The sequence below is a fragment of the Triticum urartu genome, chromosome 7 (assembly GCF_003073215.2).
Source record: "Triticum urartu cultivar G1812 chromosome 7, Tu2.1, whole genome shotgun sequence".
Classification (NCBI taxonomy): Eukaryota; Viridiplantae; Streptophyta; class Magnoliopsida; order Poales; family Poaceae; genus Triticum; species Triticum urartu.
The window spans coordinates 670735345-670802886 of NC_053028.1; the positions used below are offsets into that span (position 1 = coordinate 670735345).

Sequence of the window (67542 nt, forward strand, 5' to 3'; positions counted from 1 at the left end):
GTGTTGTCCATAATTTTTCTCCATTTTATTTATCAACGAACATGGAAACTTAACTAAGTGCAGAGAAGATTTAAGCCTAATTATGGCACGTGGTCGACTATATGTTAAATAACCTATATTTTTGGCAAAGGTTCCCAGCATATTCACCTTAATTTTTTAGTTTTTCATCCATAGATTCATATTTTTTACCATTTCATTTAGCTCGAAACTAGCTCGAGATCGACTCGAGATCGTTACAATCTGAGCACGAGTCATGTTCCACAGCTCGATCATGAGCTTCACTCGAGCTCGCTCGAGTTTTTATATGAGTTGAGCTGAGCCAACTCCAACTCGCTCGAGCTCGACTCGTTTTCAGCCCTACATAGCAACAGGAATAGAATTGACAAAGGTTATTGGGGCAAAGATCAGTGCCCAGCACCGCTCCAACTGTGTGCCAAGTAATTCTGGCCACCGGGCATAAGAAGAACAAATGTAAGTAAGTTTCCCTACAAACACAAAAGGAACGACGGGGATCACCCGCCCAGTTTCTACATTTCATAACATCTCTGGTTAGCACAGCGTCTTGAAACAACTACCAGAGAAAGATCTGAATTTTAACGGGAAGTTTAGCCTTCCAAATCCATCTGTAATCGCACCCAGCGATGTTTCTCTCAAGATAGGAATTCATAGATTTTGTTGTATATCTATCTTTAGGGCCAAATACCCATTTGATCTTGTTAGGTTCAGTGGAAGGAGCGAGGTCTTTAATAATATCCTCGACCTCCGATAGTTGCCGAGTCAAATCATGGGCCAGTCTTCGCCTGAAGAGATCCCTGCCCCCCTACTATTGAATTGGACAATCGTGTTGCCAGGATGGTTGGCAATACCGAAAAGCTCGGGATACGTCTCACATAGCGCCGGGGGGGGGGGGGGGGGGGGGGCGTGTGCCAAAGGAATCTTACCAGATCCTGGCAACATCTCCAGAGTTGACAATTACCTTCCTCCCAGCCATATAAACTTCTTTGACTGAGGAAAGCTTCCACATGGGAGAGTCATTGAATTTTGTCTTAACATCAGCAACAGAACAATTTCTAAGATATTTCGCTCTAATTATCTCTTGCCATAGGCCATCCCCTGTATCTAGCTTCCACCACCATTTAGCCAGAAGAGCGATATTTTGTTTGTCAAGGTCTTTGACTCCAAGTCCCCCTTTTTTCTTGGACCGGCACACCCGAGGCCTCTTAACAAGATGATATCGCTTTTTTCCCGCACCACCACACCAGAAGAATTTACGATGATACTTACCTAACCTTTCATTGAAAGTCTTAGAAAGAAGGAACATCGACATGTAGTAGTAAGCTATGCTGGACAGAGAAGAATTAAGCAAAGTCAGTCTCCCACCAGAGGAGGTAGAGCTGCCAATCCAGGCATCACAACTATTAAGATATCTGATAGCTACAAATTCCCAGTATGCATTCCTTAAAGAGGAATTGCTCATAGGCACCCCCAGATATTTCATAGGAAAGTGGCCGATCTGACAACCAAAGAGGTCAGCATATTTCTGGAGAGTAGACTCATCACCTCCCACACTTAGAACCTCACTTTTAGGGTGGTTAATATCACTAGTGCAGAATCACCCTTTAGTCTCGGTTTGTATGGCACTAAAGGGTGGGGACTAAAGCCCCCCCCCCCCTTTATTCCCGGTTCCTCACGGCTCGGGACCAACGGCTCACCACGTGGCACGAGCCCGCGCCGGGGGCTGGGGGACCTTTAGTCCCGGTTGGTGACACCAACCGGAACTAGAGGTTTAGGGTTTTAGAATTTATGATTTATGGTCGTCTGTCCTCCTTTTGTCTTGCGATAGGTTGGAAAAAGCAGCAGTGTGTTTTGGATGTCTACGTATTACAGGATGATGCCTGGGCCATCTACGCTTCAGCCGTAACCGAAATCACAGTCGTTCATCTGCCGCTGCCTAGTTTGATCGCCGATGAAAAGATCTGCAATCTGACCCTTATGACCGGCACCGGCAGCACAGTTACAAGCCATTCTGGCTAGATCTTACTTCGTCATGTTTCTCGCTGGTTAACCTCCCGGAAGAGGTGCAGTACTATGAGGGAACCGGGCTGTCGCTTGCAAATGATTCTGGGGTTCATTTCATCTGTGCCAAAGGATCCCAGCTTCGCATCTGGCTCTACAAGGTGGATACGAACACGAATGGCCTCGCCGACTGGTTACACATTGATACCGTTTGCTTGCCTGAGATGATACCAACTAGCATGTCCGGGGATGTTTTGGTGCGTGCAGTTGGGGCCAATTCTGCGTTTGTTTTCTTGGAGAAGAATGATGTCATCTACCTGCTTGATATTAAACACAAGGCGGCAAAGAAGGTTTACGAGTTTATTACACAAGAGGAGGATAGATTCTTAGATGGAGTCAGACCCTTCATGATGGTTTGGCCTTCTAAATTCCCTGCGTTGAAGGAAGGGTGCGATCCAAAACAGTCACGTCCCTCTGCAAGATTTTGCCTCTTGTTGATCCGCCTAGTACTGTGGTCTTTTGGTCTCCATTATGCTAATATTTTGTCTCAGTTAAGATGTTTACAATGTCCATGCACTTATTTCTTATAAATCTGCACACCATGATAATTTATCCGTGGTTGGTGGCATGCCCTTGCCGTAGTGGTTGCAAGCTTAACTTAGATACTAGGATAATTAACTTTCATTCTTTCTGTTAGCCTCTGTATGTTGCAGATTTACAATTTTAGATAAGTCTATCGTCTCTACACGTTCCATATGACCTCTATGTAGAAACTTGGCTGCTACCCCTATAATTTTGGTGGGTCCACGATCCACACACTCGCTTTCATTTGCTGCCCAGTGTGCTTTTCGGGCTTCTTTGGCATTGGACTTTTTGGTCGATATGTGAGTGGAATGGTGCTAGGAAGATGTTGGCTTGAACAAATCTTATGATGAACCCCTTTGATCCCCTTTTAATAGTTCGGGATCTTTATAACTCAAAAATTAACTGAATATGCTTCTTATCTTTATTTTAGCATACTTGAGTCATATCCATTTTGGTGGGTCCACGAAGAAGACTAAGAACATGTGTATTCACTTAGCAAACATAATTAGTCTCCTATATGTATATTGGTTCTTAATATCAAATTATAATTAACGGCATGATTGCACCATAAGTCAAATTTTGCTCCCGGGTGCACGTGTTCCTACCCGTGGAAATTATTTTTAAATATCAAAAAATTCCCCAAAAAAATTCTTTGAGTTCATAGTCACATCCAAATGCTATCTACAAAATTTAGGCAAAAAGGTTAAGCATTTGGTCTATGAAAAAAAGGCAAATTGAACACTAAATGTCACCCCAATTTTTTTTCACCGACAAAACATTGCTGCTCCGTTTCGCATGAAAATTGTCAAGCATGCTTGCGACACTAACACGAACATCTACAAAAATATTGATAATTTTTTTAGAACAATTACTATTCTTTTTTATTACTGTTCACGCGGGAGCATGTGCTCCCGGGAGCCAAAACGCCTCCCCCATGATTGCACTTTCAATCTAAACAGTGGCTATCGTTCGATTGGAAGCACGAGCGATTATCCGGTCTAGTTTTAACTGGTTGATTGTTGGGCATCGTCAAAGATCATAGGATAGGGAGAAGTCGGGATGGATGGTGGTTGTGAGGCATGCTCGAGCTGGATGGCAACAGTAGGTTTTACTGCATTTTTCCATGTCTGAAAAATGTCTGAATGTATGGCATATTGTATACATTATGCCTAGCAAATTTGTAGTCACTACCTTGCATTTTTGTATGCCCTTTCCAATTTACTACATGGCAACTTAGATTTTTCCATGGTATATTTAGGTTTTCACCCATGGCAAATTTGCCACCATTTTTGGATAGGATTATTTTTAGGTCGCCATGGATAATTGCAATATTTTTTCTTTGTGCATGTTCATAACATTATTCATATATGGTTACATGGAGAATTCATAACATTTTTGCTTCCAAACATGGCAAATTGTATAAATCTCTGGGAATGTCTACATGACAAATCTATGAATTTTTTAACTTGTCATATGGCAAATTTATATATTGTTGACCGGTTTCACACAATTTTGTTATATTCACATGTCAAGTCTTACAATTTTTTATTTGTAAAACATGGTTCCTTCAAGGATATCATTTTTCATTTCTCACATGGAATTTTTACATTTTCTCCGTTCCACTTCAATGATGTAACCGGGATGCCGCTTGCAAATTTCTCTGGATGCTGAACCAAAGATCGCTGTTCTGAAACAACAAATTGCATGATCTGATAACCAAATGTAAGTAGACTCAGTTTCATTCTATTTAGCCAGCATGTTTCGCATTTGTGGTGTGGTTAAATGAAACATCACTGCATTCATGTGTCAGCGTTCTGACTGATAGCGTTCTCCAAATTACGGACAATCACAACTCGCAGGTACGGAGTTGCTCGACCTGGATTGCTGGAACGGCCTCCTCCTCACCTTCCATGGGTACGAGTACCCCCAAACAATGGTGCGCTGCCCCCTGCAACCTGCAACATCTACGACCATCCTCCCACCAGTTCCCAACATCAGCATCCATGACGGCTTCACATACTTCTACCATGCTATCCTCCCCAATGGCGACGGCGAGCTAGGCATATCCTACTTCTGTTTGGCGGCAGGGTCTAAAGAGCAGCAGCCAGTTTGGGATGTCTATGTGTTGCAGGGCGATACCTGGGCCATCTACACCTCGGTTGTACCTAAAATCCAAGAAATTGCGCTGGCATTGAATAATTTGATTTCTCATGACAAGATGTATAATCTGGCCCTTGTGAGGGACATTTATATGCTAGTCTCGCTGGATCTCATGTCGTCACGTTTGTCGCTAGTTAGCCTCCCGGAAGAGGTGGAGTATCAGAGCACCGGCATGTCGCTTGCAAATGATGATTCTGGAGTTCATCTGATCCATGTAAAAGGATCCCATCTTCGCATCTGGCTGTACATGACGGATAAGAAAGGCCTCGCCAACTGGTTTCTTGTGGATACTATTTGTTTGCGTGAGATATGTGTTCATCACATGATATCAACCAAAATGTTTGACGATGTGGGTAATTCTGCTCTTATTCTACATGAAGTTGCGGTCGATTCAGGGTTTCTTCTCTTGGAGACGGATGGTGTCCTCTACCTGTTTGATATTAAACACAAGGAGGCAAAGAAGGTTTATGAGGTTACACAAGAGGATAGATACATATATGGAGTCACACCCTTTATGATGGTTTGGCCTCCTAAATTCCCTGTGATAAAGGAAGGGTACTGTGATCCAAAAGAATGACCCTCTGGAAGGTTTGTCTCTTGTTGATCCGTCTAGTGCTGTGTTTTTCTAGCTAGTTCCCATTGTGCTAATATTTTATCTCATGTAGGATGTTTACCATGTACATATGCACTTATTTCTGATTTTTTTTATATCAGCACACCATGGCATTCTGTTAGTGGTTTTGTGGCATGTCCTTGCCGTTTAGTAGGATAATTAATTTCCATTCTTTTTGTAGCCGCTGTACGTACGATGCAGATTTACATTTTAGGAGAAGTCTGTTTCCACACGTTCTATCACCTCTATACAGAGACTTGGCTGCCACCCAGTAACTCGAGCTTTAGATTATTCATTATTCCATACTGCTTTTATCCTCCTTGAATAATAGGGTGGTTACATTAGTATTGTGTACTCTCGCAAAGAAAAAAACATTAGTATTGTGTACGTCGTCAGGATTGCCAAACGTTGTTTTTGATTTGAACATCTGTGTACCTGTATATTCTACAAAGGAGATGCATGTTTTGAACAAACACAGTCAGCTGTTTCAAAATATTTTCATTCCTCTTGAAGCTACACAATGCTAAGCTAGTTATCCACATATTTTTATAGGGAGCCGGAAAATAGTATCAAGTGAGCTAGCTGGAAATGCAGGCATAGGTTTGCCGTAGTGCCAAACACACAATGTCCAACACACCACCAGTTTGACACATGGTTGTAAAACTTTAAATACCATGTTGACTTACGCAGCTCTTGCCCTTTCATATATCAAGTGAGCTAGTTGGAAATGCAGGCATGAGTACATGCTTGCTTTCATATATGTACTTAGAGCATCTCCAGCCGCCCCCCCGGGATACCCCCACGAGCACTTTTTAGACGCCGGCGCTTAATTTTTCTCCCAGCCGGGACCCCAAGAGCTCAAATAGCGCCGGATTTGGCCGAAGTTACGTCCGGCGGTCCCGATCCAAACCCAAAAAGCCGGGAGGCACTTGGGGGCGCCGGCGCTCCTTTTTGCATGCAAACCCCCACATATTGGCCTCTCTCCTCACTCCCTCTCCTCTTTTTCCTGCTAAGCCCACCCGTGCATGTGGGAATCTTTCCCTCGCTCAGCCCCACCTTCTCCGTCCCGCCCCGCCTGCTCCGCCCGCGCGCTCGCCTCCGCCCCTGCAGCCTCCCCCGTCGGCTCGTGCTCGCGCCCTCCTCTGCTCCATTGGGCTCGCCCCCGCCGCCAGGTCGCCTCCCCCGCCGCGCTCGCCAGGTCGCCTCCCCCGCCTCGCTCTGGCTCGCGCTCGCCCCCTCCGCCAGGTCGCCTCCCCCGCCGTGCTCTGGCTCGCGCTCTGGCGGCTGTGTTGCTTGCTTCGGGTGGAAGGCTTTACTTGGACTGCGTGGCGCCGCGGCATGCGCGGGCGCCCGACTCCGGTTTCGCCTCCGCTAGCTCTAGTCCGAGTCGCGCGGGAAGAGGCGACGGGCGATGGCCTCGCAGAGCAGCGTGAGCTTGGCCACCTTCCAGTCCGCGACGGGGTCAGGGACGCCCTCCATCGCCTCCGGCTTCTACTTGGCTGCCTCCAGGGCCGCGAGGGAGACAAGGGCGGCCTCCATCGCCTCCGGCATCTGCTCGGCTGCCTCCGGGACCGCGACGGAGACAGGGACGGCCTCAACCACTACGGCCTTGCTCTGCATGGATTTGTAGAGCGCAGCGGCGAGGAAAACGCCGAAGGTGGGCTTGGGTGGCAGCGGTGGCAGTGGCACAGAGTCCAGTTCGTCTTCGTCGAGGCAGACGAATCTTCTCCTTCTCCGTCGGCTGGCCAACCTGGTGCAGAGGGCCGCCCGCCGAGCGCCGAGCGCCTTCTCCTTCTTCCGCGCCTTCTCGGCCTTGGCCACGCCTCCTCGCTGCGCCCGCGCGCCCTCGTCATGCCTCCTCGCCGCCCGCGCTCACCGACCAGGTCGCGATGGTGCCGGCTGGGTGGCGGGACGACTGGAAAACTTTTAGTCCCCAGTGCAAATATTCCGCCGGGGCCTCCCCAGGAGGTGGAAAAAAGGCCTCCTGGGGGGCACAATGGCTGGAGATGCTCTTACAGGAGTTGAAGAACAGTTTCGTTTCCAACCATCAAAACATCGTGTATTTACCTAGAGCTGCATTAGGCGTTACATGTTATCACTACAGGAATTGACCACTCTGTCGAGTGCCCGAGAAACTTGGCGAAGCCCTGAAAAAACTCGGCAAAAACTTTTTTGGGAACTACTCTCGGCAGAAGGCATATGGATGGTGTACACCCCTCTCACAAACAGAACTTTGTCGTGTGCCGTATGTCGGGCACTCGGCATACATGTTGCCGAGAACCAAAGGGGTCATATCAACAAAATAAAGTGACTTCTCAACCATGAGTCAAGAACGGCGCGGCCATGTCTTTGCCGAGTCCTCCCTGGAGCACTCGGTAAACACCTTCCTATTTGTCGAGTGGCAACTCTAGGCTTAGCTAGCAGCCGCCTGGCCAGCACACTCGCCGCTGATCCCCTCGCTATCCACCATGTGAAGGAGAGCACCGAACTCCAATGTCGAGACACTCACCGGAGTGATGACCGCACATTTCATCATTCAGGGCCACCACATCGGCGTCCAAACTCTCCCACGCTAGCACAAGGTGGATGGGTCACCTCCTTCGCATCGGTGGAGGCTAACCACAGCCGACAATACCGAGAAGAATGCCACCACTCTCGGAATTGTGCACCTTCCATCACCGAGCACTGAAGAGGCATCATCCCGCCGCGAGGCAACAAAGGGGAAGGAGGGTGAACACCTCTCATCCTCCTCTTGGAGGCAACAGTCGCACCTCTACGGCTTTCCTTCGAACTTAAGCTTCTGGCTTGAGCAGCCACGGCTCCGTGAGGAAACTCCCCATGGTGGCGCTGCTAGCCTGAGATGGCATTGACATGCGTCAAATACGCCGGTCCGCGAGGAATCTCCCCATGGCGGCGCTATCTGCCCGAGAGGGCACCGACCTGCGCCAAATGCACTGATCCGCTCAGATCATGCCTCTGACACCGGAGGCACGCCTGTATTTCTGTAGCAACCAAGATGAATATGATAATAGAGGTGTTGTCAATTAAAATACATAAACCATTTTTCTTTATCTATAAAACGGAGCGAAAGCCTGTTCCGAGGAAATACATCAACCATGGAAAAACATGTGCCCTCAAACCTCAACAACACATAGTAAGTTCAAATTATCTCGACCATCCAGATTCCAGAGTTGCGCTAGATAATAAAGCGCTGACAGAACTATCAGCAACACATAATAAAGCTGAAATCCAAACGTTCGGATTAGTTGTTCAAACTTGACCATGCAAAGCTACTCTAGAATCCAGATAACAAAGAGCGCACAGAACGACGTGTGCGATATGCGGAAATGCCTTGTCCTCAGTGCGAGGGGGCGTGATACGTGTTATAGGCAGGGGCGCAACAACCCTGTAGCGCATACATGAGATCTTACAGGAGACTTGGAGAGGAAGGGATAGAGTAGGTTACAATAGATAGATATCAACTAACTACCTAGCCTATCTCCTGGTGGACTCCTAGACTCCTGGCGCATGAGAGAGAGGCCAACGTGACAGGTTGATAAGTTTGTTTGACACCCTCCCTTAATCACAACTTCATCAAGTTGAGATTATGTTTGAAATCTTCAAAGCTTCTAGTAGGCAAAGGTTTTGTGAACCCATCTGCAATTTGATCTCTGGAGTGCACAAAACGAATCTCAAGTTGCTTCTTGGCAACTCTTTCTCTCACAAAGTGAAAGTCTATCTCAATGTGCTTTGTCCTGGCATGAAAAACTGGATTAATAGAGAGATAGGTAGCACCTAGATTGTCACACCATAGACATGGAGGTTGAGTGCCTCTAACACCAAGTTCCCTCAAAATGGATTGTAGCCAGATAATCTCTGCTGTTGCATTTGCCAGTGCCTTATATTATGCCTCTGTACTGGATCTAGAGACAGTAGCTTGCTTTCTTGCACACCACGATATTAAGTTGGGACCAAAAAATACTGCAAAACCACCAGTAGACCGCCTATCATCCAGGCAACCTGCCCAATCAGAGTCTGAAAAGGCACTGACAAGTGTAGATGATGACTTACTGAAATTGAGACCAACATTAAGAGTGTTCTTGACATATCTAACAATCCGTTTTGCAGCAGTCAAATGAACTGTGGTGGGTGCATGAAGGAATTGGCAAACTTTGTTGACAGCAAAAGAAATATCAGGCCTAGTAAGTGTTAAATATTAAAGTGCACCTACTAGGCTTCTGTACCTTGTACTATCATCTAGACTTAGAGGCTGCCCTTCTGTAAGTGACAATTTTTCTGAACTTGACAAAGGAGTGGGTGAGGGTTTACAACCTTGCAGACCAGCTTTCTTTACCAGATCTGCTGCATACTTTTCCTGAGAGAGATGAAGTCCATCCTGATGTCTCTTTACCTCAATCCCTAGGAAATAGTGCAAGTCTCCAAGATCCTTAAGAGCAAACTCAGTGCTGAGATCCTTTAACAGTCATGTAATGACCTCATCTGATGAACTCGTGACAATAATATCATCAACATATATGAGTACAAATATGTATGTATTGTACTTGTTGTAAATAAATAGTGAGGTGTCAGACTTAGAAGGAGCAAAGCCAAGTGTTTGCATTTTGTGACTGAGGCGTGAGACCATGCCCTTGGAGCTTGTTTCAACCCATACAGTGACTTGTCAAGTTTGCACACATAAGAAGGTTTATTTTTGTTCACAAACCCAGGAGGTTGCTTCATGTACACTTTCTCTTCCAGAACACCATGGAGGAACGCGTTCTGCACGTCTAGCTGTCTCAGACTCCAGCCCCTGGGAACGGCAATGGACAAAACAAGACGAATAGTGGCAGCTTTCACAACATGACTAAACGTGTCCTCATAGTCTATGCCATATCGTTGTTTAAAGCCCTTTGCAACGAGTCTAGCTTTGTAACGATCAATTGTTCCATCAGATTTTTCTCTTAATTCTGAATACCCATTTGCAGTCAATAAGATTTTTACCTTGTCTTGGAGGAACCAAATGCCACGTTTTATTTTTCTGCAATGCTACAAATTCTTCATTCATAGCCTTCTTCCACTTTTCATCTTTTAGTGCTGCTTCAAATGTGTGCGGCTCACCTGGCTCACCTGTAGAACACACCATGCCATATTTTGTCACATGTTTATAATCAATAGGCTGTATTACTCCTTTCTGCAAACATGTACGGCGAGGAGATGATGCAGCAGCAGTTGGTGGCACAGACGATCCCGCGACAGATCATGAGACAGCAGCAGCAGCGGGATCTGTGCGTGCTGGATCTTCTGCAGCGAGTGGTGAAGACGCAGGCGTTGCAGCAGTCACAGAAGATCCCGCCCCGCGGAGCTCATCATGGGCGCATGATGGCAGGAGCGGGCCATCGACGCGGGGTCTCACGCCTGTCGGGGCAGCGCCTGTCGGACGACGCAAGTCGCGCCTTTTGTAGCAGATCGGCTGGGTCGGGAACCGGGACCCAGCCGCAGGACGCCGCGTGTCAGCATCCGGTTGGCGCGGGGCGGGGGAGGCCGCCTCCCCAGCTGCGGGACGCCGCGTGGTTGGCTCGGAGGAGTCGCGCGCTGGATCCCGTCCGACCGCACCTGGCGAGGCCGTTGGCGCGGATTCTGGTGCAGATCCACCTGGCCAGTCTGGCGACTCTGGCCCCCCGGATCCCGGAGACGATCCGGCTGACATATCTGGCGACGCAGATCCCGAGGGGGATTTGTTCCCCTGGTTGGAGCACATGAAATATGGCTCTGTATTGGGTATTTCCACATCGTTTTGACTTCCGTTTTTTTCTGTATAGTCTCCTGCATCATCACAAGGCTCACACAAGGTATTAGGAGGGTCAGTCAACATTGAATCATCACAGTTATTGCCCCCTTGATCGGACCCGACTAGATGTGACGGTAAAAGGAGAATCTCTTTGCGAAGAAGTGCACCGGCGTTGGGGTGAAGGTCGGCAAAGGGGAACTTTGTCTCATCAAAGACAACATCGCGAGAAATATAGACCCGTCCAGTAGACACATCAAGACATTTGACGCCCTTGTGTTGAGCACTATACCCAAGAAAGACACACTGTTTCGAGCGGAACATGAGTTTGCGATTGTTGTAAGGTCGAAGATTAGGCCAACAGGCGCAACCAAAAACTCGAAGAGACTTGTAATCAGGTTTGGTGTGAAGAAGTCTTTCTATGGGAGTTTCATTGTGAATGACTCAACTAGGAAGCATGTTTATGATGTGTACAGCAGTGAGAAAAGCTTCATCCCAGAATTTAAGAGGCATGGAGGCACCGGCTAGGAGAGCTAGACCCACTTCAACAATGTGGCGATGCTTGCGCTCAGCCGAGCCGTTTTGCTGGTGAGCATGTGGACAAGACACATGGTGAGAAATACCCAGTGTTTGGAAGAAGGAATTTAGTTTTCCGTATCCCCCCCCCCCCAGTCTGACTGTACAGCAATGATCTTGCTGTTGAACTTTCTTTCAACGAGTGCTTGAAAGTTTTGAAACACTTGGAAAACCTCGGATCGTTTCTTGAGAAGATAGATCCACGAGAATTTACTATAGTCATCAATAAAGCTGACGTAATATGTGTGTCTACCAACCAAACTAGGGGCAGGACCCCAAACATCCGAGAAAATTAATTGTAAGGGCTGAGTAGAAACACTAGTAGAAATATGATACGGTAATTGATGACTTTTTGCTCTTTGGCAGGAATCACAAATGGTTTCAATATGACGCTCACCAACAAACGGGAGCTTATTCTTTCTAAGCAAACGTTCTACTAAGGAAAAAGAAGCATGTCCTAGACGATCGTGCCATCGTGTGGAGGAAAGCTTGACAGCACCATGGGCTTGTTTATTGAATCTTCTGAACTCCGGAAGCAATGGTTAGAGCCCGCGAACACATCTACCTCGATACAGGATTTTCCTCGTGGCCTGATCCTTAATCAAAAAGAAAAAAGGATGAAACTCAATGAAGACATGATTGTCAAGTGCTATTCGATGAACAGAAAGGAGATTTTTGTTGGCACTAGGGACATGCAAAATTTTCCTAAGGTGGATTTTACGATGAGGGGTATGTATAACTGAATGACCAATATGACGGATCCTCATACCTGCCCCACTTGCGGTGTGAATTTGGTCCTTGCCGGGGTACTTCTCACGGAGGGTTACTTTCTCAAGTTCACCCGTGAGATGGTTGGTGGCGCCGCTGTCGAGGTACCAGTTTGTGTCGACGCCGTAGGCACCATCAGCAGCGGCAGCGACCTTTTCCTCATCTTTGGACGAAGCCTCATCTTCTTCAAAACGGTACCAGCAGTCTTTAGCCGAGTGCCCGAGTTTACCACAGATCTGGCAACGCACGGCATCCGGGCGAGACCTGCTATTCCCGCCGCGGCGACACCTAGTGCTGTTGGAGGAGGGGCGCCCGCCGCGGGAGTTGGAGCCGCTGGTGTTGCTGCCACCGCTACCGCCCGGCCTGCCCTTGGAGCGAGGGGGACCACGGTAGCGAGAGGAGGAGCCGCCACGGCCACGGGTCGCGGCGTTGGCAGAAGATTTGAAGCCGCCCGACCCTTGGTACAGGGCCACCCGTTGATCGAAGTTACTCAACATAGAGAAGAGTTTATCGAGAGATACCGGGGTGGTGCGGACGTCGGGGGCAAAGACCAAGGTCTGGTACTCCATGTCGAGGCAGTGAAGGATGTAGCTGATGAGTTCGTCGTCCTGCAGAGGCTTGTCGGCGGCCGCCAGCTCATCGGCGAGGCCACGCATGTGGGCGAAGAAGGCAGCGACCGATTGGGTGCCCTTCTGCGCGCTGAGCAGGGCCGTGCGTATGTTATTGACACGGCTCAAAGACTGCGAGGAGAACATACCTGCGAGCGTCGTCCAGAGCGTGCTCGCCGTGGTGATCGTGGTCACCTGCAGCAGGACCTCTTTGGTGAGGGTGCTGAGGAGATAGCCCAGCACCTGCTGGTCCTCCCGGACCCAGAGATGGTGGAGAGGGTTGGGCTCAGAGGTTTCCTTCCCATCCTTATCTTTGGTGGTGAGGAACTTGGCCGGCTCCGGTGTTGTGCCTTCGGCGTAGCCGAAGACTCCCGCGCCCCTGAGCTGCGGCGTCACCTGCGCGCGGCAGAGGACATAGTTGGTGCGGGTCAGCTTCTCCGTGACTTGGCCGCTGAGGTTGGTCTGGGAAGCGGCGGAGGAAGACATGGCTGGAGATTGGATCGCTAGATGGCTTTGGAGAGGATCGCTCTGATTACCATGTGCGATATGCGGAAACGCTTTGTCCTCGGTGCGAGGGGGCGTGGTATGTGTTATAGGCAGGGGCGCAACAACCCTGTAGCGCATACATGAGATCTTACAGGAGACTTGGAGAGGAAGGGATAGAGTAGGTTACAATAGATAGATATCAACTAACTACCTAGCCTATCTCCTGGTGGACTCCTAGACTCCTGGTGCATGAGAGAGAGGCCAATGTGACAGGTTGATAAGTTTGTTTGACACGACGGTAGATGAACAAACAAGTTCCTTCCTTTCCGACCCCGTTTGGAGATGCCACATTGTTTCCCGTCCCAGGTTCTTGATAATCAGAGTAGCAAGAGCCCAACTGTGCCTCAAGTACACTTCTCACGACGAATGATGTAGACCGTCATCTTCAGCGGCTCCTCGCTCTCCATCAGCTTGAAGAGGCAGATGTCACCCACCCGCAGGCGGTTGCCACCGGCGAAAGACGCCCATCCTTTAACAATCGCCGTGCGAGAAGTCTTGCGCTGCAGCTCCGTGTCCCACGTCCTGCTCTCCTCCTCCAGCTGAAGCGCCAAACTGATCACGCTCCTCTTTCCGGCAGCGGAATTCTTGTTGAGATACCTTGACGCATACTCCGTGCCAAATGTCTTTTTTACATGCATAAGCAGCGAGGGTGTTAGTAAGGCAGGTGCAGATATACTAGAGAAATTTGTGCATGCCTATGTAATCCAAGGACACAGTTGCAATTGAAGAACTGATAGGCCATACCAAATAAAATTTCTTTTCTTTTGAACTTACTAGTAAGCCGCGACAAGCATTGGACCCGTTCAGGATCACGACGTGAAGTGGAACTGTCGAGTCAATGGCTTCTACTTTCTCCAGCAATTTCTGCTCCTGTGCTGGCGTTAGAGAGGGTCTCTCTGGCAGTATGAAGGGGGTCTCAGAAGCTCCCCCAAAATTGTCTCCATTCTCTTCAGGTCCCAAAGATGACGTATCCGGGTGTGCCATATCTGCTCTGCCACCAGGGGAACGGCGAATGCTCTCTTTGTGAAGCTGGAGTACAAATCTATTTTGATTATCATGTATAAAGAAGGCAAAACAACAGTAAAATTGAATTACAAATACTGATGTTCTATGAAGGTCTGTTAGAAGATAAGACCTGATTAAATTGCAAACAAGAGAGCAACTTGGCAGAGGAAGCTCTGCCTTGATTTTCCGATGTATGCATTAATTTTCAGACTGAATCTATTGATCACCAGACTCCATTTGTGATGCTACTAGGGGGATCAATGCAGATCTAAATCAATCACCGATATCTCTTAGAAAGGAAAAACAAAATCACTGATGGTTAACCATAGAACATTCAGTTTCAGAAATTCCTATCATTGTACAACAACAATACCCTCTATATCCTGCCAGTCTCTGACAATCAGCAGAAACAAAATGGAAAGCAAAACAACAGTTAAATTCAAAAAAATGTTGCTGCTCCATGCAGGTGTGTAGAAGAAGAAGAAAAGACATGACCAAATTGCAAACAAAGAGAGAAACTTGGCAGAAGAAGCCCTGTCTTGATCTTTCTGGTGCATGCAATAATTTTCTAATTGAATCTATTGATCACTCGGCTCCATTTGTGATGTTAATAGGGGGATAAAATGCATATCTCTAAATTGATCAGTGGTATCTTTTTAAAAAGGAAAAAAAATCACTGATGGCTAGCAACCATATAAGTTCAGTTTCTAAAATTCCTGTCGTTGTATAGCATGACTGCTTTCTACACTCCTAACAGTTTCTGAAGTTCAGGCGAAATAAGTAAGCAGAACAGAATAAAATAAAATAAAATCTGGGGAACTGCTGCTCCATATGTAGATGTAGAAGAAGAAGAAAGAACATGACTAAATTGTAAACAAAGAGAGCAACATGGAAGAAGCTTACCAAGGTGCTGAAGGCTGCTGCGCTGTAGCAGAATGCATCTCTAGGGAATGCTAGTTGGGCTTACTTATGAAGGGCGCGTTCAGGCACTGGAAGGGCACACGTCTCCGCCCAAAACCACCCAAATCTTCGCCGAAAAGCAACTATGAGCGCATTATTGCAAAGACATGGGCCGAAGCGGAGCGGTCGGGAAGTACAGTCAGTGATCAAAGGCTGAAAGAACGACGAGCAGCTGGGAAACAAATTCCCAGCTCGGCGAACAAGCGAAGCAATCGTGCCCCCCTCAAGGTGCCTAGCGACATCGTCGATCCGAGGATGGTGTCCGGTTATGGCAATGTTGACGATTACCTGCCCGACGATGTACATTATGATCCCATGAAGGTGCAGATACACAGATACGAGTACGGGAAGCCTCTCGTCAAAGATGAAAAATCTTTAACAACGATGATGCGAAGATTACATGATTGGTACTTGAAAATCTGCAGAGAGTCTGGGGAAGGAGTACTTTGTATGCGAGAGTTAAACCGGAGCATGACCTCGTTGGAATTGAACTGTTGCCTATTCCATTTGAGGAGTTCTATTAGTTTTTCAATAAATTGGCCCTCGATAAAACAACGATCACCTGCTACTGTCTGTAAGTACTACTACTTCTGTCATTAAGTCTCTCTATATAGCTCATCTCTTTCATTGCATGTATTTATAATTATCCTCACTATATTATGCAGAATGAAGATCGCCGAATTGAAGAAAAGACAAATCGGTGATATTGGGTTCGTTAACACATATCTCATAGATGCAACTGAGGTTGAACATCGTCCCGGAGATACCGAGGCCAACTTGCTACGATCATTCAAAAAAAAATGAAAACAAAGATATAATACTCTTTCCTTACAACTTCAAGTGAGTGTTACTGTCTTGTGCATATTCGGTTTCCCTTATATATTAGTCCAGGTTATAGTAATGTAATTGATGAGTTATGCATGCGTGTGCACTTTTCACTATATTCTCCTAGAGATTAGGCTTGAGCAGGGAGTAGTAACCGTCTTGGACTCTAAACGAAAAGATCCCCAGGAGTATGCGGACATGACTGAAATCCTCAAGAAGTAAGTTAAATCGATTATTATCCACCATATCAGCAACTTTGTTCATTTCCTGATATCAAGTAATTGTTTTCTTTGTCCGGCAGGGTTTGAAGAAAATTCACCAGAAAAGTTCCGGGACTGCCGAAGGAGCTGGAATTTAGACACCCGAAAGTAAGCACTATAGTAGCATGTTCCGCGCATCTCCTAGTGATTCAAGCGGTAGTTTCATCAATACCATTTAGCATTCTTGCTTATCAGTTTGATTGATCTCTATTTCTTGTAAAGTGGTTGTGGCAGGAATAAGGGAATGATTTTTGTGGATACTACGTCTGCGAGTCCATCCGCCACACGACCTGTGAGCGGGGCGGGTACTCTGACGAACAATATGAAGTAAATAAATAACAACATTCACAATTTTATTTTATTACCATCATTTGTATTGAGTTTCATTCATTCATATATATATGTATTGACCCCCTTCTTCAAATTAGATGTTTCGGAAGCGGGATGAACTCCTAGCACCAGCTCGCATGCGAGCAATTCAAGAGGAATTGGCGGCATTCTTTCTTGACCAAGTGATCGCTGAAGACGGAGAATACTATGTGGACCATGAGTCCGTATGATTATATTTGTAAGAGATAATTATTGTATATATGTAGCCGGTAGTGTCGGATAGATATACGAGAACTTGTTGTTCGACCAATAGACATCCACGCGTCAGCATTTCTGTGCCTGCGGTTTTTGTTTTTTTTTTAAAAAGGGGGGGGTTGGGGTTTTAGGGGGTTAATTTAGGTGTTTCATATATTGTGTTAGCTAGCTATAATTAATAGAGAGAAGTGTCCTCTCTTACGTCCGTGCTTGGTCGACGCTACTTACTATACATACGTATAGAGAGGACTAGACACGCTAGTTAGTTAGTAAGCAAACGAAGGAAACAGAAGATCGTCATGAACATATATGCATACAGAGAGAAGTGATATCGTCCACCTCTCCTTTTCGGATCTCCTGCCTGAGCTCTGCGCACTGCCCACGTGGAGGCAGTCCCGATTCTGGATTGAACCGGGACTAAAGGGTCGGGGCATTAGTACCGACACTTTAGTCCCGGTTCAGGAACCGGGACTAAAGGCCTTTACGAACCGGAACTATAGGCCATTTTTCTATCAGTGAGAAGAAGAAAAATCACATGCGAGAAACTAGACATGCAAAAGTTTACCGAGAAATAATCACATGCGAGAAACTAGACATGCAAAAGTTTAGCGAGAAATAAGTGGGTCTGGGATATTGCATTCGTGGTCGTGGATCGATCGATGTGCGTCCGTTGCGAGCTGGTTGTCCGGCCGGGTGCGGAGACTTGTCCCGTCCCGACGCACCAAGGTCGATGGTCCTAGTTACGCGTGTAATCTAACTATCGTGCCTGTTTGTCGTCGCCCGGCGGTGACCTCGGCCGAAAGCTTGCCGGCGAAGCGAGCAAACTTGGCACTGGGCGCCGACCGCCGACGTACGTACGTGGAAGGAGAAGGTGTAACGTACGTGCGTGCTGGCCCTGGTCTTCTCCTTTCAAATTGTGCAAAGCATATGTACGTAAATGGGCGGCACGAGTGGGAGTTGCAACCAGGACCATGCTGCAGCATCACCGAATTGTGCAAAGCATATGCTCGTCTCGATCAGCACCACTATTTTTTAATTTGTTTTTAACAACGGAAGGTGCACGAAGCGCCAAACTTAACATTTCAGCTCAATAACAGCGTACAACATGGATTACAAATCCTTGGAACTGAAAATTAGAGAGAATAGACACACAAGGCAAGGCATATTCCTTCACCCGCAAAAAAAAAGGCAAGGCATATTCCTGTGAGCTGAAGCATAACAACATATGCCAGGTTCTACTTTTCTCTGTTTTTTTTTTGAGGGGAGAGATAACTCTGTCATTAGCCAGCCCTAGGCCCTAGCCAGCACGCGTAGCAAATTTTCTGAATTGCAAAGGGACAGTCAGGGTCTCTGTAAAATTCTTACATGCATGGAGCCGAGTGTTGACTGAGGACTGTGCATGCATGAAGCAACGACGGGCACAATTTCAGGTCTAAATTAAGGGGAAACATACACCATGCGTAAGGCTATGTCGAATCTACACTCTACTCCACTCTGCTCGATCGGGAGTCAAGAAGATGATGGCATGCAACCTACTGGCACTGTGTGGCTCCCAAAGCAAGCGCAATCAGCGGACTGTGAAGGGAGAAGCTGGCAAAGAAACCCGGGGAATGTGATGGGTTCGGAGCAAGAAGCGAAAACGACGCAGGTCTTGGATCGAGTTTGAAGGAGGGAGAACACCATTGGAGGTCTTGCGTCGGCGTCTTACAGACAGGCAGGGACGCGTATTTTACAGACGTCCAGTCATCATACGGATACGGCCAATAGGTAGATGGATTATATACTAGTATCATACACAGTCGCGTATTAACCATCGTATTCATCGTGACCTCCATGACAGGTACGGGGAGATAGATTGCGTCTAGAACGGGCAGGACCATCAATAGCGATGTCCTTAATTATGTGCAAGTACAGTGACGCATGCACTTGGCATTGCATGTTGTTTTTTACAGGTGCAGGTTTCATGGTGTGTTCAGAAAAAGTGTGCATGCAGACGATGGAGTCGACTTCCGAACTGCCACCTCCCGTCGCGCGCGATGCGTCCATGCATCCTCATCCTCATCCTCATCACGCGCGCTCCGCACGGCCGTACCGGCGGCCGGTCGCTGTGGCCAGTGGCTGGTCCCGGCAGCGCACCATCCATCCGTTGCGTGCGCGGCTCTCCGCGCCTCGGCCGTCGGCGTGCTGGCCCGATCCGTTGCTCTAGCTGCCGGTTGGCCACGCGTTGCCCTCCATCGGCATCCCGCACGCCCCACGACGGCGACGCGTGTACCTGTACCGCACCACACCTTTGCATCGCCTTCTTCCCTACGGCACCACACACTTGTACGCGAGCTGCAAGCGCTCCGACATCGGCCCGTGCCCTGCCGTCGGGAGCGACGGAAAGTCCGAGCCTGACTGACTGACGTGGAACAAAGCCGTGGTTTGGCTTCGACGGTGACGGTTTTGGTGTCGGGATCACATTCTACCCACCGCACCCGCCTGGCTTTGCTGATTCCTCCTGACCCGGCCGGCCGGCCGTCTCCAATTCTTCCGGGGAGTCAGCCTCGTCCCGACGCCAGAGGGCACACAAACTTTACTTTAGTCACGTCAAGGAGAAGTTGCGACCACTATGTTTTCTCAGAGCATCTTCAACAGCAACGGCAAAAACCCCGTACACGCGATAAACTGCCATTTTAATGTGCGTGAGACGTTTTCGTGCGCTTCAGCAGAGACGGGAAACTAGCACGCGAGAAATGGCTGTGCATGCGGGGAAAAACGGGAGGTCGCGCGCTAGATTTGGCGCACCGCTTCCGACGCGCCTATAAATTACGGCGCTCGGCACGCGACCTCCCATCGCTATCCACACTGCCACGTGCTCTCTCCCTGCTTCCTCTGTCGCTTCCTCGCCCCGCCATCGACGCGCCACCATGCCGTCGCCCCGCTGGTAATCTTCGGGCTACCGCGGCGTCCGCCAACGTCCCTCCGGCGCCTTCTACGACGAGATTCGGTCCGGCGACATCCGCCTCGGCCTCGGCACGTTCGAGACCACGCACGAGGCCACCCGCGCGTACGATGCGGCGGCGTGGCGCCTCGAGAGGCCTCGCGCGCATATGAACTTTCACGACGTCTGGACGTGCGAGCAGGCGCAGCGCGTCGCCCCTCCGCCTCGTCTTATAACAGACCAGGACCGGGAGGAACATCGTCGGCGGCAGTGCCGCCTCCTCATCGCCGAGGCGGACAAGCGAGCAATGGTGGAGTGGCGCCAGTGCTATCCGCGGGACGTTGCCGACGAGCACGCCTTCTAGACGGAGAGGACAACAATGCGCCATGCGGAACGGGCGGAGAGGCGTCGGCGAAAGGCACTCGCGGTGGCGCAGTGCGATCTTGTTGGGAAGACGCGTGGCTCGATACCTCGGACGGCACCAGCGAGAATGATGACGACGACTTGCAGTAGGTACTAGTTGCACCGTAGTTTTTATCTAGTTGCGCCGTAGTTTTTATCTAACTATGCTATGATGAACTATGTATGCAATGTAAAATATCTATGCATCGTTGTTTTATTTATTTTAATCTATGCATATGTTTTTTTATATTAGTTTGGAATGCATATGTTTTTTATATTAGTTGGGAGTGCATATGGTGTGTGTGTGAGCGTGCGCAGCATTTTTGCAGCGCCTGCTGGAGCTACTCACGCGCGTTAAAATTTACGGCGGCCGCTGAAGCCAGTGCTCCGCGCCGGACAAAAACAGGCGTTCAACGCTTTTTTAGCACGCCGTGTGTTGAGTGGCTGTTGGAGATGCTCTGACTGTGCGAACACTTCACATTTGATTCACACGCAGCAGAGAAACTCAGAAACAGCTAGCCCACTCTGCACATGGTGAACGCACGTACAGTGCGTGCCAAAAGGAGGGACAACCTGGTAGTTTTTCTCTCTCGCGCGCAGCTCTGCCTGTCCCTTTGCAGATGTTCAACGCAATGGCGGAGCTTGGTGTGATCCTAGCTAGGTGAATTGCTTGGCGGAATCGCGCCCTTGAGACCGACGGGACGTGAGTGGAGACGCAGGGGTCAAGAAAAGATACAGATACCACCACCACCACCACCCAGCACCCTCTGAAATCTCCGCGCGATGGCACCATCGACCACCGCCTCCGCTCCCGGAATTCGACAGCTCGATCGATCGCACCGGCGAAAAGACCGTACTATCTCTCCGTCGCGTGATCAAATCCGAGGTCGTGGACTCGTGGGGTATAAGGCAGCGGTATATTCCCCAGTCCGCCTACATGCATGACATGACGGGCTGTGCTTCCATCCATAGGCCATTTCCCTTTGCCTCTTCTTTCGGCTGATGGATGCGTGGATGGTGTCATGTGCTGATCGTTCTCTCCCGCAGTTCTGTAACCACACAATTTTCAAACAGTCTCGCTAAGCAGCCCATGATATAATGCTGGTGCTAGTACCCCCGTGATGGTAGACATGCTTTAGAAGACGAGTAACCGTGAGTTCAAGAACCTGCCATGATGAGATGATTCGACTATATATGCATGCATGCATGCACACCGCGTCTGCAGTCCTGCGCCGTCTCGCCGCATAGTTTTGTCAGTTTAGACAGGCACGTCTCTCAGGATTATGTTCTGCTTCCGATCCGATCAAACGATACTCAACGATCTCTCTCGTCGCGCAAATCTATCCCACGTCATCGTCGTCGCCTGCACAATTGGCCATTGCCACCAAATGTTAATTTCTAAAAACATGCATGCACCATGCCGAGATCTCAACGAGACAGGGAGCCCATGCGGAATTTTGGGGAGATCTAGATAATTTTCATTCTTCCAATCCACCCGACATCTAGATAATTTTTGGGAGCCGTTATGTGCGTGAGTTTAATGGGAGCATAAAGACATTTTCCATATCCCTTTCCTTTTTGAGACGAACATTCCTATTCGTGCGTCCAATTGTGGCCCATGCTCACTCGTTTATTAGCCGGCCCAATAAAGGTTGGCATCTTAATCTTTCGCTTTTCTTTCGTTGTTTTGTTTTAGCCGGCCCAATTGGTTCCAGTTTTTAACTTTTGCTTTGTTTTCGTTTTTTATCTCTTAGGTAAACACGTGAATTTTTTACACTAACATATATCTTGCACCTATGAACAACTCTTCTCTGGTAGATGAACTCTTTCTAAATACATGTTTTTTAATTTTTGGTTGATGGAATGTTTATAATATGAGATGCAGATTTCAATTTAAATAATTTTGATTTTACTATATAAAAATATTTATTATTTATCAAAAAAATCTCCAGAAACAGAATTTGTATGTACTGTAATTTTAACATTTTTTTCTCGGAAAAAATGGAATCAGCTCTACCAGCCGATCTGGATTTTTTTTGTTGCTGCTGCTTTCTCTAGGGATCATTATGAGCGTTGCATATTTAAAATCCATGCAGGTGGATTCGCGCCAAATTGTTAGTAGTATCCCAGTGCCACGATACATTGACGTGAACTGGATCAATTCCCAATTTTTTTTAAAAGAAATGGGATTTTAGGGGCTGTTCGGTCTCTCTCCACTCTCCAACTCCATGCTGGAGCGGAGCAGCATCTAGTTCTATTTGAGGAGTGGCTGGAAGGCCGCTCCGCAGGCTCCGCTCCGTGGCGATTTGCCGAACAGGGCCTTAATCCCTGGGTATGCATCATCGGAGCTAACTGAATAAATTACGATGCTCGCCACTCACAAGGGAACAGAACCCTGTCGTGGGTTCCAATTGTTGCCACTAAACTCTGGGCAATCACAGCAGGAGAGAGAGACACAAACAGTTGTGACAGCTCGCTGGGCTACTCACCGCGCTAGCACGCCGCCTACTTGCGGTTGCGGCGATGAGAGAACCCTTTGCTAATTTAACAGTTTTTGCCACTAGCTCGCACAACATGTGTTCATTATTCCTCCCATGGTCCAGTAGCGTATGAGTAACTCGTGCATGCACAAGAACCTGTCTTAGTACTGTACTATTTGTGATTTGTTTTCCCCCAAAGGTTCCTGTCTCTGATTTGACTATGAACATCGCGTCTGCAGTCCTGCACCATCTCTCGCATTGTTTTATGAGTTCAGATAGGCTTGTTCGGATTATATTCTGCTGCCGGTCGTTGCTCAATGGTCCATCCCGCTCGCTCGTCATGCAGACTTCCATACTTATTTTATCGCCGGCGAGATCTACTGACAGAATCGTAACCATCATCAGAGTTCAGAGTAGTTAACTGAGCAAGTGGATAGATAGATAGCGCGGCCTCTCCTCGACACTAGGAAAAGAAATGTTGTCGCTGCGATCTTGTTCGGTAGGTGCATGCATGCATGCATTCGTTCGTTGGCGATGATCGATCGACGACGCATACCACGACGTGCAGATAGATCCTCGATGGATCGGCGTTGACGGCCTCGATGCTCGATCTGGTGTGCCGGCCGGCTCCAACGACGGGCGACAGCAGAATTTTGTGGAGATCTGACACCCCCGGCATGCAGATCTCGATGCGGAGGTTTTTATAGGGCGCGGGGTGGGTGGAACGAGTGGAGCAAGAGAAGCGACGTCACCGCCGGCAGCAGCAACCCGACCGAATCCATGGGAATCTCGTGCTCTCGTCACGGGGAACGATGGTTGGAGACTGGAATCTAATTTTCGATCCGGAGATGGACGACGCAACCGGCAATCCGCAAGTGGCATGGATGCGCGCGTGCTGGCATGTGGGCGAGCGGGGCGAGGTCGAGGAGGTGGAGGAGGTGCGGATTGCGGCGTGCGTGGCGCGGTGTTGGCGGCGAGCCGGGGGAGATGGACGGGACGGGATGGCCGGCGTGATCGGTAGATCGAGCTTATGCATGATCGGCGGGTGGGTCGGGGAGCCGTCCGTGTGTCTCGTCTTACGGGGGCAGTGCGATCTTGCCGCCGATCATTCGAGACGGTGCCGCGCAGGGGGAGGCAGCGACGTGGAGACAGGAAATAAAGGAGGAACGAAGACTTTTTTGAAAGAAACAAAAAAAGCATGCTTCTCCTTTTTCGGTGTAGCCCAAAATACTAGTGGACCGGGCATAGTACTGCCCAACCAAGAATGCTCCTATACACTGCTCACTGCGATTTGGCTATCCCATTTTTGTTATTTTCGCTTTTGTGTTCTCAAGATAACATATCATCGGATTTCTCTGACCTTTTCTTTTTCTTATTTTAGCTGGGGTTTTTCAAACTGTGTATTTTTTTCTCCTTCGAGAATTTTCTTTAACATTGATGCACGTTTTTTAAAGTTCTTGAATATTTTGTAAGAATTTTGAATATATTTTTAAACATGATATTTTAAATATATGAATTTTCGTTACAAAAAAAATAAAAAAATAAAATGATGATGACGATAATAATAATAATAATAAGCCAGAAGCTAAAATCTAGGAATAAAACACAATGGAAAACTACAAAAAAATTGCCTATTCATGAGAATATTCTTAGTTGCTTAAATGAAGTTTATAGTTTGGTCTTTGTATATTATTTCCACAATGGTGTTGATTTATTCATTGGCATTTTATTAGGTAGAACCGCTTAAATGAAATATTTAAGAACAAACATTTATATTCAACATTGGAAAATCCATCCCTACGTCATCGCTTGCATCCACCATGGCTAACAAATGTTATGTAAACGTGCATGCACGATGCCTAGATCTTAAAGAGACAACGAGCCCATTTCTTCTTTTCCTTATCTCGATCGAGGAGAGGAATCCAAATGAATCTCTTGTGATGATTAGATTACGCTTTTGTCATTAGATCTTGCCAGGGGATAGTAAATAAAATATATGTGCCAATGCAAACATCGAATGCTAGCTTTCTGTGTTTCAATTTCAACCACAGTAGAATTTTGGCGACACCGTTATGTATGCTTTTTTGGGAGCAATGTAGTTATGTATGTGAGCACAAGACTTCCTGTTTTTTTCATGAAACTTCTTATAGGAAGTTTCAGCCCATGTTCACTCGATTACGAGGGGCCCAATAAAGGATGGCATTTTCTTCTTTCGCTTTTCTTTTTGTTGTCTTTTTTTCATTTTTATTTTGTTCTCTCTTTTCAAAAACATTAACCTTTTTTGTTTTGTTTTTATCTTTTGTGTTAACACGTGAATATTTTACACTAACATATATCTTGCACATATGAACAACTCTTCTCTAGCAGATGGACTCTTTATAAATACATGAAAAAAATTTGGTTCGTGGCATGTTTTATACTCCCTCCGTTCCACAATATTTTTAGCAAGTTTGTGAAAAAAAATGACATATGGAATGCCAAACATATATATCTAGATTCGTCACAAGATGTAGTTTCATAATTTATATAATTGATATTATAGATATAAATAATTTTCTCTATAAACTTGTTCGAGGTTTGCAATGTTTGACTTTTCCAAAAATCTATATGGAACGGGGGTAGTAATATATATGATCAATATTTCATTTTAAATACATATACATTTATATTCAATTGTATACATAATTTTACTTTTTCTAGACATAAATAGTTTCCTTTGTCAAAAAATATAAACCCTCATCAGCTTAGGTTCTGCAAAACCGGGATTTGTGTCTACTGTAATTTTGTCCTTTACGAAACAGAACTTGAAAAGATGAAACCAGCATTTTTTGTGTTTAGTTCCCGCCGCTTTCTCTTGGGGTCATTATGAGGGTTGCATATTAAAACTCATGGAGGTGGATTCACGCCAAATTATTAGGCTGGTTATAATGAGAAGTATCATATACTAGTATCATGTACATGATACTAGTCTATGATACTACATCCGTAATACATAGTATCGTATATTGGTATCATAGAAGACTACATTTATTGTTATGTATGACACAAAGTAGCACATCATTTAATATAATACGATATTATGATGTAATATTCAAGCCTCTTTTTCTTCATTTGATCCTTTTCAAAAAAAATATCACCTCATCTAAATTACTTAGTTGACATGCATGATACTACCTATGATACTCCCGTTACGGGCAGCCTTAGGAGAGTGCCACCCGATGCATTGACGTGAACTGAAAGATAGAATAAGGATCAATTCCCCGGGTACGCATCATCGGAGCTATAGCCAAATCCAAAACATTAACGTGTGCATCAAGGGCGCCTCCCCGTGATAGCCACGTCATCACAGATACGACAAAAGTAAAATGCGGTAGCGAACTAGCGATTGGGTAAGAGGGGAAAGGAGATCGGGGGTCACGCCACACGCATCCTTCTCTCCCCTCCTCTCCCCAGAAACGAGAACTGCTTCTCGTCATCCCCAATCCGACCGCCGCCGCCGGCGGCCTCCTCCTCCCCTAGCGCTGCCGCTCTAGCCCTTCACCTTCTATCTCTATCCCAACTCTTGGAATCCAAGGGAGGGAAAGCCCCGTATCGCGCGACAAGGTGAGGGCGCCCAGATCCGCAGCGGCACCGTCGCGCCCTCGTCCACCTGGTCCTCGTGGTCGGCCATGGAGGTCTGACCCGACCCATGGATGGATGGGGGCGAAACCCTAGCCCCACACCCACCCATGGATGGATGGGGATCAGGCGACGACGGCGGCCACCTTCTCTCGGTGCTTGCTGATGTGGTGGCCCTCGACGCCGGCGACGGGTTGCAGCACGTAGACGCAAAAGGTACTTACGCCCTCCATCCTCCTCCCCTCCCCTCATCTTCTTCTTCTTCTTCTTCTGGATTTCTCAAGTTAGTCCGTGTGGTTGGTTTGTGCAGGCTGCGGGTGTGATGGAGGAGCACCATGGCGGGCGTGCAGGCCATCTTTCCCTACCAAGTGACCCAATCCCTTTCTTTCTCGTGGACAGCTATGAAGAATTGAAATTTGTCAAGAACCTGCAATAGAACCAAAAGAATGATGTAACTACTTTGGTGATTCCTTTTAAGATGTCAATGGGACATGAGACAAAGATAACTTGTCATTTGAGATGCCCCTAATTCAATTTTATATCGTGCTGAACTTTCTCAAACTATTATGTATATCATTTTAGTAATTGAGCTAAACAAACTGCCATGGTAGAATTTGCGGGCGTGGCGTCATGACCGGGCTCAGAACAAGGTATGACCCACATCTCTCTGTAGGCTGTACTTGGGGAAAAAACTGTAGCTCGCGTGGCGAGATGCTCATTACCAGTAGTCATAGCTGCAGTTTTGGTGCGTCAAGTGGTGGATACATTGTTGGCTTGAATTTTCATGTCCCCTGAAGGTTCTAAGTGAGTGCTGCATCAAAGGGTGTTGTTGTGATTTCCTCGAGGTATTGATTAGGGGAGTTAGGTTTACATGATTTAGCTCGTTCTTGGCTGGAAGATTACAGCAAAGTATGAATGTTGGCCAATTTTATATTCACTTGCGCTTCACATGTTTATTTTTCGGATAATTGTTGCTCCTTTTTTGTGACTATTGATTGTTCCCTTTATCAGGAATATTTAGGATGACAATCGTTACAATGCTGGGAGTGGGGCACATCTCACGTTCAAGAGGGCCGAGAAAGATCGGATTTTGGTTGACAAGATTCTGGGTACTCCTTAGTTTCAGATGATGTACTGCTTATTTTTTGTTACCACTTCATGTGATTTATATTTTCTTCACCTTGGGCAGGAATTGTAGATGTTTTGACCACAAAAATCATAGCTTCGAAAATGAAAGAGGAAGAGTTCACATGATATGATGGCGTACGTCCATTTACTGATACTTCATTTCTAAATGGTGTTTGTGTTTCTTTCTTCCTTGAGGTTTTTTCATGAACTATTTTGCAGGTACTCCTTCTTTCAATGCTGGATGAATACATGATCTTTTGGCAGGACAAAGAACAGGAAAGAAAACACAGAGGGTACTGTGCAGTTGCATTTTACTATCTAAATTCCTTACGGCATCCTTTTTGCATTTCAGTCAAAAGTTTGAATTCCTCAAATGTGCATAACTGCAGGATCAGAAGAAGCTCCAGGATTAACTCAAAGCTGAGCAGGAAGCTCTCTACGGTTCAAGAAAAAATCCATCCAAGACTCAAAAGTATAAAGAAGTCACCTAGCTAGACACTCAATTGGTGGTGTAAACCGTAGGGTGTCCATTGGTGGAGCCACGATGCAAGCACCCAGAACAGACGTTGCATTCGAAGAATGTTCATGCTGCCAACAGAATTGAAGACATTGTCCGTTTGTCCCCTGGTAAGCCCCTATCGGTTTCATAGCTTTAGCACGAGTCTCGAGATTCACAATGGGTGGAGCATCAGAAAATTAGGGAACACATAAACTCTCTGAAAAAATATCGTATATTCAGACATAGAAGCCTGGATGTGGTAGAGATTACAGATATTAAAGATAGGTGAACTTCTTAACCATGTTTTAATTTATTATAAGCAAACAAGTTTTCTTAATTTATATCCAACCATATTTAGTGGGTTTTAACTATAGTTAATTTCTGACAACCAGGCTGTTGTTACGCTTTTCTAGAATTTGTACTAGGCTTGGGCTTATAGATTTGTTGATGAACTTGACTCGAATGCTTATACCACTTACCTTGCAGAAAGGCTTTGTTTTATTGGTGTTTAATCATCATCGATGTAGAGGCATACATGTTCTTGGAAGATGTTGCTTGATTTTTGAGCCCATGTGCTATGCTAATATTTTGTTTGGTGCTTTTTGTGTTCTCCACTGGAATAACCATAGCTTGGCTTTCCTGATGTTATTGCTCTGAAGTGTCTACCTTGGTTAAAATCACTTCGTGTTATCTCAACTTTGTGTTGCTTTCATGCCAAATCCTACAGAGTTTTGATGATGTTCTGTGCCAATTTTCTTTTAGAATTATACTCTCCTTAATGTTTGATATTTGATCCTTAATTAGTATCTACTCCCCATGATTCCGTTGCTACTGAAAGCATCGCCTTGAATGCCGTTTAGCTTCGAAAGGGAAAGGTTCCAATTGGGGATTTTATTACTGTTAGAGGGTAGGATGTTCAACCGTGCATTCAATTTTTTTTTCTCTGACTCTGTATTGCTTTACTATTGCGTGAATTATATTTTTATCCAGTTTTGCTCCTCTTGATGATTGGAAGTTAGCATTGCTCCTGTTAGAGCAACAGTATACCAAAGCAAGATCCAACCGAGCTAAGGATGTAAGTTCACTGGATTGTCTTTGAATACTGTTTGGCTTATGCATTATTTACTGTGCTTTGACATGGATTAGCTTGGCTTTGCATCTAGGCTCTCTCTTGCTTTCCCAACAACTCCAGAAGAGATTTCTGGATCAAGTATGGTGTATTCAGTTAGCATTATGTCTATGAGTGTAGGCTATATGAAAGTAAACAAAACCATATAGTTTTTAGTCCTAAAAAAAGAGAGGTAGACTGAAGAAACTATGTCCTGCTCGGAAACGTCTTGTGTACTTACAACTAAAATTAGAAGAGGTGCTCCAGTTCACTGTGCATAAGATATTAGAGCATACACATGATTATTCGTTTTAATATATCGCGTTGTATGAGAATGGAAATACATGTACACAAGGCCATATTTTCTGCTTAAAGTAAAGAAATACAAACCAAACTTTATCTACTCACGATACGTGTCTACTGAACATGTATGTATAACATAGATATCAACTACAATAGCATACAGTTAGTATCATGGAGTCAATTAGTACAGATAAATTTATTGGAAGTTTCTTGGTCTTAGCAAGCGAGCCCAAGTTGCATACAACAAAATAATTAAATTGTACAAAAATCATATGCCTATGTTCTTAATTATTTAGTACATCAATTTAACCAAGGATCAGCATTAAACCAACCAAGTAGATACAGTCGACTATAATTAGTCCGCTTTTCTATTGCTGGGTAACCTTCTTATGCCATCATTTTCTGAGTATTTTTATGCTGCAGGTATCAGGTCCAGAGTCGATGGAGAGAAGCAACATCATGATGCTGCTATATCTTAGTGGTCTTTCTTTCACAATGGTGATCTGCTTCTTATCTGTTCTAGGTGTCACTGTCATAGCTTGCTTGGCATAACCTTCCTTCTTTTGATGGTTGTCAACACACATTTAAGTCACACATACACCATACAAGGTATTGAATAACATATCCTCTCATTTTTACAGGCATCTTTTCGTTTTCCAGAAATTTTTTGTTATAGCATGCTACTTCTATGTCTTGGATATATAAGCTAAACTCAACTGGAAGTAGTATTTGCTCATTATCTATTTGCAATTAAATTGTTTAGTTATTTTAGGGGCGTTAGTTCATTGATTTAATGACTTGTACCTTTGTTGGGTACTTTGCAGATGCAGAGCCTTTGGTATATGCAGCCGCACTCCCTTGCCGCCACCTGCTACTTCAAGTCCGTTGATGGCCACGTTGGAAACTAGGGCTTCTCCATAGCCCGCCTCAATCTCCACCTCGCCCTCCTTGCTGGTATACATGCATCTCATTCAGTATGTTCGTTGTACAACTTGTAGTGTCCACAATTCAGAAGTAGGAGTTCACAGAAAACTGCTTCTCTGAATCACTCATCGTTCAGTTTCTTTCTCTTGTGGTTAATTCAAAGATCCATTGCCAAAAGTGTGAATATGAGTGCAAATATGCTTGTCTTTTGAACTCTGGAACTGTTGCCTATACATGCCTATTATTGTTGAATATGATGGAAATGTGGATGTTTAAGAGGGAGTATTTATCAGGAAGCAGCTTATAGGACTTCCAATAAGCAAGAAGTTCCATATAATTTTCCTGGATGCAATAGGATGAACTTTCATTTTATTGGAAGGTGCTATAGTATAAATTTCAAAGACCCACTTCAGTTGCTGCTGCTATGGATTTATAAATCTTAAACACAACAGTCTTTCGGTGAATACATCTATTGTATTTTGGTGAATAAAATGCGTCAGACAGATCCCCACTCTTCAGCAGATCTTATATAACATTCAAATTGTCTATTAGCTAGATTAGTTTCTCAGTGCACTTTGTTTCAATTTTTTTAGTTTGGATTGAGTGTGAATGTAAGGAAGATATTGTTGTCACATAGTAATAATCCATCTATGAGTTACTAGGAGGTAGCTCATGCATGTTGATTGTGCTTCAAGATACAGTAGTTTGTAGCATACAAAATTAGTGGTTTGTATAGGTTGTGCATCCTAGGAACAAAGTTTGATTCGTAGGTAGCTGAAGAAGCGAACAACTTCTGTTCTTTGCATTGCAGGTTTCCTATGTTCCAAAAATTGATGTGTATTCAGGCGTGCTATGTGACGCGTTGAGAGAATATGATGGGAGGAGGAGACACAACACTCCACTCCACTTCCTATTATTGCCATCACGTTGTTGCCACACTTGGGCTGGTTCTATTCCACATGCTTCTTGCTATTTGGAATGCATCATTCTTATTATTTAGGTTAGCCATCGTTTGAATTGATAACAGGACAATGTTATCAACTCTTTCTTGGTGAGGAACATATTTTTGTAGGCCAGGAGGAAGCTTGAGAACTTGCCGCCCGATCTCACTAGGGCGATGAGATGGAGGCCTGCTCACTGCTGCTCCGCTGTTCGCTACACTTTCAAGGCCTCAGGGAGCACCGCCTTACTGACGACCTCTTCCTCAACAAGCTCGTCGTGGAGTCCGTCGTCAGGTCAACTCCAATGTACTTTATTTTGAGAATTCATCATTCACCGCCCTGTAGACAGATCGTTGCTGACCGTCATTGCCACCTATATATACTCAATGTAGTGTGAATCTTAAGGCCGTTAGAGTCGTACATACGTCAATGTAGTGTGCTTCTTACGTCGGTTTTGGACAGTATCTACAAAGTGTATGATATGATCAAAATTGGCGTCCCCTTCCTTTTGAACCAGCACCATACAGTTGATTGCTACTAAACCAAATTTAATCTACTTTTAGCTCTAACGATTTGGTTATTGTCATTGATTAACAAGGTTGTCAGTTATACATGCATCTGTGTAGCAAATAAAGAAAAAGACAGCAGAATGGGCGCTTCCAACCTGGCACCGCACATGCACTGTTCAGTAGGCGTGCCACGGGCGCGCCCCATCCACTAGTCAAATTAAAGCTGCGGTAAACAGCCGCATTCAGCAAGTAGCTAACCACGAGCAAGTCTGTAGAGTAGTGGCCAGCAGAATCAGTACTACCTGTCAGAGCAACTCATAAACAATCCGCTTGGGTTACACGCCAGTATTATAACCCATAGCCCCTCTGGCCTTGATTTCTCTGGCTGCTTTATGCAAAGATGTGTGTACGCGTTCTGATCTTACATGATTGAGATACCACCAACTTGATGTGGGATCGATACATCCAAGTTGCTTTCTCACAACCCTATTAATCCTAACTACTACTACAAGGTTTTGTGATCTACTCCCACCAACTTGATGTGGGAGTATAGTTTATGGCCTGACTCTGAATAAACTAACATGCTTGCCTCGCCACTCACAAGGGCATACAACCTTGTCCTATCGAAGGGCCGTTGGACGATCTTTATTAGATGTAGAAAAGAAGCGAAGTACAAGATGCTTGTCTAGGCGAAACTAGGACTGAAAACCAGAGTCTTAAGGCTAGTTTGGTTTGTGTCCATGGGTTTCCGCTGCCTGACCTGGCACTGAACTTTGCAAAATTATTGCGCCTGGCCAGACAGCCTGGGCTATAGGTTTTTTGGTTCTTGGCCTGGCCTGAAAGAGTTATTTTGAAAATATTAGCCTATGAAGTCATATTGGATGTACAGTTCTATACTTACCGACGCAGGCAGCAGTGGCAGAGCTATGTTGGGGCCGGGGGGGGGGGGGGGCTTGGATCAATGTTTGAAGAATTTCTTAGGGGGGCTTACATTAGATTTTTTTTAGCATTAGCCCCCCCCCCCCCCACCACACACACAGCTGTAGGGTAACCGGACGAGAGATCGTCGGTTGTAGCACGCGAACGATAGTGCTGGCACATTGCGTCGCTGGCGGTGTATCAGCATATGAAAACCCGCTAGCGCTACTTTGAGTTGGATAGGTCAGAGGTGGACAATAGTTATATGGATGGCCAGTATATCGATGGGAGCAGTGAGTCATAACTTGAGGCTGAGGTTAAGTCTGCGCGGTAGTCAGAGGCAAGCGTCCTACGGATAGTCAGAAGTTTTACAAGTTTTAAATCTTTTTTGAACGCTGAGTATCGCATCATCAGGGCGCAGAACTATACGATGATGTGAGTACGTCGATTCAAAGTTAGACCGTACAGTATGCCACATAGTAGCAAAATGTGCGGATCCGGCGTAGAGCAGCAAGCCAGCGCCGATTGATGTGCGGAGTCTGATGTTGTACCCCGCCCTTGTGTGGTTCGGGACTAGTGCAGGGGAGCAGGGAGTAGAACTACCATTGGCACGAGCTGGATTACAGAGTCCGTTTTGCAGCACTGAGACGCTGGTGGCTTGAAAAAGCTAGACACCGAGTTGACTACTGCTAATGACTGTAACACACCATAGACTTCAAGTTTTGCCTTAGTATGGAGCGTACTCCGGTGGAGCAGTTTTGTAAGTATATTTATAACGGCAGCTCAGCAGGATGTTACATCTGGGTCACTACTCTCCGTATATCGAAACCTGTAAAGGATAATACGGAGCTAGACACCCCACCCCACCCACCAAAACATTGATGATTTGTGTTTCGCCCCCTTCCTTCCTGCCCCAGTGATTTGCTAGCTCCGCAACCGTCAGGCTTTCCCCTTCTTACGTCTGGACCAGGCTAAACACATCCCTGGCTTTTCTAACGAGGCTAATCATTTCCCATGGTATTTGAGGCCAGGCCATTTCAGGCATCATGATGACAGTAACCAAACGACTTTAAGAATTTTTCAGGCGCGCTCCAGGCTGGCAGGACATCATGACGACACAAACCAAACTAGCTATTACACCGGGATAAAACAACCAACTAGCCCAACTCAAAATACAAGGCACGAACTGCCACTCTGCTTGTTAATAGCCCAGGTCTTCAATGCATCCAGCCGTACGCCACACCGCTATGTCTTCCCGCACCAGATCCAGGACTCTTTCGGCACTACTCGCCACCTGGTCAAAAACTCTAGAGTTCAATCCTTCCACAACCTCCAAAGCATCAAGATTGTGATGGTGTCCAAATCGCGGCATCTCAGCTTGGGTATGCCGGTCCTTGCCTGGAGACCTCAGTTAACTGTGAGGCGTTAAAAATTAGAAAGCATGGTGTATAGTATAACACAATTAAATGAGATAGCTTTTAGAAATTGATGACTCTGTCAAAATCAGATGATCCAATTTCAATTGTAAATCTCAATTGATTGTGAGCCCTTTAAAACTAGGGAGCTTAGGGTTATAGAGTATTCCAATTATTGTCACTGATGTCAAGGTAATCAGAGCAAGAGACAAAATATAGAGTTGGGACAGTTCGCTGGAGCTATGACGCCTACTTGCGATGAGAGAACCTCCTTCTCCTTACATCCAGTTGATGAATATATGTGTTGCCATGTCATGTATAGTCAAGCTTATAGCCAGCAAGTACAATAGCTAGATACTATAAAGATGTGCAATTTTATTAACACATGGCCCACCTTCTCTCACATAATGCCTAACAGCACGTGTTGTAGCTCGCTTTTATTATGTAGCCGACTCCTCTTTTGTCTCCTCTTCCCTTCCCTCCATGTCAGCAGGAAAATAATATTTTAACTATTATGGCCTGTTTACATAAGTTTATTGTACTTGCTCTTAATTGCTTTCCCACTAGCTCCCACAACATGTGTGTATTATTCCTCCCATTGTCTAGTAGCTACCCGTAAAACTACTCGACAATCTTACTTTGTATCGCCCACCGCAGTTGAACAAATGGTATCCTGGCCTCAAGTGAGCCAGCCCATTAGGAACATGTGGGTTCGTTACATAGGTGTGCTTGCTCATCGTTTTTTCTTATTTTTTTCGTTTTCAATTTTTTTATATTTCATAAATTTCCCAAATTAATTATTTAATTTTAGTTTACTTTAAAATTTAAAATCATTCATCGTGGATTTTTAAAATATTTATGCAATGTAAAAATGAGTTAGCATAATTTTAAAATAATGTTCGTTACATTTAAAAAAATATTCACAAGTTTTCAGAAAGCATTCTTGACATTTTTGAAAACTGTTTATAGATTATAAAAATTTGTTCGTGCAACCTGTACCACTCAAAAATGTTCGTGTCATTTAAAAAATGTTCACATGTTTTAGAAAAATGTTAGTGAATTTTCTGAAAATCTTTTCAACCATATTAAAAATGTTTATGTAAGTTTCAAAAAGTATTTCATACAATTCGAGAAAATTATTTTGGCATTTTAAAATATAATCTAAACACCTAAGAAATGAGTTGCAACTTTGAAAAATGTTCGTGGGATTTAATAACAAAAGTTCAATGTGTGTTCAAAAAATGTTCAGTTTTTGCATTAGACAAATGTTGAAGGTGTATTCCAGGAAAGTGTTCAACCTATATATAAAACAATGTTCAACATGTATCTGAAAAATGTTCATCATGTACTTAACAAATGAAAAAATAAATAACAAAATTAGCAAAATGTACAAAAAATAGAAAAGGATACAAGAAACACATAAAAAAGATCAGAAGAAAAAGCGCGCAAAAGGGTCTAAATTTAGTCTGAACCGGTGAATAGAACCATCCCAAAACCGTTCCACAGAGTTGTAGTGTTGAGCTGACCATTAGCAGAGCGCCAGAGCCGAGACTAGGGCACGTCTCGCAATAGGTCGGACATAGCCCTGGCACCTCAAGAGTGCTCCAAATCCTTTAGGTTGTCTCTGCGATTGGGCCTGCCCATTTTCGTTATTTTCTTCTTTGTGTTTTAGTAGGTAATGTACCACCGGTTTTCTTTGGAGATTTTTTTTGGGTTTTCAGTTTGTTTTTGTTAAGAAAATTCATGCACACATTTTGAAGTTCATTCATATTTTAGTTTTGTTGAATTTAGTGGAAATAAGGGAAAACCAATCGTTGTGCATCGTCCTGGCAATTTGATGCACTAAGTGTGAAATAGGGATTCACTTACCTTCAACATTATGTCATGAAAATGGAAGCAACAACGGAGAGCTTGCAACCTCACACATTCTTCGACCTTGCTTCCTACTGGATGTCAATTTCGGTCTAATCAACCATCATCAAGTTTATGCATTCCTATAAGCATTAGTATGTAACAGTGTGCTTTTGTTCTAAATAACATGCCCCGCCACGAGCTGAATCTCTCATCTTGATGCATTCAAGTTGTTTTCTTGTTCTAGAAATAAATTCAAGCTGCTATGATTTTATTTTAGAGCAAGTATAATAAAGTGACATAAGCAGGCTATATGGACTAAAATATTATATATTTGCCTAGTTGGCAGAGAGAAGGGGAGATAGCAGAGAAGCAGGCTGTAAGTTAGTCCTTATAGCAAGTTTGTGAGATTGTAAGATAGACCAACCATTAAGAGCAAGTATAATAAGGTACAGTCAGCATGCTGTAAGGATTAAAATATTATATTATTACTGAGTTGGGTGTGAGAGAAGAGAAAAGAGAAGGTAAGCGGGCTATAGATTAACAGCTGGCTGCAACACGTGCTCCAAGAAACAATGTGAGAGTGTAAGGCGGGCCACTTAGTAACTAGCTACTATACATGTTGGCTATTAGGTTGGCTATAGATGATGTGGCAACCTCATATAGACGATTGTTGGCTATACTATTAACCTTGCTCTAATAAAGAAGTACACATTTGAAACTTATTATTATACATGCCGGCTATTAGGTTGACTATAGATAACATAACAACTCCTCGTAGCCAATTGTTAGTTGTATTATTAATCATGCTTTATGGACGTAACTATGACCGAATAAAATACTCAAGGCACTCACAAGGGCACAGATTTGCTAAAAAAAACTCGCAAGAGCACAGACCCTTGTCGTAGCTACTTAGATTATTGCAATTATTGCCACTCAACTCAAGGCAATAGGCAATCAGAGCAAGTGGCAAACAGACACACAGTTGGAAGTTGGGAGTTGTGACAGCTCGCTGGGGCTACTCACCACGCTAGCACGCCGGCGATGACAGAACCTTCTGCTGATTTAACTGATTTTGCAACTAGCTAGATTGCACTGCTCAGTGTGGCGCCTCCAGGTTAGGCGTTGCACGGCTGTAACTTGCAAACTTGGTCATTTTCAGGCTCAGTACAACATTTCCTAGAATAAGCAGTCAGGAACTTTAAGTTCACATTTCAGTCACAGTTGAACATTATTAAGACAACAAGTTCAACATTGCTAAGATAACCACTCAAAGTTCAACATAGCTAGGACATACAAGACGATCAAGTTCAACATTGCTAAGACAACCACTGCAAGTTCAACATAACTAAGACATAGAAGAGGATCAAGTTCAACATAGAGCTACCACAACTCTAAGTTCACCGACATAACAAGTTCCACATTACTACAAGCTACCACCACTACAAGTTCAACATTACAAATAGAGGACGATGACTAGTTCCTTGAGCGCTTTTTGGCTGCTCCCCCCCTCTTGCTAGCTAACTTCTTCACCTTCCTAGGAAGAGGAACCCGCTCCCGCTCCGGCTCCGGTTCCTCCATGTCATCCACATCGTCATCCAAATAGTCATCCAAAGCCGCCATCCGCGAGGTGCCGACGTCCTTTTACCTCTTTGGGTGAAGTCTTCAGGTGTGTACTTGTTGATTCCCGTTCTAGGCTTTAACCTGTATGCGGACCTAACCTGGTACGTCCCCAAGGTCATATCATCAGCAACCTATGCATCAACAAAAGATATGGAAAGACCGTGTGTGAGGATATAGTTAGCAAATGCATCAACAATTGGATATATATGCTCATGCCATACCTCTTGGGTGACCACACCCACATCCTCATCCTCCAAATGATCACCATGGCCCTGCCCCGAAGCGGGATCTGATAGTGTCGCCGACCTAGACCGTTCTGGTGATACATACTCGGGGTCATGACAACCGAAAGGTTTGATAGCCGCCTTAACTTTTGGCCCTGGCGTTGCAACATGTACAAGTGAATGAGACATCGAACGTAGCAACACATGTTAAGTGGTAGTTTGAAGGAGATGTGAATCTTGATGAATGCTCGAAGTGCACTTTCCCCATCGCTTTTGCCAGCCGGGGTTGTTTCAAGAATAGTCTCGGTCTCATCAGCTGCTTTCTTGATCTGGGCACGCTATGAACAGAAATGGTATTAACGTGTTAGGCAAGCGAAGATGTGAATAGTGTGAATGAAAAGCAAAGAGGGCAAATACCACAAAGTTCATCATTGGAGCTGAAGGGATCACTGAGTTGCCTTTCCTAACTAATGCGTTGTACTGGTGCTGGGCTACCTCATCAAAAACGGTGGGTTCTTCCAAAATCTCCTCAGCATACGCCGGCTTGCATACCTCCACATGGGTACTTGCAAGAAACCATGTGAGATAGTTGTTGAACGCGATCGGGCAGTGCTCACGAAGCTGGACTCCTTTTCCAGCCCTAGCTTGCTCCACACTAAGCGCAAACTATACGACATACTTCCTGTGATGCTTGTCCCAATCCTTGATCTTTCGCTGCCTTTTCCTATCCAACCTGCAAGTTAGAAACAGAATATTAGCAGCATCGAAACCGCCGAGAAGCTGCTAAGTGCTCAAGGTTAATTATATATTACGTGTGTAGCAACTTGTCCGTGTCCTCCCACTCCGGCGGGTGTGCCTGGAACAAACCAAACCGACGGCGCACTCGATGTGGGAGGTGAAGCTCAACCGCCCAGTTGCATATGAGTGGGCACCGCATACGCCAGAGATCTCTATCCCTAGTGCACATCGGATTCAGCCTGAACTCCATAGGGTTACCAAAACTGTCTCCTGTTCCATACGGCTCCCATACCACCTGCAAAATGGGATAGAATGCAAAATTAATATCGACTTACAATAGAAGCATCATAATCACTTATGCAATGTCGATTCACCTGCTCAGGCGTGATCGCGTCAAGCTCACTCTAGTACAACTTGTACATAACCGAGGGATCATCTGTCGTCTCATTTAACACATCCCACTTGTAAGCCCAAGTGGGTCACCATAGTGGGTCGCCTTTGTCGTCCCAATCATCGTACTTCACGGTCTTCGGGCGTCCAACCGGCAAACGCTCCCAGCTCCATATGGAAAGCGACAACCACCAATACCTCCAGATGACCTACAACAGGCTTCGTCCAACTGCACATGAAAGAGAACATGGTTGAATTAAGAGCAAGATCGCATTCATAATGTAGCAATGAAGTGAAAAAGAAACAACTTCATACCTGTCTATACAAGTAAGCCAGTGTCGCCGAACCCCAACTCCAATTGCTATCGAAGACGGTCAACGCCTTCAGCCACATCCATGGAGCATTCTTGCATGTGCCATCAGCAAACATAGTCCTGGATATCACGTACCACATGTAGACACGAGCATATGTCTTGACCGTGTCCTCATTAGCTTCCGGTGGGCAAGTACCAAAGTGCTCAGTAATCCACGTGAAAGTAGCACCGGCTGCGACTCTTTCCTTCTTCTTGTCTTCTGCTGCTGGTTCCCGAGGCTCCGGAGGAACCATACCGATAAGGGCATACATCTGCGCGCGCCACCCATCAGAATCGGTGCTCATACATAGAGGATTCCCATCGATAGGAAGACCGGTGATCATAGCAATATCCTGGAGCGTCACGGCCATCTCCCCGGTCCGAAGATGAAAACTGTGTGTCTCCAGCCGCCAATGATCAATAAGCGTGGTGAGTGTTGGAGCATTGTTGGGTGGCGTCGAACGTTTGACCATATGAATGAAAGGGAGAACTCATGTCTCCCTTACATACGGTGTGTATCGCTCATCATAGAGCATCCACCCAAGGGTGACCCCGTGAGAACGAAGCTTCAGAGGTGCAAGCTCCTACAAACAAACAAATCATAACATTACATATGGGGCATTTGTGTTTGAAATAAACACGAAATTCATAAAACCGGCCACTTTCATTATTACCCGCTGCTCCACCGCCATAGCGTACGGCCGGTGTTGTTTGTCCCAGTGATCATCGAGAAGCCAAACCATCCTAATAATTTTGAAAGTAAGCTTTCTTGTCAACACGATTATCTTTTGAATACAAATAAACTAAAGTACGCCTAGTACATACATAATTCAAAGCATATGTATCCAAAGCATTCTTGTCAATACAAATATACAAATATAATTTCAACACAAATAAACTAAACTAGGCCTACTTCATGCAAGATTTAATACAAATCTCTTTTCCATATAAAAAACATGTCAACCTTTGTATCCAAACCATATCTTTTCAATAAAATATACTAAACTAGGGTTGCTAAATTAGGTACATGCAAGATTATAATACATGCAACATTCAAATCTAATCAAATCAAACAAGGTTTCTCAAAATCTTCAAAATAACATACATTATATGGATAGAAAGAAGGGGATCGGAGGAGGGTACCTTCTAGGATGGATTGGTGAAGACATCTACGGACCAAATCGTCAGATCTGATGGATTTGGGAGAGGGGATTGAGAGGGGGAGTGGAGAGGGCCGCCGCCGCGGCTTCTTCTGTTCTGTTCTGTAACTGGCAATGGGGTGGGTGGGGGAGGAGAGGGCCGCCGCGGCTGGATCTAAGTCACAGTGCAGCGCCCGAGCTCTAGGCGCTGCACATTACATGTGTGGTGCCTAGCTCCTAGGCGCTGCACTGCTGGGTGCGGGGCCCAGGGCCGCCATGGTGGACTGGCATGCAACGCCCCCGAGCTAGGCGTTACACCGTAGGGTGTGACGCCTGCGTGGTGGGCGCTACACAAAAAGGTCAGGGGAGTGAAATAGTTTCACAGCCAGTTCATTCTGTGAATTGATTTCGTCCCGAGGTCAAAATTGTCAAATTTACCAAAATTAACAATCTTAGTAGAGAGCATCCCATAACAAAAAAAGTACAACTGTATTATAGATGCTCACAAGACGAGTAAAATGTTCATGGAGAAAGCTGCCATGATTTGAATACGCACGTCGCGTCTGCATGCATGGAAGTGGAGCAGTTGATCCGCACCACTTGGCATTGTTTTATCGGTTCAGAACTTTTTTTTGACCCGGAACAATTCATTCCATTACTAAACTGGCTCAGCAATGTCGCTGGCGACCAGAACAGAAACAAAGTCTGGGGCATACTCGATCCACGACAGATCAGCAGCTCCCGATCTGAAGCCAAAAGCAGCTAACTCATGTGCTACCTTATTACAATTTCGGTTACAGAAACTGAAACTAAATGATTCAAAGTTCAGATGACAGATACTTCGCGTCTCCCGTAGGAGGACACCGATCAGCGCTCGTTCATATTCACCAGAATTGAGTGCATGGACAAGCAGTTGGGAATCAGACTCAAGAATCACCCTGTGGATGCCCAGTTCCGCACTTGCTTCAGTAGTTAGCACACATGCCAAAGCTTCTGCATGTAGAGGCCCTGTAAGATGCTCAAGTGTGCTGGCCTTTGCTGCCAGAAATTCACCTTGGTCAGTACGAGCAACACACCCCCATGCTCCTCTCCCTGTGTCCGCATGATAGGATGCGTCAAAATTGACTCTAACGACATCAGGTGGGGGTCGCTTCCACGTAACCTTTTCCTGGGGAGGCACTTGTACAGGCTTCATAACACTTTTACTGAATTCATGAAGATACTGCCGGATAGTATAGCAGATATTGTCAGTGCACCTCATCGTCTCTCCTGCATTTACCTTGTTTCTCACTGACCACCATTCCCACAGTAGGATAAGGGAAGTATCTCGCTTACTATTATCCAAGCTCCATATGTGATCAAACACCTCTCCTGGCCCAGTGCACTCCAACAGAGCACTTCTTGTATCCTCTAGCTCCAATCCTCTCCAAACTTGCTTGACAGCTTTGCATTTTATGAACAGATGACCACCATCCTCATCCAGCCGGCCACACACTGGGCATCTTGTATCCAAGTCCACCCTTTTTCGTTTAATATTCATACGGAGGGGCAAGCTATTATGCGCAAACCTTCACAGAAAAATACGCACCTTCCCTGGCATCTCCAGGTTCCACAATCTTTGCCATTTATCCTCTCCCCTTCCCTGACTCAATGATGGGCCTGCATCATTGCCATTTCTTGCATCTCTTATCCGGATACCGACATGATACGCCCCTTTTACAGAGAATTTTCCTTTGGGGTCATAGTGCCATGCTACAAAATCGTCCATATCCGGTCGCACCGGGATAGCGAGGATATGCGACACATCATCTTCATTGAAAAGGTCCCTTACTAACTGCTCATCCCAGGTTTCCCTAACCGGGTCCATTAGTTCAGAAACATGTGTGATAACTGTGTTCCCTCTTACTGATGTTGGCTTTCTAGTATCTCCTCGAGGAATCCACGGATCCTCCCACACTTTGATGTTATCACCCGACCCCACCCGCCAAACAATTCCTTCCTTGAGCAGATTAACCCCCTTCAGTATGCTTCTCCAGGTATAAGAAATACCCTCTCTTTCTGTCGCCTCAAGAAGAGAACAGTTTGGGTAGTAGCGAGCCTTCAGTACTTGCGCACATAGTGTATCCGGAGCCTCGAGTAATCGCCACCCTTGCCTAGACAACATGGCCAGATTAAAAATATGCAGATCTCTGAACCCAAGTCCTCCATCCTTCTTCGATTTCTTCATTCGTTCCCAGCTTATCCAATGACATCGGCTTTTATCTTGTTGGCTCCACCAGTACCGGGCAATAAGTGCGCTGATCTCTTCGCAAAGTTGCTTTGTGAGATCAAAACACGACATTGCGTACGTGGCTATCGCCTGAGCTACAGCCTTGATCAAGACCTCTTTCCCCGCCTTCGATAGCAGCTTTTCCTTCCACCCTTGAATCCTTTGCCAAATCTTCTGTTTCAAATATTCAAATTCCTTACTCCTGGATGCTCCAATGTGAACTGGCAGTCCCAGATATCGCTGATTAAAGGACTCTACTTCTATGCCAAGGCCAGCCAGGATAGCCCCCCGTGTGTTTACACTGGTTCCTTTACTGAACATGGCATTAGACTTCTCCTTATTAATCATTTGGCCGGATTGATCCTCATAAAGAGCTAAAATTTGCTGCAGTTTGGCTGCCCCCTCCACTGTTGCCTTCATGACAATTAGCGAATCGTCCGCAAAAAAAAGGTGGTTTATCTTTGGAGCTCCACGACATATCTGAACCCCCTGGATAGAGCCCTCCTGCTCCGCTTGGTACAACATAGCAGAGAAAGCCTCCGCACACATTATAAAGAGGTACGGTGATAACGGATCCCCTTGCCGGAGTCCTCTGCCTGGGGTGATCACTTCTGACAAACTCCTATTAATCTTTACCCTGTATGAAACTGATCTAACACACTTCATAATCAGGTGCACCCACTGTTCAGCGAAACCCATTTTGATCATGACCCGTTCTAGAAAGCCCCACTCAACGCGGTCGTACGCTTTGCTCATATCAAACTTCACCGCCACCAGTCCCTTGCGCCCTCCCTTCCGTTTATGCATCAGGTGAGTGATTTCATATGCCATGAGCACGTTATCGGTGATCATCCGACCGGGGACAAATGCTGACTGTGTTGGCGAGATGATTTCAGGCAGGATTACCTTGAGCCGATTTGCAAGTACCTTTGAGATCAACTTGTATAAAACATTACAAAGGCTTATAGGCCTAAACTCAGTGACCTTCTCTGGGTTTTTGACCTTGGGTATGAGCACAATAGTAGTTTCGTTCCATCCATTCGGCATCGGAGCACCATTCAGCACACCCAGCACTTCCTCCTTCACTTTTGGCCCGACCAGCTCCCAAAACCGCTTATAGAATATGGCCGGCATGCCATCCGGACCTGGTGCTTTCAAATCACCAATGGAATTTAGGGCCTCCTTTACTTCCTGTTCTGTGAATTCATGAGTTAGGCGAGAGTTCATATCGTGTGTGACCGAGGTGTGCATGTGGGACAGCACCTCGTCGTTGGCGATACCTGCAGAAGACATGAACAAACTTTTGTAGTAGTCAGTAATAATTTTTCCTATCTCCTCTTCTCCCTCCACTACCTCACCCCCTTCGTTTCTAAGCTTCTTTATCGTATTCACCCTCTTCCTCTCATTTGCATGGGCGTGGAAAAAGTCTGTATTTTTATCTCCCTTCTCCAACCAATTAACATGCGCCCTCTGCCTCCAATATAAATTGTACTGATCCTCCAACCTGCTGAGCTTAAATCGAAGAAGATGCTCCTGGTTTATTTTATGTTGACTAATACAGCCACGCCGACAGTTCTCAAGCTCCTTCTTTGCCTTCTTAATCCTTCCTTTTAGCTCACCCAACACCTCTCGATCCCACTTTGTGAGTTCTCCCCCCACCTTAGCCAGTCTATCCTTAACAAAAGCATCCCCCTCTACAAATGCTGCATTCCACGCCTCTTCCACCACCCGAGCACACTCCTCCTCCGTCAACCATCTTGCCTCAAACCTAAAACACCCATCACCTCTAGCACCTTCTCCCTCCTGCTGCATGCCATCCACCAGAAGTGTAACCGGCCTGTGGTCAGAGTGACGAGGATCCCCGTTTATTACTTTATACAGAGGGAACAACCCGCGCCAGTTATTGCATGCCACTGCCCGATCCAGCCTCTCCCTTGTATACCCTTCAACATCATGCCAATTGTTACGCCACGTATAGGGATCTCCTTCAAATCCTAAATCCTCGAGCCCGCACAACTCCAGTGTGGCACGAAAAGCATCCATACACCCCTGGGCCCGAGCCGGCCCTCCTTCCTTCTCATTTGCAAATAGGATTTCGTTAAAATAGCCCAAACATAGCCATGGTAGGTTCAGTTGCCCCTTCAATGACTTCAATGCCTTCCACGTATTTCCTTTCTCCCCCGCTTTGGACTCCCCATACAAGCCCGTCAACCGCCACTGCACTCCATTTTCCTCCATCACCACCGCATCTATAAAGTATTTATCCTTCCACCGTAGTCGTACATCCACTCCCCTTCGCCAAAAGAGAGCGAGCCCTCCCCGACGACCTTCCGGATCTTTCACCACCATGTTTGGCATACCAAGCTTCCACCTCAAATGCTCCATCTCCCTCTCATAGCTTTTAGTTTCAGAGAGAAAGAGCACATCAGGATCTTCTGCCTTCTGTAATTCCAAAAGGCTTCGAACTGCCGCGGGGTTCCCAAGCCCCCGACAGTTCCATGCTATAATTTTCATTTCTGCTCGCGGAGCTATTCCGACAGCCCCGCCTCATGGTTTTGAGTCATCTTCTCCTCTGTCCGAGCCCTCTTCTGACTATCTTCCTCCTCCTCAACAACATCCATGTCCATCCCTTGCCTCTTCTCTCCTACGACCACACCAAGACCTTGTTGGTTACCTATCCCCTCCTCCCTTTTCCTCCTCTTAAATCTGGACATTTGCTTCTTTACCTGCTCCTCCTTTTGTGAACTATGGACCAGCCCCTCACTTCTCCCCTCTCCCACATACACCTCTCCCTCCTTCGCTCCACTAGCTACTTTTGCTTTTTCAGTCATGACCGTAGCTGCTTTGCCCGCCTCTGCAACCACTAGTTCACTCCCTCTATGACTTGTTACATTTGACGTATTCTCATAAGAGAGTTTCTTCCTGATTCCACCATCCCTGGCATTCTCTATAGTCATCGGCGGAGTGGACTTGAGCCGCCTAGTTACTTCTTGCTCAACCCCCTTCTTATCTCCCTTGTCTTTGATCGTCAGGTTGTTATTTTTCCGCCAAGAATCGCTATCGCTCCCAGATAAGCTCCTGTGTCCTCCCCCACTGAAACTCCTCCCACTCCCTCCGCTCCTGCTCCCTCCATAGCTTCTGCTATATGCCCATGAGCCCCGATTTCCTTCCGGGACTCTCTTAGGTATGAAAGCCTTCATCCATGCACCGTATTGGGCCACCTCCCCCTTCTTCAGCTTCGAACTACACTCATTTTCCACATGCCCCAGCCTCCCATAGGTATAACAAAAATCGGGCAGAAATTCGTACTCAAACCTACACCAAAGATCCACTTCTCTTCCCCAACCTGGCTCAGCAATCCTTCTCTTCTTCTCCTCCTCGCCTTCCTCCCTAGTGAACCCTCGCATTAGAGGTTGTTGAATGTCAATCCTGACTTTGACTCTTAAGAAGCTTCCTGCGGCCATCCCATCAGGTCCAATATCTACTTCCAACGTCTTCCCCATGAACCCGCCAATCGCTTCCCCCGCCTCACGACACATCATGCCAAGTGGTAGATCAAAGATCCTGACCCACACTGGTAGAAATTCATACTCCTTTAGGGTTTTGCTAGGTACAAAATCCTCCACAACCAGGAGACACTTTCCGAACTCCCATGGACCATCCTCCAAAGCCTTCCTTTCCCCACTGGTTGATGGAAGGTGAACAGAAAAGTGTTCTCACCCATGTCTTTGCAATCCAATCCCTTCAGAGGGCACCAGACCCTGGCCAGTGCGTTCGCCAGGCCTTCCGCGTACGCCGGCTTGTCGGACATGAGTTTAGCAATCGCCTGCGGTTCCACCATTCCCACCTTGTTCCTTTCTCCCCAAACGATCTTCCTCCCCTTGCTCTCCATCTCCGACAACTTCAAGTTCTTCATCAGCCCCTCCACACGATCCATCCTACTCAAGGACTCCAATCTGAGCACGAGCCCTCGCACCAAAATCCAGGGCAGAAAACGTGGGGTACGATCGTGCGCCCTAGATCACCCGAAAGGCCTTTGGTGTGGGAAAGGAGGAGAAAGCAGATCTGGACTCAAATTGATCTACAAGGTTTGGGTTCCAGCGGCGGCACGGGCACAGAAAACCTAGAAGGAGATCGCCTCCTAATCTCCCGAGGAAAACCTAACCGTCACCCACGGGACGGACCAGACCTTCTGAACAGAGTTATCGGTTCAGAACTTTAGAAAGGCACGTTAGGATTATATTCCACTGTGGATGCTCAGTGATCTCTCTGCTAGTTCGACATACGTCACGCAGATTTCCTCATACCGACAACCGACTGCAACGATCTGCAAGTTAGTTAGGTGGTTAGTTTATCCCTGTCCAAACTTCTTTAGGGCCGGGAGCTGATCGAACGAGTGGAGCAGAAGCAGAGCCAGGCGACGCCGGCCACCCCCGATCAAGGTCTACCCCGAACCTCAGGCCAACTCCACCGCACGACCCTATTCTGTTCGCCCCCGTTCGTTTGGAGTAAAAGGGACAAACGAGACGGTCCAGCGCGCGGGCGCAAACGGACTTTTGTCTGTTTTGTGTCTGCTTTCGAATCATCCACGGTCCAAGTTTGCGCCGGTTTTGGGGTGAAACGGACAACGCGCGGACGGGCGGGACGCGCGCGCTTGTCCTCCCTTGGCCCGCCTGTCGGTGGGAGAAACCAACCCCCCTCTCCCCCACGCCCATTTGGCGTCATTTCCCCCAAAAACTCCCACGTCCCTCCCGCCGCCTCCTCTCTCTCCCCCGTCCATGGCCGACGCCCCGCCGAGTTCCGGCGGCCTGGCCGTCGACCCGCCTGCAAAGGTGAAAAAAGAAGGCTCCAAGAAAGCCGCGGTCGGAGTGCACGCCGGAGGAGATCGCCAACTTGGAGGCGGAATCGGCGAAGAGGAGGGAACGGAGAGCTGTCGTCAAGGTCAATGCCGCACCGGCCAAGATCGCCGCCCAGCGCGATGAGCTGGAGGCCGCGCGGCGCAAGGCCGCGGCCGACGAGAAGGAGGACCTCGTCAACAAAGCGCACGCCATCCTCATGCTTGGCATGGGCCGTCTGGCCAGGTTCCCTGGAGCGGCCGTTGGCCTGGCGAGAACAGGCTCGTCGGTCGCCCGGCCTACGCACTGCCAGTCGCCGACCTCGCGCACCACGCCCATGTCGCCCAGCTTTCCTCCGCCAAGGCACGATGGCCAGACCCGTTTCTTGGGGCCGCCGGATGAGGGCTTGTTCGCGCCGTCGACACCGCACACCGCGGCCGTCATCGACCTCAACGTCACGCCTGGGTCCAGCAGCGGCGTCCGTCCGTCCGTCGAGATGCAAAGAAAGCAGGCACGACCACCGTTCACGGGGGCCATGCCGGCCCCCCGCGTCTTGTTTGACGGAATGTCAACCCCAATGCCAACGGTCGACGACCCCTTCTACAACCAGTACCTGGAGGACGTGATCTTTGAGGGTGGGGCAAGACCAACTCCAAGGTTGATGACATACGTGATGCCTCATCCATGGCATTGCATGACACTTTGCATGGCATGATGTCTCAAAAGGATGTGAGGGACGAGAAGAAGCGGCAAAGCAAGGACGAGCAAATGAAGCAATACCTAGACCTTCAAAGAAAGAAGCTTGAGATGGAGGAGGCGGCCAAGAAAAGGAAGATCGACATGGAGGAGGCGGCCCGGCAAAGGCAGCTCGACATGGAAGAGGCCGCCCGGCAAAGGCAGCTCGACATCGAGGCCTACAACGTCAAGGCCAGGCAGAGGCAGCTCGACATCAAGGCCACCAATGCCGCCACCAAAGCGAAGGAGGTGGCCCTTGCGATCATGAGCATGGACTTGTCGAAGATGAGCGACAAGAAGAGGGCCTGGTTCGAGGCCAAGCAGAAGGAGATGCTCGACACTGAAGGCCTGAACTAGGTCGTCTGATCGGCCGTGGCCGTTCTTTTTGGAGGCTGGCATGGGTGCCGCCCGCCCGCTGGGCTGCTGGCTGTGTGCCGGCGAGAAAACATTCATTTTGGTGGCCGGCTGTGTTGTCGGCCGCTGGCTGTGTTGCCGGCGAGGACAACTATTCATTTTCGAGGCTGGCTGTGTTGCCGGCCGCTGGCTGATGCCGGCGATGGACGTGTAGGCCGCTGGCTCTGTTGTCGGCATGATGAACCGGGGCCGCTGGCCTGAACTAGGGCTTGGCATTTGAAACATTGCTTCTGGTTTTTTAAATAGACGCGGACAGAATGGGGCAAATAGATGCGGCCGCGCGCTGGGCGCGCGGCCACTGCATTTCAAAACACGTCCGGATACGACCTCAAATCGCTATCCAAATGAACAGAATTCAGACAAACCGGACGTTCATTTGGGGTCGCGTGGCCTCAGAGAAGAGAAGCCGCAACTCACGTGGATGCGCTCGTGCTCGCACGCGCAAGAGGTTGAGGTGGTGTTTGTGGGGCTCAGGCTCCCGGCGCGGATGGCGGCATGCGTCCATCGCGTGGCGGGTGGTGGGGCGGCGGATGCAGCATGGGATCATCTCATCGAGCTGCTGAATGCGTGTGTCGGGGGGCGACAGTGCGATCTAGGCCGATGCACGCGCAGCCGCTGGATCGGCAAGGCGCGGGGGTTTCCTATGTCTTGCATTTTTTTTCCCATACCAGGTGGTAAAAAATCGACGGGAGTGGTTTCAGAAAGCTTCTACTATATGGACCGGTTCGGACCAGTTTTATAGGTTTCCTTGTGATTTCTTCTTCTTCTTCTTTGTTTCTACGTGCTTTCGTTGGTTTTTTGTCTTACCTTTTCTTTGTTTTTTTTCATTTTGCTTTTCTTCATTCTTTCGAATATTTGAATTTTTCAGTACATGTTGTACATTTTTTGTATGCATGCTGGACATTTTTTATATACACGTTGAACATTTTTCAAATACATGTTGAACATTGTCAAAGGCACATTAAACTTTTATATACATGTTGAACCTTCAAAGAGTTGTCAAAAGCACATTTAACATTTTAAAAATATGCAGTAAATATTTTATTAACACACATTGAACATTCTTCGAAAATGCCAAGAACATCTTTTTTTAAAACGTGTGAAACAAATTTAAGTGTTCAACATTTTATTAACACACATCGATCATTTTTCACAATTGGCATCACCATTTTTTTAAATGAGCTAAACATTTTTTAGTGTTATGAATATTTTTTAAATTGTCACAATTTTTTTCAAAGGTATGCAACTTTTCAAAAATTATGCGAGCAAATCTATGCATTATATAAATATTGTTTAAACATGTCAGGAACATAATTTCAAAATGCGTGAACAATTTAAAATGTGATAAACATTTTTTGATTTATATCAACATTTGTTATAAATTAGTTAAACATTTCTTAAATTACATGAATATTTTAAATATGCTGTAAACTCTTTGGAAAATTAAGTAAAGAGACTTTTACATATTCTGAAATATAAAAAAATAAAAGGAAAAAAATGCAAAACAAAGCGCCAAAGAAGCGAACGAATTTATGGAGTTTGACTAGGCCGTGCCATTAAAAGGCGCTGTTTTAGGCGGGCGGTTCTACCATCTCGCAACAGGCTGGAGGGCGTTTGTTTGTCTCGCCCGCTGAGAGATTGTATGTTTGCTCGCGCCTCCTGCGCTTCCTAAATGTGCGAGACCCATAAACACACGTGTTAGGCATATGTCGTTTTTTTCTTTTTAAAATATTATAAATACATATTTACCATGCATTGAAAACAATTAACGCAGTGTAAAAACTTTTCTTTTTTTGCGGGTGAAGCAGTGTAAAAACTTTGGTTGTGCCATATGTAGAATACATATGTACCAGCCACAAAAAACATTTGCAAGTTTCAGAAAAATGCCCGTCACACTTCTAGAAATATATTTATACAATGTAAAAAGGAATTGTTAACATAAGTTACAAAAATTTTCGTACCATTAACAAAAGTAAAATTTAAATACATCTACCCATTTAAAAAATTGTCCATGACATTCTTAATTGTTTATGGAATGTAAAGAAATGATTGCATAATTAAAAGAATGTTTTGTACCTTCCCAAAAATTATTCATGACATTAGATAAAAAATTCTTCGTGGCATTTTAAAAAATGTTCATGGATTCCAAAAATATGCTCGTGACATTTAAAGATAATGTTCGTATACTGTAAAATAAAATTTCATACAATTTATAAAAAAATGTATCGTTCCGTACGAAAAGTTCATGGCATTGCAAAAATATGTTCTAACACTTAACTAATGTTGTGCATATTTAGAAAATATGGGTTGTGACATTTATGAAAAATGTTCAACGTGTATTACTGTTGAACATGTTCTAGGAAAGTTTAACCTGTATTAAAAAAATGTTCAACCTGTACCAAAAATGCTGACTGTGTATCAAAAACACTTGTATATGAAAATGTTCAATGTGTATTCAAATAAAAGAACCAATCAGTACTAAAAAATGTGGAATATGTATCTTAAATCCTGTATATGAAAGTTTTCAATGTGTATTGAAATAAAAGTCCGACCAGTGATAAATGTGTATTTGAAAACCTGTATATAAAAATGCTCAACCTGTACTAAAAATGTTCAATATGTATTTAACACAGGAGAGGCTGTGAAAACAGCCAGTGCCGGTCTCAAGATTCTTCCGGAGATCGGACCGCTAAGCTGAGCAATTCAGGCGAGACGAAGCTACGTCTTGCATTAAGCGACAAACAAGAAGACGTAGACCCTCCCACTGGAGAAGTCCACTTTTGTCCCGTTCTGTTCAAAGGCCCAACAGACTCGGAACCGAGAGAACCCCGTAATCCGCAACTACGTTGGCCCACCCCATTTCCGTTTTCCCTCCATCTCCAACAGCTAAACCCCATTTCAGCTTCGTCTTCTCCGCTCGTCACACTCCCCGCCACCGTCTCCTCCCCACCCCACGGCCATGGCCGCCACCCCCACACCCCTCCTCCTCCTCCTCGCCCTCCCCCTCCTCTTCGCCGCCCTCGCCGCGGCCCAGCCCCGCCCCTTCGGAGGTAACTCACCAACCAAACCCGCGCGCCTGGGAGCAGGATCGCGCCCCGATTAGGCCGGGGTTAGCCGAGATTCGCGAGATCTGTCCGAGGGCGTCTGACTCGTGTGCTCCTCCGCAGGGGTGCCGCCGGGGTACGCGCGGTACGTGTCGGACGCGACGGCGACAGCGGAGGCGGAGGAGTACGACTACATCGTGGTGGGGGGCGGCGCGGCGGGGTGCCCGCTGGCGGCCACGCTCGCGGGGCCCGGCGGGGGCCGCGTGCTGCTGCTAGAGCGCGGCGGCGCGCCCGCCGAGTTCCCGGCGCTCGCCACGGCCGGCGGCTTCGTCAGGACGCTCGCGCTCGCCGACCCCTCGCCGGACTCCGACGCGCCCGCGCAGGCCTTCAGCTCCGAGGACGGCGTCCCCAACGTGCGCGCGCGGGTGCTCGGCGGCGGCACCGCCATCAACGCCGGCTTCTACTCCCGCGCGCACCCCGGCTGGTTCCACGGCCACGGGGAGGTCTGCTCCTCCAAATCCTCATTTTGTTTGAACTAGAAGGATTATTCAAAATTGAGTAGTAATAAAGCCCAATCATGATGTCTAAAACAAGAACATTCATCCCATAAGGATTATATGCATTGACACACTCTGAAAGTGATTTCTTTCCGATTATTGGAGATTCAGGGCGCCGAGGTGCCGGATTGGGACATGCGGCTGGTGAACTCATCGTATGAGTGGGTCGAGCAAGAGCTGACATTCCAGCCGGAGGTGCACGGGTGGCAGGCGGCGGTGAGGGCCGCGCTGCTGGAAGCTAATGTGACGCCGTGGAACGGCTTCACGGTGGAACATGTCACTGGCACAAAGATTGGTGCCACCACCTTCGATGCATCGGGACGCCGCCACAGCGCCGCGGACCTCCTTGCTTTCGCCCGCCCTGGCCGTCTCCATGTCGCTGTCGGTGCTGCCGTTACCCGCGTCATAATTAACCCTATCAATCCTGGTGAGTGATTTCTTATTCTACTTCTTGCTTGTTTGTCCACATAGTTCCACTTTAGAAATTTTGAATTTGTTTGTCATATTGCTGCATAGTGCATTTTGCCACAAAGTTATGTCTGAAATGCCAATTTTGACGTGCCATAGCCCATAACCACATTAGTAAGTGGTATCCTCAATGCCTTGCATCAGTTTGGTTACCGTTTGTTTGATCATGCCAACTGTTTGAATGCTTGATTTCTAGGAAGAGCGAGCTGCTGTATATGTAATGCATGATAATCATAATAACTATTGGACCTCCTGGACTCACATGATAGCAAGAGTCTAGACTAATGCCGATTTCTGAGCGGCAAGCCATGTGAAAATGCTGATGTGCACAACAGTGTGAACATACTTCTATTATTGTTTTGTTTCCTTGTTTCTGTATGAGATATGCTACTTGTGAGGGGCTGTACCTAGATTAGAATAGTAAAAGTTTTTTCCTAATTAATCCACTGTAGTAGCTTGGTAACTTAAGACCTTGTATGTTTCACACACAAAATAATCATTTTTGAGACTCGTGTGGAGAAACAAGTAGCACCTGTAGTGGACAACTAGATGTTCTGCAATTTTTCTTGTTCCAGTAATGTTTGAGTATCTGTTTACAAAATAACATTAGTACTGCTCTCATTTAGTTCTCATCAAAATGAACAGCCCTCTCTCGTGTTCCTGTTATGAGAATTGCTCCTTCAAGGATATGCCAGAATGACATATGTGTTCAATGTGAACAATTGGTGTTTTCCTCTTAGTTTTGGCCCCTAAATATTTTTCTCAAGCTCCACTGCCGCCTCCTATTGTCTTCAGTTTCCTCAGAGCCATCCTACATTCCTACTCTTAGTGGTGCCAATGCTTTTTGCCCCAAAGTCCCATTAAAATAATCACACAACCTTGTCCTGGTACAGCAAGTACCAGTACTTGAGCGTTTGCACAATTTTCCTCCAAAGAATTGCATAGAGCTCTAACTAACATTTTGAGACCTTATAGGTTTCACAAACAGAATATGCATTATCGAGACACTTGGATATATAAACTAGCAGCAGGTGTACTGAACAACTGGTTATTTTGTATCTTCTCTTGTTCAAGTAATTCCTGAGCATCGGTTAACAAAACAACCATAGTAGTCTTCTAATTCAACTCAGTTCAAAATTAACAGCCCTCTCTTGTGGTCCTGTTATAGCAATTGTTCCTTCGAGGATATGCCAGAATGACTTGTGTTGAATGCAAATAATTGGTGTTCTTACTCTTAGCTTTGCCCCATGAATATTTTTTCTTCAAGCTCCACCGCTGCCTCCTGTTGTCTTCAGTTTACTCAGAGCCATCCTACATTCCTACTCTTAGTAGCGCCAGCGCTTTTTGCCCCATAGTACCACTAAAATGATCGCAGAACCTTGTTCTAATTAACATTTTGAGAGTGTGTATTATTTCTTTATTTTCCAAAGAGCCCACATAACTGCAGAAGTCGCCATGTTAATGATTTTGTTATTTCAGTTATGGATCCAAAAAGACCAATACATCATGCATTTCAGAAATATCAGAGCATACCGAATTACCGATCACAACTTACTCTTTGTGTAACTGCCACTGCAAACTGAAACTTTTGTGGTATTTATTCATGTCACTTATGCTTGCTTAACATTTTGAGGAAAAAAGAAGCTTAATGGTACAATCTACTTGTACTAGATTAGCTCCTTTCCACATTAGCTACTATAGGAATTATCCTGAACCAATGGAGTTTCATGTTACCAGCACATACGGTTTTTTAGCTGTAAAAGTGTGTGCAAGTATGAGTAAACTTTGCCCTTTTTCTGTATTTCTTATCCAGCTGCACGCCGTGGAAGGTCACGACCAGCAGTAGCAGCAGTTGGCGTCGTGTACCAGGACCGTCTTCTCCAGCAGCACCATGCCCTGCTGCGTCCGGGTGGGGAGGTCATACTTTCTGCAGGTACACTTGGAAGTCCCCAGTTGCTGCTTCTCAGTGGCGTTGGCCCTGCCAACGATCTTACGTCCCTCGGCATCCCTGTTTCCGTGGATGCCCCTGACGTCGGGAAGCACGTGTTCGACAACCCTCGCAACGGCATCTCCATCATCCCATCAGTCCCCATCGACCACTCCCTCATCCAGGTAGTCGGCATCCCTTCTGCCAACGGCACTGCCTCCTACCTCGAGGCTGCATCATACATCGTCCCCGTTTCTCCCATGCTGCGCCCCGCCGGTCCTTTCATCAGCCCGACTTCGCCGCTCTATGTCACCATGGCAACCATCATGGAGAAGGTCCCTGGCCCATTGTCCGAGGGCTCACTCTGGCTATCATCACCCAATCCCGTGGAGACCCCCTCAGTGCGCTTCAACTACTTCAGCCGCCCCGAGGACCTGGCGCAGTGCGTTGTCGGCGTGCGCCGCGTGGCGCAGGTGCTCCAGAGCAGGACGATGGACATATTCCGTTCGGCCGTAGGAACGTCGGGCCAGGGCAGGAGAGGGCGTGGTAGGAGGGACTTCAGGATCGTTGGGGCGACCCTGCCACTCGACTGGAGCACGAACAACACTTCTGTGGCGGATTTCTGCAGGCGAACCGTGGCCACGCTGTGGCATTACCATGGAGGGTGTGTGGTTGGAAGGGTGGTTGACAAGGATTTCCGGGTCATGGGCACGCAGTCGCTTCGCGTGGTGGATGGGTCGACGTTCAGTGTGACGCCCGGGACGAATCCTCAGGCCACGGTGATGATGATGGGCAGGTAATGAATTTGGGGACGTATATACTTCTTCTGCTGTTCATTTTGAGCAATGTTATACTACTAACCTGAGATAGTAATTGACATGATTGCCTTGCGTACTGACATTTGACAGGTACATGGGGCTGAGGATGATCGCGGAGCGGCACAGCAGAAGGCTAGTGAACACATCATCATACAGTGAACTGCAGGAGTAACCCTCTTCCAGTGCTTGCGAACTGATCCAACACCTGGCAGCATTTCAGAGATATCCTGTGGAGTGTTGTGCATCCGGTGCATAACTGCTACACTTTTTTGGCTAGCGAGATACAACGTGTATATATTGTACAGTGATAGCATATGCACGAGGAAGGAGATAGCATGACATGCCTGGATATCACGATTTTTCATGGCGCGAATAGCATTGACGGTTACGATGCTCTACGGTGATTAGTTACTGACCATATACACGAGGATACAGCTATGCTGAGAGCCTATTTCTAGTGGATGTTGCCTGTACTCTTATTTAACCTGAATAAAGCGTTCTCCTAACAGAGGACTGCCGAATTCATGACTTTGCTACTCTGGATACAATTTTACTTTCTACTCCAGCTATGTTTGTGCACCGTATTAATGCTCTTCTTCATCCAGCACATAACGCATTGCTACGTTTTTGGCAGCGATATATGCTGTGCATACATACTGTAGAGTATGTAAGGATCTGTATGTACTGCAAGATCTATATGGTCAGTAGCTATATGCTGTCAGGGAAACGCTTTGTTCTGTAGCAATTCATGCCATTTACGATGTTTTTACGAAGATTAGATATTTTCTGTACACGGGGATACAACTATGCTGACAGTATATTTCATGCATGCTAATGGATGTTGCTTGTGCTTTTATAGTCTGAACAAAGCGTTTCCCTGACTGCCGAATTTCGTAAAGTTTTGGACTGGCTTTGTTACCCTGGACCTGTAGATGCAATTTCATTTGCTAACCTGGAAGCCTGCAGCTGCTTGATCCAGAACGTCTTAGAACATCTCCAGCCGTTCAGCCCCTCAGGACGCTGAAAAAGAGTGGCCTGGAGGTGAACCAACGCTAGATCGGCCCTTGGGGGCGACCTAGCTTCCAGCCAAGCCCCCCAGCGCCGCCCCTCAAGCCGTGGCAAATTCAAACGTAGTCATTCCCGCTCACAAAATAGACGCCACAAATCCGGTGATCAAGCGGCCACAGTTCGGCGATCGAATAAAAAGTTCAGCGTACAAAAAAGAAAGGTCGCGCGTGCAGCGCATCAGACGGCGAGGTCGGCGTCGGCGGAGTCGGCGTGCGCGGGCTTGGCAGGGTCGGAGCTTCTTCTGTGCCAGGCGGCGTCGGCGTGGCTTCTGTGTGGGGAGTCGTGGAGGCATCATCACTCGGGCTTGGAGGTGGCGTCGGCGTGGGCGTGGGAGTTGGCGGCGTCGTCGACGGCAGCTGGTTCAGGATGAGGCCACGCTCCGCCAAGTACCACGCCTTGACCGCCTCGTCGTTGCTCTGGAGCATGTCCGCGCCGCCCAGCAGGAAAGTCAGGTCGGTGTTCCTCTTCTTCGCGGCGACGTTGGTCTGGAGTAGGTCGAGTTTGACGGCGCTGCTCGTCATCAACGCCGACCACCGCGCCTCGGTCTTCTCTTCACGCAGGATGGCCCGGGCCTGTGCGTCGGCGAGGCAATACTCGATAGACTCCTGCACTCGCGCGATAGCCGCGTCGGTGTGTTTCCCTTTCTTGGCCCCTTTGTTGCCGTCCGGCCGCCCTTCTGTCGCGCCCGGCGACAGCGCGTCCGGCTTGTAGGTCTCCTTGGCCTTCTCGAGGGTGCGCCGGACTTCCGCCCACTTCTCGCACTTGTCATTGCGCTTGTAAACATGAAGGTACTTGAATTCTTGGTCGTTGTTGCCCTGGCGATACATGGCGAACATGCGCACCAGCAGCGTGGAGGAACAAACAGTTGGCGGGTGCACGCGGCGAAGAGAAGCGGGAGACCAGCGTGCCATACCTGATCCTCAACGTTGGCACCGCTCTCCGGGCGAGTCGCGACCTCCTCGACGATCCCATGTCATTTGTTGCACGCCGCCTGGATGAGCCCCCAATGGTTCGCCATTGCCTTCGCCCCGCGCTGCATGTAGACGCCTTTAAAGTAGGGGTCGACGAGTTTGCGCTCGTCGAACTCGGCCTTGATGCGCTCCCAGTATGTCTCGATGCTCTGGTTCGTGCCGGTGGTCGGGTAAAGGCAGACGACTTTACACGCTTCGGCCAGGCATTCCTGCTCCTTGGATGGCTACTTGATGCGCGGCTCGCCGGTCCTGGCCGCCTCCTTCTTCTTCTTGCGCCTCCTCGCCGAAACAATCGCCGGCTCCTCCTCCTCCTCCTCCTCGTCCTCGTCCTCGTCCTCCTGCTCCTCCGGCTCCTCCTCGCCGTAGTCGAGCTCGCCGTCCATGCATGCCGCCGCTGAGATCCACCGTGTCGTCCGGGGTAGCGAACCCGGAGGACGCGGCGGCCACGGCCGAGCCTGCTGCGATGATGTCGTCCATGTTGAAAGAACATGCGGTGCCCCCATGTTTGGTTTTGGTAATTGATGACAATCTCTATGGACTAATGGTTTCCTTGAGTTATATTTGAAGGTTTTGTCCATAGGCTTTTCTTGGAGTGCATGTGTTGATTTCAAGGAGAGTTTGTGTCGACCAAGGTGTTATTCAAGGAATTATCCAAAGATTGGTCATGTGAGAGTTGAGCTTATTGCAAGCATGTCTTGAAGAAGAAGATTGTGTGATCATTCATGTCTACCTTCAAGACATAATTCAAATGAAGAGAATTGAAAAGGTTCAAGGTTGATCAAGACTAAGTCAAGAGTGAATCAAGTTGATCAACTCACAAAGCGCAGAAGATGTACTGAGAGGGATCAAGTGATCCCATGGTATGGTAAGAACTGTCAATTACGCTTTGTGTACTAACCCATAGTCTTCGTGAGAGTTCTTTGTGGGGTTAGGTTGCGGTGTGCAAGTTCAAGTGGAGCATCACGAAGAGATCAAATGCTTGAAGCTTGCCGTCCTTTGTGGTGATAATGGACTTGTGAAGATGTGCGGAAGAGTGGCTCACCCATAGTGGAGTATGGGGGAGCAATCAACTAGTCTTCATCGAGTCAACACAATCAAGAAAGGTGGTCCAACTTGAGGGAGTAAAGATTGTCATCATCTAGCTCAAGTGGACCATGTGCAAGGCAAAGGTTTGCCCTTGATAGGTTTTCTATTTTACCGGTCTCATGATGGTAGTTGGGAGACCGGGTTATAGGATCGATTGCCGTACTATCAAGGGGGGCTCTCGATGAGTAGCTTGATCGTATCGTTCGTAGAGAGCTCAAACCATTGCATCCTTGCATCATCTTTCTTGGTTCTTGTTTGGTTCTCTTTGTGATTCTTAGAGCTTATGGTCATCTTGATGACAAGCTTGAGTTCATCGAAAACGGAGTTCGCATGCATCTTCTATGATGTTTTCGATGTTGGAGGTTTTGCCGATTCTTCTCGGTTGGAGGTTTCACTCCTCTTTTGTTAGGCATACCTCCCATGCCTCTTCTTACTATTACCAGTCGCTGTTTTGATGCTACTCGTCGTCTTGTTTTCAACAAGCTTGAGTTTGCTCAATTCGGAGCTCATATGCAGAAGTTATGGCAGTTCTTGTTTTCTTGGAAGTGGTTTTTGTCTGGTCCCAGCGGTAGTACCACGAGCCCCAGCGGTAGTACCGCTCGGAGCTCTCAGCCGTTGTACCGCTGCTTCCGGGCGGTGGTACCGCCATCTTGCTCAGCAAAGACTTGGGCGGTTGTTCCGGCCAGGCACCGCCCAAGTACCGGTCAGGCCTCTGTTTTGATGCGGTACTCGGGCGGTGGTGGCCCGGTTGGTCCGGTCATACCGGTACCACCGGTGTCCGGAGCGGTTCTACCGCTCAGGACTTAGCCGCCCGAGCGTTCAAGGCCATGCGGTTGCACCGGCCCGGTACCGCTCGACTACCGCACTCAGGGGTGACTCCCTTCTGTTCCTATGCGGTGGTTGAGCGGTGGCTGGGCGGTTGCTCCGGTTGTTCTTCTCAACCGGTGCTACCGCCTGGTCGCCCGGTTGTACCACCTGGTAGGGTTCTGCATGTATACTGTGAGTCCCGGTTGTACCGGGACCAGGAGCGGTAGTACCGCTCGTGTGCGGGCTGAGCACATAACGGTTGGATTTCCCCCCTCCTATAAAAGGGGGTCTTCTTCCCCAATGAACCCTATCTCTTGAGCTCGTTTTGCCCCCATTGTTGACCTTCTTTGAGCTTGCTAACTCTCAATCCCTCCATGGATTCTTGCTAGTTTTTGAGGGAAAAGAGAGAGGAGATCTAGATCTACATTTCCACCAATCACTTTCTCCTCTATGTGAGGGGAACCCCTTGGATCTAGATCTTGGAGTTCTTGGTGTTCTCCTTCTTATTCTTCCTCTCATTTTCCTCCCTAGCATTAGTTGCTCCGGTGGGATTTGAGAGAGAAGGACTTTTGCACTCCGTGTGCCCTTGCCATTGCATTTGGTGCATCGGTTTGAGTTCTCCACGGTGATACGTGGAAGTGAAGTTTGAGAAGCTTATTACTCTTGGGTGTTTGGGCACCCTAGAGCTTGTTCCTCTTGGGTGCCTTGGCGCCCTAGACGGTTGGTGTTGTTCGGAGTTCAATCATTGTGGTGTAAAGCTCCGGGCAAGCGTCGGGGTCTCCAATTAGGTTGTGGAGATCGCCCTGAGCAATTTGACGGGTACCGGTGACCGCCCCCAAGGGTTACCAAAGTGTACGGGTTCGGTGACCGCCCCCAAGGGTTGCCATTTGTACGGGTTCGGTGACCGCCCTCAAGGGTCCCTTAGTGGAATCACGGCATCTTGCATTCTGCGAGGGCGTGAGGAGATTACGGTGGCCCTAGTGGCTTCTTGGGGAGCATTGTGCCTCCACACCGCTCCAAACGGAGATTAGCATCCACAAGGGTGTGAACTTCGGGATACATCGTCGTCTTCGCGTGCCTCGGTTATCTCTTACCCGAGCTCTTTACTTATGCACTTTACTTTATGATAGCCATATTGTTTCTTGTCATATATCTTGCTATCACCTAGTAGTTTATCTTGCTTAGCATAAGTTGTTGGTGCACATAGGTGAGCCTAGTTGTTGTAGGTTTTGTGCTTGACAAATTAACCGCTAGGTTTATTCCGCATTTGTTCAAGCCTAAACCGTAATTATTTTAAAACGCCTATTCACCCCCCTCTAGGCGACATCCATGATCTTTTAATTGGTATCAGAGCCTCGTCTCTCTTTATTAGGCTTTACCGCCTAGAGAGTAAAGATGTCGACTAGGGGGTTAGGATTCTCTGACACTCTTAGTTTCGATGGCACAAATTTTGATGTTTGGGTAATTCGCATGCTTAATCTCTTTAGGGTCATGGACCCAAATTTAAAGCGAATTGTGGATATGGGTTTTTCTCCTCCAAAGGATCCTCAAAGATTATCTTTAGAGGATGAGAAAAACTCTTATCTCAATGCTCAAGCTTCTAATGTGCTTTTCAATGCTTTGAGCAATGTAGTTATATTTCAACTCATGCCGTTCCAGGATGCTCATGAGTTGTGGACAAAGCTTCAAGATAAATATGGCGTGTCCAAGTTTTGTGGGGATGATTGTTCTCCCTCCACATCCGGCCGTATAGTCTTCTCAACTTCTTCTACTTCACCTACATGTGGCTTGCCACAAGGTAATGGTATGGTGAGTAGTGTTGGTCATTGCAATGATGATAGTATGCTTATTATGGATGATCCTTCATCACTATCTTATTGCAATGCTCCTTCTTTGGGATTTAACACTTCAAGCACTCCAAATGTTTCACATGCTTGTGTTGATAGTCCTTGCATATCATGTAGAAATTGCTTAACTAAATCTCATGATGATATGTTTGCTATATCTTGTTGCCATGATAAAAATGCTTGTATTTCCTCGAGTTGTGGTGCTAACAATGTAGAGGAAACCCAACACTCCATGGAACAAGATGTGGTCTTGAACGGTGCTTCAAGGGATCCTACATCATCATCGATTGCTTTTTGCTTTATGGCTAAGGCTTCAAAGGTATCTCCCACTTTGAATCCCAATATATCTTGTGATGATATTGATGATGGCAAGAATGATGATGATGTTGATTATGATGAAGAGAATTATAATGTTGCCTCCTTAAAAACTAAGGGGGAAATGATTTTTAAAGCTCTTCACAAAAATAAACTTGCTCGTTCCAACTTCATGGAAATCATGTCTATTGCCATTGAAGGAAAGAAATACATTGAGGAGGTGGAATCTCATCTAGAGGAGCATGAGGTCACCATTGAGAAAATGGAAGCTCATGAGCGTGATTACGCAAATGAGATCGCGGAGCTATCTCAAGCTCTTGAACATGAACAAACCACATCCGAATCTCTTGAGGAGACCTTTGCTCTAGAATTATCTAGAATAAAGGAATCTTATGATAGAGCACTCGAGGTGGCCAATGATTTCAAAACTAAAAATGCTAAGCTTGAAGTTGCTCATGCTAGACTCCTTGAGGATTTTGAGCACCTCGAAAATGGCTCAAGGGTCATCAAGGGTGAGCTCATCAAACTCACCGAGTCTCATGCTCAACTTGAAGCTTCTTACTTAAAAGAGCTTGCCAAGTTGTCTTCTCCTCTTGTTGCTAATGATGATGCTTGTGCTACTAACTCTATCTCTTGTGAAGCATCCATATTGAAGGAGAATGTTGAGCTAAGGGCTCAACTTGAGTTGCTATCTAGCAATTATGGGATGTTGGAAGAAAATCATGTAAAGCTCACAAGCTCTCATGATGATCTTCTAGTATTCCATAATGTGCTAAAGTTAGCTCATGAGGCCATGCTTGCTAAGGTAACATCTAGTGAGCCTCATGTGGATACTAGCACTACTTTTGGTCAAAATGCTATGTTGCCATGTGCTAGTCCTTGTAATTCATCTACTCACAATGTTGGTACATCTTGTGATGAATTACTTTCCTTTCCTTGTTGCTCTAACGATGAAGCTTATACTTCCTCTAGTACTTGTGTTGAGACTAACCATGTAGAGGAAATCAAAGAGCTCAAGGCCCAAGTCACTTCTTTGAAGAAAGACTTGGAAAAGAGTCATGAAGGGAAATCCACACTCAACAATATCTTGAGTGTGCAAAAATCCCCCAATGACAAAGGTGGACTTGGATTCAACTCCGATAAGAAGAATAAGTCCAAGATGATCAAGAAGAAGGGCCAAGAACAATTCAAGAATTCGGCCAAGATTATTTGCTTCAAGTGCAAAGTAGAAGGGCATCATGTTAGATCTTGCCCATTGAAGAATAAGCCCATTAGTGACAAGCAACAAGGGAAGCGGCCACAAGTTCATTCGCATGCTCAACCTCATGTTGAAGAAAAGCCTCTTCCCAAGAAGACTCAAGCTAATGCTTCTCAAGTTGAGAAATCAAGTGAGAAGAAAGTGAAGAGTAGACATTGCTACCTATTTCGTGAGAAAGGTCACCTCGCTTCTTCATGCACTAGTGGTAACTTATCCAACCCAATTATTATTGATGATGTCTATTCTCTTGGGAAGGATAAGGTTGGCAATGTGGTTGCCAAGTTTGTTGGTACTCAAAGTGGTTTGAAGCAAAGAACCATTTGGGTAGCCAAGCCTATTGTGACTAACCTCTTAGGACCCAACTTGGTTGGGGACCAACAAGCTCAAACTTGATCAATAGGTGATGTTGGAGGTCATTGGAGACTTGGCTACATTATGAAGAATTAAGGGGACTTCATCATTCTTATTGTCTCAAGCCAAGTCATTCGGATTATCAAGTTTCTATCTTATATCCAATGTTCCTCCTTGTGGTAACTCGTGCTTAAATTGTTTACATTGAAAGTTACTTGCCCCTTTGCATGTTTGGCTTTGTTCCTTGCATGTGTTTGTATATGTTGTGCTTCCAACTTGATTATCTTGAGCAATCAAGTATGTGTGTGTTGGTTTGCACATCATGTACATGTGTGTCGTTAGTTGAGCCTTTGTGCATCTTGGTCATATCTTAGTTGGCTCTTGTGAGAGATTAATGGAATATCCCATTATGGGGGAGTGATGTGCTTTGTGCACCTCACAATCCTATATATGTGTGTACATGAGTAATACCATCTAGTATTGATATTTCAAGATTATCTAGTCGCTATGTGGTATGTCTTCTCATGAGAAATTCAAATTCTAAATAGTCCATTAATTATCTCTTGTTGGATCCTCTAAATTGCCTCTTGTCTATCTTTAATTGGTATCACATTATGAGGGAGTAATATGCTACGTGTATATTACTAGCCTAGAAAATGTGTACATTTGAGATATTGTCATCTAGAGTTGATATTGTAAATTATCTTGTTCCTAGGTGGCATGTTAGCTCTACAATTTGCATTTTGCTTTTTTTTTGGTGTGAAGATGATGTCGGATATCCTTGTTATCTACCACCGGGAATTATTTCCGTTTACTTCTTGTCTTTTGACAATTGGTACTCACTTTTGTGGTAGAATCTATTGATCATCTTTACATTGGCCTTTGCTTTTTATTTTCCCTTTCTCTTGCCAAGGTTTGTATCAAGTCCCTTTGTCTTCCATACCACTTGTGGATCTTGTTTCTTGATCTAGTCTAGTGTTTTCTAGATATAGTGAAAGTGGTGATCCCACCTTGTGCATTTTGTATTCAAATGCAAATTCTCTATGATGCACTAGTCTTGGGGGAGCTATCCTATTTTCTATAAAACACTCATCTTGCGATCCTTGTCAAGTGTGTGTTGGTGGAAGGCAAGTCGTTTTCGTTTTGGTACTTTGTGCCATCATGAAACTTTGTAGAGAGCTTGGTTTGTTTGGGACCATCCTCTCTTTTGGGAGTTTGATGTCTCTTCTTTGTGTATATCAATGGATATCTCATTCCTTGTTGTATCCATTATGGATACCCTCCAAGTGATGATTTATTCGTTTGGTATCTTTTCTTTCCTTGGTTTTTCTTTGTCTTTTGGTATCGGTTCTTGAAAGTCTTGAGCATGCATATTAACTTCGTGTAGTATCTTTGGCATGCTTTCTTTCTTTGACCCAATATATAGGGGAAACTCCTCCATGTCTCAAATTGGATGAGATGTGCATGTAATTCATTTTCATATCCATATGCACATGTTTGTGTGGAGTTTGTCCTATGTGTCGTTGGTTCTCTAACTCTTTGGTCCCAATGAGTTTGGGTACCATTTTGTTTGTGTTGTTGTTCTAGGAACAAGTGGAGATGCATTGGATGCTCGGCTCACTCACAAGGAAGGTTGTGTCACCATGTGCTTATTGGAGTCAAGCTAGGATGATTAATTAACTACTATCTACCTTTAATTGGCATCTACTACATCCATCCAATGGTATCTCGGTAACAAGTATCATCATCTACTTCATGCACACATTTCTTGCATCAACCTTTCGTAGGTTGTATCATGGCATGTTATCCATTCTCTCTTGTGATACTTGTTTCCTTTCTCAAAGCATCCCAACAATGATGTCTTGTTGCTAGTTGTGATGTCTTTGATGTTCGTGTGGTTGGAATTCATTTATATGCAATAAGACCATATCTAGCCTTGTGCTATGCTCTCAAGCAAATATCTTATTGGTATATGTATGACTTCCTTTTGGATATCTTGTTCCTTCATGTTGTAACTATTTCGGGTGTACATCCTTCTTCGTAGATATATATCATCATGATTTCGTCTACCTAGAACCTTATACACTTGAGAGAAATAACATCTCTAGATGATATCCTTTCTTTCACGTCCACCTTGTCTTTCTTTTGTTATTTCTTTGGTGGCTCCGTGAAAACTTTTGCCTTGAGTGCGTGTCTTATCTCGTTGCATCTTGATGCACTCTTGTGTGGTGAAGATTACTTTCCTCATGCTTATCTTTACGAGGCTTTTGCCGTCTTAATTGGTATCCCTCGTCTTGATGAGGCTTTCATCTTCTATCTTCACCATGAGTTGTCACAAGCATAGGTTCTTAATATGATTATTAGTAAGCTCGTGAACCCATTTGCTAGTTGTGTGTGGGAATGATAGGCCTTGCACCGTGTGCCTTGTTCTTTCAAGACTTTATTGATGCCTAATGCTCATCCGTACATTAGTCTTCTCAAGTGCATTGCCTTGACTCACACACATCATTTTGGTTGAGCCCATTCTTAAGTTGCCTCTTTTATTACTTGTTGCTCAACCATGTGTGTGTTGCAAGTACTAGGCTTTGTTTCCTATATGCTCACTTGCACTTGTTGTAAGTTTCTATTGATTTTGGGGGAGCTATGATCCTATTTTGTGCACTTTGTATCCAAATACAAATATTCTTATGTGTGCACAAATCATGGGGAGCTTCTCTAGTTTCTTTAGAACACTCCTTTGCTCATTTCATAATATCCTTTATTCATGTGGCTCGTAGGATCTTTGGTCTAGATGGTTCAATTGATATCCGTTGATTCCTTGCTTCAATTGGTACCTTTTGATTGCTTGATTGCTTGTATCTCTCTTTGTTATGTCCTTGTGGCATATCATTCCTTTAGCAATCTTGGTGCCTCAATATAGTTGGTCTCTCTCCAAGTATTACCTTTGGATATGTGTATGGCATTCCACTCTCTTGTTGAGAAATACACAACTTTTGGAGGAACACCTTTTATATTGGTCTTCTTAGCTTTTCACCCATTTTGGCAATCGATGCCAATGGGGGAGAAGTTTCAGAGAGTTTTGTGGAGGTTTCAGAGAGTTTTGTGGAGAAGTCTTTAGAGTTTTCTCCTTGCTTTGGTTTTGTTCCTAAGCATTTGCATCTCATACGCATGCTTTATTGGTTGTTGCATTGCATGGTGATGCATAATTCCTTATATTAAACTCTCTTGAAAGTGATTGTCATCAATTACCAAAATGGGGGAGATTGAAAGAACATGCGGTGCCCCCATGTTTGGTTTTGGTAATTGATGACAATCTCTATGGACTAATGGTTTCCTTGAGTTATATTTGAAGGTTTTGTCCATAGGCTTTTCTTGGAGTGCATGTGTTGATTTCAAGGAGAGTTTGTGTCGACCAAGGTGTTATTCAAGGAATTATCCAAAGATTGGTCATGTGAGAGTTGAGCTTATTGCAAGCATGTCTTGAAGAAGAAGATTGTGTGATCATTCATGTCTACCTTCAAGACATAATTCAAATGAAGAGAATTGAAAAGGTTCAAGGTTGATCAAGACTAAGTCAAGAGTGAATCAAGTTGATCAACTCACAAAGCGCAGAAGATGTACCGAGAGGGATCAAGTGATCCCATGGTATGGTAAGAACTGTCAATTACGCTTTGTGTACTAACCCATGGTCTTCGTGAGAGTTCTTTGTGGGGTTAGGTTGCGGTGTGCAAGTTCAAGTGGAGCATCACGAAGAGATCAAATGCTTGAAGCTTGCCGTCCTTTGTGGTGATAATGGACTTGTGAAGATGTGCGGAAGAGTGGCTCACCCATAGTGGAGTATGGGGGAGCAATCAACTAGTCTTCATCGAGTCAACACAATCAAGAAAGGTGGTCCAACTTGAGGGAGTAAAGATTGTCATCATCTAGCTCAAGTGGACCATGTGCAAGGCAAAGGTTTGCCCTTGATAGGTTTTCTATTTTACCGGTCTCATGAT

General features: G+C 46.2%; 1 protein-coding gene and 1 long non-coding RNA gene across 13 annotated transcripts; both read left to right on the forward strand.

The window, feature by feature from the left end:
* Window positions 1–26490: 26490 nt before the first annotated feature.
* On the forward strand, window positions 26491–32109 carry LOC125524867. Of its 12 annotated transcripts, none has more exons than XR_007290993.1 (11): window positions 26491–26931; window positions 27026–27365; window positions 27456–27560; window positions 27727–27824; window positions 27905–27978; window positions 28063–28136; window positions 28233–28470; window positions 29333–29417; window positions 30177–30362; window positions 30578–30707; window positions 31489–32109. It is a non-coding gene; the product is annotated as an uncharacterized LOC125524867 (long non-coding RNA). The 12 variants fall into 12 exon arrangements; XR_007290998.1 differs by having other exon boundaries at window positions 27026–27083; window positions 27327–27365; window positions 27456–27824; XR_007290990.1 differs by adding an exon at window positions 29506–29552 and having other exon boundaries at window positions 27026–27824.
* A 19854-nt stretch (window positions 32110–51963) lies between these two features.
* LOC125525090 ((R)-mandelonitrile lyase-like) lies at window positions 51964–56373 on the forward strand. Its single transcript, XM_048690117.1, has 5 exons — window positions 51964–52080; window positions 52198–52577; window positions 52743–53058; window positions 54913–55822; window positions 55935–56373. The coding sequence occupies exons 1-5, from the start codon at window positions 51990–51992 to the stop codon at window positions 56014–56016; spliced, it is 1779 nt and encodes a 592-aa protein (XP_048546074.1). The 5' UTR covers window positions 51964–51989; the 3' UTR covers window positions 56017–56373.
* Window positions 56374–67542: the final 11169 nt, after the last annotated feature.

Excerpts from the sequence above, each read along its gene's own strand:
- LOC125525090 (XM_048690117.1), top strand. The coding sequence starts at position 51,990 with ATGGCCGCCACCCCCACACCCCTCCTCCTCCTCCTCGCCCTCCCCCTC. Across the intron at positions 52,081-52,197 it reads CCAGCCCCGCCCCTTCGGAG|GGGTGCCGCCGGGGTACGCG; the intron begins GTAACTCACCAA and ends GCTCCTCCGCAG. Across the intron at positions 52,578-52,742 it reads GGTTCCACGGCCACGGGGAG|GGCGCCGAGGTGCCGGATTG; the intron begins GTCTGCTCCTCC and ends TTGGAGATTCAG.